Genomic DNA, 72,089 nt, shown 5'->3' with positions numbered 1-72,089 from the left:
TGAGTCCGTCCGTGCTCATGGACTTGGGACGCTCCAGAGGGAAGCCAAGCGCTCTGCTCCACACCAGCTGGGCGAGGACGCCCAAAGCCCGGGATACGCCGAACAACACAGTGTAATAGTTCATCTCAGTCATGCCATAATACTGCAAAACACAAGAATAGAAATATGAGATGATTTCAACAGAGCAAAACAGAAAAATCGATGTTATCTGTACAAAGAAAAAGTGGAAAAAGGTGCAGCCAAATATTCAATGGGATAAAGGTTAAATATAGGTTTAAATAAAATTTTATTAATAATATAAATAATTATATTAGTTGTTTTTTTATATTGTATATTATTGTAAAATTAAAAAAAAAGGTTTATATTTTAAAGTGTATATAAAAATGTTATATATTTAATATACATTACATATAAATAATACAAGATATTTTAGAGGCACTGGACAAAAATGATACAGATCTGTACTAAAATACCACAGATCATCTTTTAATCATATTTATGGGTCACTGACAAGCAAAGCTTTAAAAAAGGTGTTTTTTAAAAAATCTTTTAAAAAGTGATGTAATGCATATTTTTGAGTCATGAATGTGTTTAAACAAGTTTCAGTTGTTAAATAACATTTCAAAATGTTTAAATTTATTTGTTGAATGGTTTTATGTCAGGCGGTACAACCAAATAGTTATATGTATATATGATGTAGTTATACCACCTGACATGGAAAGTGTACCAACCTACCCATACTAAAATTAGCAGTTTTTTTTCCCCAGTATTTGAGAGAGATATAAACCTTTTCATCATTTGGGGTCCTCTAGATGATGCATTATCATGTTTACTGTTATTACCGTGTCAATTCATAATAAAAGAGCCATGTTTGCAGTTGTGCCACCCTGACATTTGAGAATATACAAATTACTTGACAAAAGATTTCAATTATCTCTACAGCTTTAAAACTACTGATATTTATAAAATTTGTTTATATAAAAAGGTTTCAAACCTAAAATGATACCATAAATACCATACATTTTTTATTATTAAGACACCATTTGAAATAGTTTTCTTAGTCTGTTAATTTGTTCAGACAGTTGCACCACCTGACATTTTGGGGGTTTAAGATAAAACAAAATAATTATTTTTATTAATATTATTATTCTACTATTAAATATTTTATTTTAAATCCTCAATCTGTGTATTTTAATTCTCTAATGACAGTTAATGGCATTAGCACACCTCTTCTCCTCTTCACTTTTACATTTTGTACTTTGTACAGTATATGCGTACAAAGTCGGTACTGAAATTTAAAAAATGTGACATTGAGCACGGATTCATAAACACCTATGATTGGCCATTGTGTTCATGGGTTTATCGGATATGTCTGTGATTGCTAAAAAGATCAATGCTTCAAAAATATGTTGTAAATAGTCAATGATGCTCTTCACCGAGCACTTGCACAGATACACATGCGAGCGTTTGAAAGCAGGCGTCCATCGCGGACCAGTCCGCTGACATATCTGTTGAGCGTGTGAACACAATGGCCAATAAGAGGTGTTCACGAATCCACTAAACAGCGCTCAAAACATCACATTTTTAAAATTTCAGTACTGATTGGTACCGAAGTCGGTACTTTTGAAAACCCTCACACAAAAATATGCACGTCAATGAGCCTTATATGTATTATCGGCTGATTTCTGGTGTCTTACTTGCAACAGGACTCCGCTGTGTGCATCTACATTGGGCCAGGGGTTCTTGGCCTTGCCCTGCTCCAGAAGCACATTAGGTACGATCTTGTAGAGTTGAGCTACCAGCTTGAACATGGGGTCATTGGGAAGGTGCTTGAGGGCAAACTCGCGTTGACAGGTGTAGCGGGGATCTGTCTTCCTCAGCACAGCATGGCCATAGCCTGGCACCACCTGAATAACGACATGAAAGTGAACAATCAGTGTGAATAATAATCCATTATATTTTCATCCTTCTACAACCACATCTTTTGTATGTTCATGCATTTCCTATTGGAACATAGCAAAGGAACGCACTCTGCCTGATTTGAGTGTGTTCCAAATGTAATCTCTCATTTTCTCATCAGACACCTCACCACCGAGCTCCTTCTGCAGGGCTGTCAGCCACACCAGCACCTCCTACAGGACAGAGAAGGAAATGCATGAATGAAATGCAAAGCTAGTTAGTATTTCATAACCATATGTCTTGTGCAGCACTAAACACATTAAGGCTCAAACCTGATTGGCCAGTCCATGCAGGGGTCCGGCCAGGCCATTCATAGCAGCACTGAAGGAGAGGTAGGGGTCAGATAGGGCACTGCCTACCAGGTGACTAGTGTGTGCGCTGACGTTTCCACCCTCATGATCACTGTAGAGAAACAGAAGCACACAAAAAGGTCAAAAGACACTAAACTAGATTGTAGACTAAACTAACAACCACATGAGGGAAGACTTGATTCATTTGAATATTCTATAGAAAAGTCAGTCCTCTCTCACTTCCCAATTCTTTCCTAACAAGTACACTAGCAGGGTGTTTTCTTGCTGACTGAATAATATGCGTACAGTCTAAAGTCAGTGGTAAGAAGGAGATTAAGAGATATCAATAAACCTTTAAGTAGCGCAAACAATTTTTCAAAATGTAAAAGTTAATGAGGTGCGCTAATGCCATTAACTGTCATTAGAGAATTAAAATACACAGATTTTGAGGATTTAAAATATTTAATAGTAGACTTTTTAATATTAATTTAAATAGTTTCGGCTCTTTATGTGCTTCAATTGCATCCATTTAATCAGCAATAAAAGTGATAACTGCTTTTGCTAGTGTAGATTGCAGGTCCCATCAGTCTAAAGTCCCATTCAACATTGCTGTGTATTAAACATCTTATCTTGATTAATCTATCAATTATTTATTAATCAGATAATCCACATATTGTTCAATGATCGTTGCAGCACTAGAAAAATTACTTAATGCTGTTGACTTGCTAAATGAACAGGGTTTAGCATGGTCTTTCAAAGGAAGGTACAGCAAATCTTTGGCTTTTAATATTACACCACTGCTCTCTTAACTTTATTTTCAGTTTCAAAATGTGGCCGTTTTTCCTATGAAGAGCCAATTTACAGTATTGTATTGTGCTTTTGGTGTTTAATGGCCTGAATGATCCAATTTGGAAATAGACATCAGGTGCATTCAGGTCTCCCAGTAGGACTAGAAACACAAGCTTTTATTCCTAAGAATGAGGTAAAAGTCTCAGAAAACTGGAAAGTTTTACTGAGGGCAATCACAAAGGTTAAAAGTCCAAGCTGACCTCATTCCTAATGACTGCCTAGAACTGAACAGTGGAGGAGGAGTTTATGACGAATGAGTCAATGAGTTTGTAGGTCATCACCTGTGGATGGTGAGGTACAGCCTCATGAGTTCTGTGAACTGTGGCTCGCTGTAGCCCAGCATGTTGGTGAAGTTGTGTGACCAGTCCAGGTTCGAGTCGATGGCGCCGATGCTGCTGCCTTCACGGTACAAGTTACGGTAGATCTTAGCCGCCACGCAGGGTAGCTTGGCGATCAAGTCCATGGAGTCCTCGTACACAAACTACACAGAAATGGAGTGAATGAATAATTTGCTTTAGATTACTGTTAATAAGAGTTGTTTTAGTCTTATGTTTATCCTTACACATTTCACTTTTACAGTTTCTAGAACACATATTTTCAGTGACTTACCTCCCAGTACTTGGCCTTGTTAACTCCCTCAGAGTAAGCCCGAGCAAAACTGCTCTCACTGTTCAGAGCCGTGATAGCGGCGCTGAACTGAGACATGGGGTGCAGGTTGGTGGGGAAGTTGTCGAGCATGGTGACCACATGAGAGGGAAGGGCTGCGCGCTTAGCCCACTCCTTAGACAACCAACTCACCTGGGGAAACAGCCAAAAAAAAAAAAAAAAAAGTTAAATGAGAGAAAAAGACTTTTACTTATAAGATACTAAGAGGATACAGTCAAATCAAAATGTATTCAGACACCTTGAACAGTTTATTAATACAGTTTATTCACTGTAGTTTACAAAAATGGTAATAAAATATGACGAAATCTCAGAGATAAACTGTCAGAAATAATCTTAATTATGTCAGATAACACTTAAGCAAAACATGGTCAGGTCAAAGTGTCTGAATAGTTTTTGGTTACAAATTTGTATCATTTTGCTGGTAGTCCACTGTATGAAGAATGTTTGGGTATAATATGTCACAGTTTACTTTATTTAGCTATCCTCACTTACATAAATAAACTACAGTGTCCTGCACCCACTAGTAAAAAAGTATAAAAAATATCAAATATGTATGAATTTTTGGTTTGACTGTATCAGACACATTTTACTATTTTTAATGTTTTTGAAAGAAGTCTTGTGTGCTCATTAATCCTGCATTTATCTGATCAAAAATGTTCAAAACAGTAATATTGTGAAATAATATTACAATTTACAATGATTTCTGAAGGATCAAGAGACACTTAAGACTGGAGTAAAGGATGATGAAAATTCAGCTTAGCATCACAGAAATATATTATATTTTAGAGTATATTTAAATGGAAAAACATTCTTTTAAATTGTGTGTATAATATATATATTATGGAGCGACCATAAAACAACTAGAAGCTCAAGAAAAAAAGGAAAAATAAGGAATAGAGACTGACTGTACATTTTCCTTTACCTAATGTTATTATTAAGATCTACGCAAAGATAGCCACAACAAAACGCTTTGTTTCTCAATAGATATTTTTAGAGTTGTGTCTATGGCTGCCTAATGTGGGCCACAATGTGATTAACACCCCAACAATCTCAGATAATACAACATATGCCTCTTTAATCAGGTTTGCAGTTTAAACTGACAGATTTTACATTGTTTCACTTATATGTGAAGTACTGCAAAATCAATGTGCATGGTTTTTATATATATATAAAAAATAAAAAAAAACAGTCGATAAAGAAAAGGGAAAAAAGAAAGGAAACAGAATCAGGAAATGTTGCATGCTGGACTTAAACTCATTTTTCTCACATGAGCACCATGGCTCAACATATTGAAGCCTTTAAATGCTAGGTCACGGCTCTGCCCATATTTCCTCCATTACGCTCTGAATTTCTTTGATGGGTAACACTGCAGTGAACATGAATGAATTCCTCCTCACCTGCTCCTCAGTGGGCACCTGTCCTGTGATCAGCAGCCAGAACAGACCCTCTGGCAGCGGCTCCTCTCCACCAGAAGCCTTGGGCAACAGCTGCTGACATTCTGGAATGCTGTAACCACGGAAACGGATGCCCTAAAGATGCGATCGATAAACACAGGGAGGGCATCAGTATGTTTGACTGAATAAAGTAAACAATGAGAACTACAGCTTCAAACTCACAGAGTTCAGGGGTTAGTAGGATAAATACTACTAACCCAATGTATATTTATCCAAGGCACCATGACACCACTTTCTATTTTTAGCTTACAGCAGCACAGCTGTACTATGTGCAAATAATGAGCTTTCATCATTTATGGTGCATTTTCAAAACATAAAATAAGTATTTTATGCGTCAAGGATAAAAGTTCAAAGGTTGTGTTTACCTCATCAGGGTCGAGCACAGAGGTCTCATACACTAAACCCTTCATGCCTCTCATTCCTCCATAAACCTGTTAAACAGAAAAACAGCACTCAAACATTACTGAAATGCTTCTATCAACACCCTTTTCTGAGTCCTCCATCTCACTTCTGTGGCCTCTATTTCTTGTGTCATATGTTTGAGTAATAATACCCCTCAGATGCAGTTTAGTCTGCAATGTAGAACAACTGGCAGTGAGACAAAGACCACATGACTCAGCTGAAAGAACAGCCATGAGAGCATCAGCACTCACACCACAGCCTGAGGGTCCTTGAGAAAACAGTAGTCCAATCAGAGGGCAAAAACTATCACTGTGTTTGTGGGGGAGTGCAGCACCACATCATGTGAGACAGAACTGGTCAGGCATGTTAGGCAACACTTGCTCTTGTCATCATGTCAGATGAGACAAAACCTGGCTGAATTAGGGGTAAATTTAAAGGGATAGTTCACACAAAAATGAAAATTGTCATGTCGTTCCAAACCCATAAAACATTCGTTCATCTTCGGAACACAAATTTAGATATTTTTAATGAAATCAGAACTTTCTGTCCCTCCATTGACAGCCACACAACTACTTTGACTCTTCAAAATGTTCATAAAGAGATTGTAAAACTAATCCATATAAATTGAGTGGTTTAGTCCAAATTCTCTGAAGAGACTTGATTGCTTTATATGATGAACAGATTGAATTTAGGCTTTTATTCACATAGAAACATTCATCAACTCACACATCAGTTGTGGTAAACAGAAGCTCAATCATGTTCGCTTGATGTGCGAGAACAGATGAGGTTCATTCTCGTGTTACGCAGTACGTTCGAGCTTCTAGAAGAGGTTTGTTCTTGTGCGTCATTCAGGTTTGGTTGAGCTTCTGTTTATGTTCACTGATCAATGTTTATATGTGACTCAAAGCCTAAATTCAATCTGTTCATCATATAAAGTGATCAAGTCTCTTCAGCTCAATTCATTTGGATTACTTTTACGATTTCTTTATGAACTTTTTGGAGCACCAAAGTGGTAGGTATGTAGCTGTCAATGGAGGGACAGAAATCGCTCAGATTTCATTAAAAAGATCTTCATTTGTGTTCTGAAGATGAATGAAAGCCTTGTGGGTTTGGAACATTAAGGTGAGAAATTAAACTTTCCCTTTTAGCCAATGACTCCCAAACAGGAGTACCAGTTACTAAGAAAGACAAAATGCAATATTTGTATTTGTATTAATAATTCAATTTACTTTACTAATAAAATTAACATCTTCAGTAATATTAATGATAAAAATCAGCAGTAAAATACAAGTAACTAATAAACATTCATGGTTCATGTTGATAAAGGGGTATTTGGGGTTTAAAGGTCAGCAAACATTAATTTAAGCAATAAGGTGCTGTAAATATCACGATTAAAGGGCATTGTCCTGACAGTCATGGCGCTGCACGTGTTATGTTTATAATACAGCACAGATTTATTGCTTTCACACAATAGTTAATACATGACAAAAATAAAAACTATTCTATGCATGAAGAGCCATCCATCTGCTAAAAGAGAGTGAGTGGTGTTGCAATGTCTGGAATGCTGTATCAGTGTTGTGATTGTTAAAAACAAACTACTAAAACTACTCAATAGATACTAGAAAACAATTAAATGTTGCATTGGCAAGTAACTAAAATGACTAAGTACTACAAAAATCTAACAGACATGATTAATAGTAACAGTGAATGCAGTGAGTTTTCTCTCACCATGTCCACCGTTATCTGACCGATTGGGGTTTTGCCATGCTGCTGTTTGAAGTTCTTGATCCTGCTCTGTTCTTTAGGGATGAGGTCTGCCAAGACATCTTTTAAATTCTGGTCAAGGGAAAAAAAGGTCACTTTTTAGTTAGTGAATCTGACTAACTAAAAGATTTAACAAATGCCTAACATATTATAAAAGAAAGTGATTTTGAGGTTCAAAAAAGTGGACACAGAAATGTGACAGTGACTCAACCTTTCAAAAGCAAGGCTGTGAAATGATGCAGATACATACCGTTGACGCGCTGACATTTCTGGCAGCCACAACAATGCATGCTGCATTCTGGAAGAGAGAAGAAAATAACAACTTAGATGAAAGATGCAAAGCAGGGGAAGTTCATCATTATCACAACCAGGGTTAACAGAGATTTTTGCTGCGGAAGGCCTGCTGACAGCTGCAAGGCAGGTGACTTTAGTTGCACAATGCAAAATGCGTCAGTTGCCAAGGTAATGCTTTTTCTTTGGATTCAAATTACAAAGCTTCTTATTACAGTACATTTCACTGGCCCAAATGTTTTCAACTGGGTCTGAAGTCAAAGGGCCAGAAAACAGTTTACATCTACAGTGATACAGAGCTTACTACATGTAGAACATAACATTTAAAGCATTTCTCTATCATCTATGACAACTCTGCCAATTAGCAGGTGTTTTATTCTGTCCAAGATAATTAAAGCACACTTATTACATAGACAAGACTAGATCCAGAGCAACTAGATGTGAAGTGTCTTAAACTCCACTGTGTCATTGATCATGATTGCCTTATATGAGATTCAATACTACAAATATAATACAGAGATATAGGACCTAATACAATTTAATTATAGCATTAAGACATATGTAATGACAATATTTTACATGACCACAAAGGCACCAAGGCGCAAGAGAACAATGAATTGTAGAGACAGATGTATGGATCTGAGCTAATTCTATTACAGAATTCCTTAAGGAAGAATGATGAGTTTTTCCTGTATGACCCAAGCCTTTCCTCCATTGAGATACATCCTTCATTTCTATATATAGCTTTAGATTAAGAGCCCTGTCTGATTGACACACAGCAGGAGTGGAGATAAACTGCCACTGCAGAATGACTCAAGCTCAGACGTAAAGCTGGGTCGGATTGGAAAGGCATTTGGGGAGATGAAGAGAGTATGATTCTCCAAAAAAATATAAAAATTCACTGGAATCATCATTAATCCTCTACACAGTACACACACAAACTGGCAGCTGTTTATAGCATTTAGCTGTGGGTTGTTAAATAAAAAAGATGTTCAGCTTTTAAAAAAAGTAATTCACCTCTGATTTGTGGATATTAGTGAGTAGCTAATCACCAAACAACCCAATACATCCTGTCATCCAGTATTACATAGAGAAGCAGTGCTTACATTTTCTTTAGCAAATTTAAAAATAGTGATGCACTGATAAGCCAATGATTATTTTGATGGTATGGCCGATAACTGATAAATGAATATTAAAATTGTATATTATTTTGTCAACATAAATTCAAAATAAAACATTTTAAAAAAATCTATAATTTTTAGTAACAATGTACAGTATGAAAAAATGGATGTTCCTTCTGAGATTTGCAAAAAATTACATTTAAAAGTGTCATTGACTGATTTGAGTTTCTAATGATTAACGAATTACAAAGCGGCAGACCATTTGAATGTAAAAAGAGTGCACAATTGAGCATGAACAATTAAATAGTTAATATAGACATGGATGCAAACTCTCTAAGACTATGTACACATTGCAGGTAAATGTGGCCCAAATCTGTTTTCCCCATTACAGTGTGAAAAGTACAAACCACACTGAATCTGATCTTTTCAATTCCAATTTGTGCCACTTCCATATGTTGTACTAAATCCGATACAGGTCAGATGTTTTGTAAAGCGACCGCAGTGTGAACAGTCATATCGGAATTAATGTGATTTTTATGTCACTTGTCACGATTCTGCACTCTTGAAAGATTTTACATACCCAATGTTATCAAGACAGTTGCGAGAGGTAGTCAGTAGAAGTGCAGTGATGTGTCAGAACTCATAAGTATTACAGAGACAGCTCTATAATACATACAAAACATGAGGGCTCGTATTATAAAAGTTTCAAAACTCTGCTCTTTTGTCACATCGTCTTTCTTGTCCATATTGCCTGCGCATAATTTCGCTAACTTCTGCGGCAGATCATACTATAAATAAATGCGTAATGCTTTACGTTAATGCCCTCCATGTTTACTTCCGTATGACAGCGCATTGTGTGTGTTTTTCCACTGTTGCCGCAGGTTGTTTTGCAACTCCGTGGGTTGAAGCGACCGCACTAACGCGTTTAACCCCCGGAACGCATTTTTTACCGGGATACCCCACGGAACGCGATTGAGCTAGGTTTGGACTAGTTTTGAGAAGCAATTGAGTCGATTTTGTGGTAAAAACCGGGCAACCCCGTTTGTATCGTTCTTTTGCGCATACAAGTCAGTCGTAATTGAGCATTAGGTTTTGCAGTTTGAATGTAGCCTAACGTTGCCCTTGAATGTTGACACATTGTGCATAAAAAAAAACCTTAAGTTTATGGCAACGTTTCTTATTTTTTCTTTCATTTCCAAAACAGCACTAGGCTGCAGTGTACATACTGGTTTGCTTTCACCTGAAAGGTCAGGCTAAGACTGGGCAATTGAGCTGGATTATACAGGAAATTGTTGCACTTTAATGAACAAGAGCCAATACTTCCTACAGCTTTGGGCTCCTGATTGTCAGTCAGGAGGCCAACTCCTGAAGTCAGTGCACTGACACCAGACACCAGTCACTCTGCCCTACAGCTAAATTTCTCTCTGTCCAGAAATAAAGAGCAGTCTGACACACTTTGCATAATATACAGTAGCTGTGTGGCCAGAAAAACAATCCAATCAGGTTTAGAGCTAATTTATGTGCAGGCATTTATTGTTGCTGATAAGTAACTGCTGACCTTCCTCCAAGTCTATGGACGTGTAATCTGTGGGAAAGGTGAGGCTACCAGCGGCTGTTAGTTTGACCCCAGTGCGCCAAAGAAGAGGGCGATTACATAAGTACTGTACTGGAGTAGCTGAATACTGTCAGATCTGTCAAAAGCAATATAATTCACACAATCTAAATCTATGAGCATGTAGAGCTGCTAAATGAATCGTAAAAAGATTGCGATCTTAATTTAAACACAAACCATCTAAAATTCCTAAATGACAGCAATTTGCATACGTCAACTAAAAAGCACGATTTGACAAGTACGATCTCTGTTGCACTGCCACTGAGCCAGAGAGAGCAGTTGTATAGGTATAAAACTGTCTTTTCAACCACACAGTATCATAATTTCTGTTACAAACATTCAAATTATAACAGGAACACTGGGATTAAAGTTTATAATTCGGATATACACTGATGCATACGGTAGCGATCAAAATAGAGCAAATAAATCACCTTTTGAGAGTAAATTGATGCTTCAAATAAAATTAGAATTTTTGGTTTAACTCAAAAAAGTTGTCTAAATTTTGAGTTGATTGAAATTAAAAATTTGAGTTAATACAATGAAGGCGGTTGATTTAATCAACAGAAACTCAAAATATCATGTTATCTGAACTAAATTAATTATATAGTTGATTTGACACTAGAATTGTAATGAGAATGTCAAAAACATAAACGTCTCCGAGAGTCTCTCTGCAGTTTTCCACAAAAAAAAAAAAAAAAAAAACATTAAGGGTTTAACTCTTGCAAGTGAAAAAATTAAGACATTAGTATTGTAATTTGACAAAAGTTAAATAACTATTATACTATGAAATTTTACTTTATTTTACGGTTAAGTTTTAAAACAATAGTAGTATGCAAAGACATTTTTTGATCAATTTGGTCACTTAAAAGCTCTAAATTTTGCTTTTAACGTGCACTAGATTGATGCAACTTTAAAATGTACAGAATTTTCTTACAGGGAAGCATGTGGGAAAACACTGATATAATATAGAAAAGATTACACTATAAAAAAGTAATTCAGATTATAATTATGCATTTCTATTAAAAAAAAAACTCTACATTATTAAATATTTGGAGAAATATGGCTGTTTTCCTACAAGGCCAGCACAAAAAAGTAAAATGAAACTGCACAACTACAAATCCTATGCGACAATGTATGCTAAATAACAAAGACCTTGGCAACAGCATCAAGGTAACAACCCCATCACAAAAGCTGCAGAGAATAGTGCATGTGCACAGGCTACTGGCCAGCTGGCAACCTTAGACATAGGGCTGGGTACCGAACTCGATACTTTTTAGGTACCGATCGAACTGCCTCGATACTACCGAGTATCGAAAAGTGTCTTGTCATTCGGTACCAAATTTCGGTACCTCAGAATGGAGCCGAGGAGAGGGGCGGAGAAATGCTTTCGCTGTCTCGTTGAGGAGCAAGAAACGTTGCGCTACATTGTTATTTATATCTAAATATATAAAACTATACGCGCGAGAGAGACCCTATGTGCGAGAGGGCGAGTGAATCAACGGTTTCGTTTTCAGTTTATCTCCGAATGGACGGGTGAGAAACGTCTGTTTATGTGAGCAACCGGTTCACTACAGATACTGTTAACAGAAAACAAAAGTGTCGCACTGCCTGCAGAAACAGCGGAACACGCAATGTTTTTTATAGTCTAGTTATGGACAGGTACAACACACAGCAGCTTTACATCAGCGTTCGTTCCTCAAGTCTATGGAAACACGCAACGGGTTCGTGACAGGCTCGTTCGCCTGCACGAGCACAGGCTCTGCCTCTGGCTCCAGAACGCGAACAATTCTGCTGAAAAAGAGGTATCAGCGTCCTCCTGATACTGCGGATAATTTGCGGGTCGGGCCAAGTAATAAAAAAATAACATTCAAATTAATTGCAGGTGGATGAGAGATGAATCATTAATCTGTTGATTTTAATAAAGACGCATAACTCTTATTTCACGGAAAGACGCAACGAACTTGCGTCACTCTTACTTCCGCTTTGATCTTGTTAATAATAATAAATTTTTTGAAGAAGAACAATTGCTGAGTGATTTAAAAAGAGCCTCACATACTTAATTTTTGCATTGAAAACTAAACTTTATTAAAACTATTTGCACTGATTTATTGTGTTGGGTAAATTTAGTTAATTTGTGTTTTTTTTATTCCCCGCAGTGGCTCTGGAGATGAGTCTTTGAGTCTGAAAAAAAGTCAACAAAGTTAAAATATAAAACCATTTTTTTTGAGGTTATGTAATCTTGTTTAAACAGATTTTATAAAACTGGTATCGAAAAAGGTATCGTTTAGGTATCGGTATCGAAGTCAAGGTATCGGTATCGTCTCGGTATCGAAAATTTTTGAACGATACCCAGCCCTACTTAGACATCTCTATGACTTTTGAATCTGCCTCTGACTACTGCAGTGACTAGTCCTATTCTGCGGAGCAAGTCTATATGCAGAACAGACACAAGAGTCGACGTGTTAGCAGGGATCACTAGAAATACCATATGGAGAAATTCCTGTACAGACAATGGACTCTTTGTAAGCTTTCTTTAGGAAAGGAAAATGTATGAAAGACTGACAGGTAATGCTCTGATGACTTTGAAACCCATCTGCTTTGTTTAGATGACATCTTGTTTTTCAATACTGAAAGCACATGACAGGTGGACAGCTGTGTCGGACATGCTGGAGAGGTTGTCCACCACCTGAATGCTTTATCAGGAACAGCTCTTTATAGTACCACACTGCATAAAAATCCATTCAAATAGCCAAGCAAATTTCCCTGCAGTGTCAGGGTTAGTCCACTAAAAAATGAAATTTATAATTACTCACCCTCATGTCCTTCTAAACCCTTATGACCTTTGTTTATCTTCGGAACATAAATTGAGATTATTTGATGAAATCCAAGAGGTATTTTTTTATCCTCAATAGAAAGCAACAAAATTACCACATTCAAGGTCCAGAAAAGTACTAAAGACATTATTAAAATAGTCCACATGACTGCAGAGGTTCAACCTTAATGTTATGAAGTGACGAGAATACTTTTTTTTGCACAAAAACAAAATAAAAATACCAAGTTTAATAAAAAAAAAACAAAAAAAAACAAAACAAACTCAAATGCAGTTCAGCACTTCCGTATTTACATCCGAAAGTCGGCTCATTATTGGATGGCTCCTGCGCCAGTATTACACGCATGTGTCGTGCTGCTCATGTGAACAGCGTCGGCCAATACTGAGCCGGCATTCTGACGTAAAACCTGGAATCACTGCAACAATGTAAATAGCATAGGAGAATGACAGGGGAGAGACGAATTTGTTGAATAAAGTCATTAATTTTGTTTTTGCGCACAAAAAATATTCTCGTCACTTCATAACATTAAGGTTGAATGACTGTAGTCACACCGACTATTTTAACAACTTTTCTGGACATTTAATGTGGTAATTTCGTTGCTTTCTATTGGAGATTTAAAAAAAAAAAAAAAAACACTCTTGGATTTCATCAAAAATATCTGAATTTGTGTTCCGAAGATATTACTACGGGTTTGGAACGACATGAGGGTAATAAAATGAATAACAGAAATATAATTTTTGAGTGAACTAACCCTTTAAGTATGCTTCAAGTGTTTACAAAGCAGACTACAAGGTCTGAACAAGGTCCAACACGTTACCAAGAAAAAAACGGAAAATTATGCAAGGAAGTACAGTACAGAAATGTATCTCGGTCACTCCTATGAACTGACAATCAGCAGATTACATAAGTGCAATACACAGCAGAATAGAATGCAAAGAAACTCTCCATGGTGTACAAAGGTCATTTAGGGGTGTGAACAGACCATTAACCCTGAATGACAAGAGCACAGTAACCTATATTACTATAAAGTCATTCAGACAGAGTGGCATTGGCTTTATCTCTACAGCAACAATAATGATGATTGTGTAGTCTTATGAGAGCTCAACTGAGACAGTATACTGATAAGTGCAGGTTTCTATAAGTTATAAGTGTTCTTTGACACTCCTTCCACTAATTTTTTTTGTCCTCATCACAATCTTAGTCACATGTTAAAAATCACCAGTCACACATCACTCAAGGTATTTCAAATCAAAGATAACATAACTTCATAGATTACACCTGCATCGTCATCATTCAGAAAACTACTCCAGCTCGTTTTTCAACTCCATAATGTCATATGAGCTTTTATTAACTAAACCAGGGGTATTCAACTTGACATTTTATCATCACTATTAACAGTATAGTACTAAAGTGATGAAAAACAGGGCTTTCCAAAAGCATTGTAAGCCTAAATACATTGTAGAAACATTGCCACCAATGGCCTCTAGGATCAACTTAGCTCACAATGCTTTTGAGAAACTACTCACTATAGTGAGTAAGTGAAATAGCCGGTCTATTATGGTGCATTTATGATGATCTAGCAACTATTGAAGCCTGATCATATATATATGAATGACAATCCTGAAGGTCAAATCAACCACAGACTCATAAAGCAACAAAAACACTGACCTGTCAGGCTACAGCTGAACAGGTGCAGATCACAGAAGTCAAAGTGACTGTTAAATTTTAGTGACATTAGATCAACTGAAACCGGTTAAAGTGTTTAGTGCCCTGTGAAAGTACGTCAACTACACAGATGGACTTCAGAAGCGCATGAATATCAGAAACACCTCCGTAAACAGTTTCTTTGACATGTATGCATCTTTAAACAGCTCATTCTTGAACTTCATATGGGCTGTGGCTCAAATATCCTTGTTTGGAGTGCGTTTTGAAAGTTTAAACACAATTGAACGTCTATGTGTAAAATGCTGTACAGGTACAATTGATATTAAAACACAGCTGCTGATTTAGATATAGACTTGAATAGGAGGGAGACACATAAACAGAATATTTTTCATACATAAATCACCTAAAGTGTAATAATGTTCGTCATGGTTTATTAACACTGGCTGTCCGTTACTACGGTAATCTTTGCTAAGCTAAGCTAACCGGGTAGCAGTCTGTGTTTTCCTCACTCAAGTTAAAATAAAACTTTCCTACCTTTGAACTGAGGAGCCTTGGGGCTAGTCTGCTGATAGAGAGGAAGGACATTGTTCTTGTATGTGTGTATAAATATTACAAGTGGTTCTTTATCGACCCCTGCTTGAAGGTGCCCCTCTCGCTACCGTGCTCGCAGTGAAGGTTGAAAAAGGAACTCGGGCCCTGTTGTAGGCGCGGTTTGGATCAGATAGGGCCTGGTGAGGATGGAACGGAGACGCGCGTTCCGATTGGTTGAAAAGGAGGAAAATGATTTTGATTGGCGATGAGGCTCATCGCTTTTTCATTTAATTGGTTTGCTCAAGGATAGAACGTTCATAAATTATTCAGACGTATACGTTCAGCGGTAGGTTGTTCTTTAAACTGCCTGTCTAGAAATAGAATGACAGATATGCTCATGTAAAGTCATGTGTTTTTTTTTTTAGCTGGTTCTGTTAATTTTGTAACTGTAAGGGAACCTTGACCTACACAAATATAGAACGTATTGCTAAAAATGCATGCCTTTAAGATAAAAAAATATTCAAAGGTTTGAGTTAGGTCAATAATCAATTAGTCTGATGTGAATTCTGCAATGACTTGAAACTGCATGTACACAAAGATTTCAGACTTTATTGGAAAAGGGTCATTAAATACAAATATATAGATACAGAGGCTCAAGGACGTTCGTTTCAGACTTCATGCTGCCTGTAACATTGTCATAGCTCTGCTAAGAAGGATTTTCTTGGACCTACAACACAACAGAACATTCTGAGATGTGTAACTTGCTTAGGTGCATCACAATGTCAACACACAGAACTTACAAGTTTTCTACATATACATTTAAGCAATACATGAAGGTCACAAAAAAATGGGTTTAATAAAATATTTTTTTTGATTGGTGAATGAGAAAGATGAAAACAGGTGGGACGACTGAGATCTTGTAGAAAATTTAAAGGGATAGTTCCTCCAAAACTGAAATTCAATCATCATTTACTCCCCCTCGAGTTGTTCCAAACCTTTATGAATTTCTTTGTTTGGCTGAACACAAAGGAAGATATTTGGAAGAATGTTTGTAACCAAGCAGATTCTTCCAAATATCTTCCTTTGTGTTCAGCAGAACAAACAAATTCATAAAGGTTTGGAACAACTTGAGGGGAAGTAATGATAACAAAATTTTATTTTTGGGTGAACTACCCCTTTACAATACTTAAATTTTTTTATTGCCAATCTGTTTTCTCATCATCATTAGATTATGGTGTTTAAAAAAATATTATGTCACTGTGTTATGAGCTGGTGAACGCCTGGATGCTTAAACCTGCATATATCGATAAAGACTACTGTTCAAAAGTATGGGTTTAGTAAGATTTTTTAATGCTTTTGAAAAAAAGTGTAATATGCTGATTTGAACATTTCTTATTATTGATGTTAAAAAAAGTATGTTGCCTAATAATTGACCCTTCGCAAAGACCCGCCCCCCTTAGTTACTGTTGCTTTGTCCAACAAGCCATGGCTCTGTCACGCCACACAGATTGAAAAATACATCGCGGAGCAAAGAGGATACTGACAACACATCGACAGACAAGACAGAGCAGGTTACTTATGATATTAAACAAAGTCCCAGCTTTCAAACTGTGTAGTTTTTTAACCACCTCAGCTCAAGCGGCTCACAAACCGATCATCTCTTCCTTCTAGTTAATTCATAGCATCAAAAAAAACATGAATTAACATCAGAAGGAATGCTGTTTCAAACGCGGCAAGATGTCAGTACTCATAATTTTTCAAGTTCAAGTCCACCGAGGATAATCTTGTAACTCCTGACTGCTTTGTCGGACAAAATGGCGGATTTCGCGTTATGATTGGTGGGGTCAATTTTGTGGAAACCATGATACATTTTTTTTCATAATTCTTTGATGAATAAAGAAAGTTCAAAAGAACAGTATTTATTTGAAATAGATGCATCCTTGCTGAATAAAACTATTAATTTTTTAAATAATATCTTACTGACCCCAAAGCTTTGAATGGTAGTGTATAAAAAAGCAATACATGCCTTTTTTGAGACATTCTGTGGTAGTTGATAATTCAGTACCATAGTGTATATAAAAGTACTCTGTTATTACCAATAACTTTTCCATAGTACCACCACAGGACATTTTTATAACAAATATAAATTAATAAATTGTAGCACACACAAAAATCTCAAAGAAACAAAAATGTACTAAATGCACAAACTGCCACATTCAAAGCTGTAACATAAATCAGTACCGAAAGGTTTGGTCACAGAGTATTTGGCACATTTGATCTGTAAACGTAAAATCTGCATATGCATGACAATGGCAACGAGTTGTGTTTGTTTGCCAGCTAAAATACAGTTACTCTCAGTGTGAAACTGCATAGCAGTGCTCGACGTTTATGAAGAGATATGATGTATGCTGGAGACCTTATAAGGCTTCTGTAAACAGCAGCATGCAGTGTGATTCATTGATTTTGTGCCCTTACAGTGAGGACAGTCTGTGTACTTACACCGCAATGCTTTAAACCTCGCTGTCTGTGCACATTGTGTGCTTTGTGTTAACACACTGTATGCAATTTCTACATTTTTATCATCAATTTCTATTGCGTTTGGCACAGCTATTATGAAAGAGTCAGAGTATACAGCACCATGCAGCCGATTTGTCATGCATATAAAGAGCCAGGTTCAAATAACATGTTGCAGTTTACATTCAATCAAATCTTCCACAGTATAGGCTAGATCAAAACACTGGCCATTTACAGCCAATAACAATGTCTGTTTGGCTGATTAACAGATGTTTGGTTTGGTGAATTCGAAACCACTTCTAATAAATATTGTGTAAAACAGGCGTTAATTTCATGTCAGCAATCTTACTTGCGGTCATTATTGTAGTATCAGCATTATCTCTTCTTTCTAGATATTAGCATTAGTGTTACTTTAATATTATTTACATACTATTATAGTATTATTATGGTTTTATTTATTTTTTTATATGTTCAGATTTCATTTTAGTTCAAGTTTTAGTAATTTTGTTATGTGCTTTTGTCATCTTAAAATATTTCTATTTACTTTTTATTTTATTGTTTTAGTACTTCAGTATACAACCTCTTTTATTTCAGTTAGTTGACAAGACAACCGTTAATTTTTTCATCTTATATTCATAATAGGGCTTTTCACACTGCGCTTAAAGTGTTAGTTCACCCAAAAATGAAAATAATGTCATTAATTACTCACCCACATGTCGTTATACACCCTTAAGACCTTCATTCATCTTCGGAACACAAATTAAGATATTTTTGATGAAATCCGATAGCTCAGTGAGGCCTGCATTCACAGCAATGACACTTCCTCTCTCAAGATCCATAAAGGTACTAAAAACATCTAAATCAGTTCATGTGAGTTCAGTGGTTCTACCTTAATATTATAAAGCGACGAAAATATTTTTGTGCGCCAAAAAAACAAAATAGTTTTTCAACAATATAGTGATGGGCTGATATCAAAACACTGCTTCAGAGCTTTATGAATCGAATAAGTGACTCGGAGCGCCAAAATCATGTGATGTCAGCAGTTTAGCCGTTTGATAGGATATCCGAGTCACTGATTCGATTCGTAAAGCTCCGAAGCAGTGTTTTGAAATTGGCCCATCACTATATTGTTGAAAAGTCATTATTTTATTTTTTTTTGGCACACAAAAAGTATTCTCATCACTGTATAATATTAAGGTAGAACTACTGAACTCGCATGAACTGTTTTAAATATGTATTTAGTACCTTAATGGATCTTGAGAGAGGAAGTGTCATTGCTGTGAATGTAGGCCTCACTGAGCCATCGGATTTCATCAAAAAATATCTTAATTTGTGTTCCGAAGATGAATGAAGGTCTTATGGGTGTAGAACGACATGAGGGTGAGTAATAAATTACATTATTTTCATTTTTGGGTGAACTAACCCTTTTACCTCGGGTTATCGTCGTTCTAAACACCGCTTCACACTTGTAATTTAGATGCGAGGTTAACACCGCTTTTTACCCGGGGTTATGAAACCCTGCTCTGGATCAGGGTTAGCACCGCTTTTGCGTAGTGTGAAACGATGCGGTGTTAGAATGTTACAACTAGATGCTTAGCAACCGACAACCAATCGCGTGCCTTATATTCACGCGGTTTGGGCAGTCAAGGAAGCACCGCGCGAAGTATAAACAGTCGTTTCTGTTTATGATAAGAAAAATGTCAAACGGCGATGGAAAACGCGACAATTAGTGTGAAGAAGAGGCCGCCATTCTTACATTTATAGTTCGAAAAGTTCACTCATAAAAAAAATTGATATTTCAGTCAACAATGTGCAATATGAGGGCGCGCAATGCTAGAGTTTATATATAAACAGGTCACGTGCCACTGTCAGTGACACTGACACCGCAAATATGCAGATTACTGTTAACCCCGGGAATATAAGCGTGAATAAAGATAACCCAGGATTTCGTTTACCTGGAGTTTAGAATGACCCAGGATTAACAATGTCAAGTGTGAAAAGCCCTATATTGTATTCAGCTTAACTTCAGCTTTCAATTTACAAAATGACTTTTAACAGTTTTAGTAAAACAATAACACTGTGTCTGCTGACCATTAGTATTTCCAACTTCACTATCCATGCTGCATTTAAAACATTAGTTCTCTTTCACCACAAGGTGGCGTTACAACATCAAGGCTAATCAACATGCCTATGCAGCATCTTTTAACCCATTATATACATAAACTGACTAAAGATGTTGATTACATGGGGTCCTTAGACATTATACTGTGTGTGTGATTTACTTGAAAACTGTATAAACCAGAGTTGTGTTTCATCTTCCTGGACACTCAGACATTTACAGTTGCAGTCTTAACAAAAAAAAAACACCCCAAAGTTGAGTTTGTGGTAAATAGCTGGTGGATTTGGTCCTCTTGATCTCCATTTTCCTCCCTTTTCCTTTGGTGAAGTACCGCAACCTGAAGTTAGTCACCATAATGGGCACCTTTAAGGACCGAGAGCGGACACAGTGGAAGAGATCACTCTTCCTCCTCCTCGTCCTCCTCTTCCTCCTCCATGTTGAGGAAGGGGTCGTATTTGAGGCAGTTGTGGAGGTACTGAAGGAGGGTGCGGTGCAGGTGTTGATCGCTCCGGTCTTCTCTCAAGGTGTGGCCTTCATCTGGGTACAGCTGAAGGGTGTAGTTGGCCTCTACCTTCACCAGACGACTCAACAACTCAGCGCTATGTTGGAAATGTACCCGCGCTAAACACATACAAACAAGTATTACTGAAAATCCACCAATGATGCATCTGATTTTAAATTTCATTATTATTTAAGCTAACCATCTGCAGTCCCATGTATGAGGAGGAAGTTTTCATCCTTTAGCTTATTGATGTCGTCCAACAAAGAAGCAGTCTGCAAAGATAAAACAGAAACATGTGACTTTGTTAGGTCAGTGAATACAGTGGCAGAAGTGTAGTTAGTAAATTTCATATTGGTATCTCAAATCACTATATAAAAAGGTAATTGTAGTTTTATTTTTCCCCAGTGTGACTTTATATCCAATTATGGAGATAAATAACTGTAACTTTACATGTCACAATGTGACTTTAAATCTCAAATTGTTGGCTCTATGTAACTGTAACAAATATGAGACTAAATTTTACAATTGTGATTGTTTCTAATAACTGTAACTTTGTCTAAATGTAACTTTATATCTCACAATTGTGAATTTGTATCTCATAACAGTAACTTTGTTACAATGTGACTGTTTATCATAACTGAGACTTCAACAGACTTTAAATCTCACAAATGTGCCTGTGTTTCTGTAACTGCAACTGTCACAATGTAACACTATATGCCACAATGTGGCTTTTTAACTCACAATTGTGACTTTGTTTCTCATAACTGCAATTTTGTCACAATGTGACTTTGACAAATGTGTCTGTTTCTCATAAATGTAACTTTGTCACAATGTACCTTTATATTACTTGTTTCTTGTAACTAACTTTGTTACAATGTGACTGTTTCTCGTAACTGTAACGGTCAAAATGTGACTTTAAATCTCACAATTGTGACTTTGTTTCTATTAACTATAACTGTCACAATGTAACATTATATGCCACAATCTGGCTTTAACACACAATGATAAATTTGTTTCTTGTAACTGTAACTTTGTCACAATGTAACATGTCACAGTGCAACTTTAAATTTCACAATTGTGACCTTTTTTGCTCTCAATTAACTGACAATGTGACCTCAACTGTGCTCAACTGTGACTGTGTAATGTAACAATGTAACTTTTTGTCACAATGTAGCTATTGTAACTAATTTTGTCACAATTTGACTAAATTCACAACTGTGACTTTGTTTTTCATAATTGTAACTTTGTGTTACAATTGTGATTTTGTTTCTTTTAACTGTAACTGTCACAGTTGTGACTGAAACTTGTAACTGTAATCATCACAATGTGACTTTTTCTTGTAACTGTAACTGTCACAGTTGTGACTTTGTTTCTTTTAAATGTAACTTTGTCACAACTGTAACTGTATTTGTCACAATTGTGACTGTTTCTCGTAACTAACTTTGTCACAATTGTGATTTTGAAATTTGTAACTATAATCGTCACAATATGACTGTTTCTCGTAACTGTAACTTTGTCACTATTGTAACTTTGAAACCTGTAACTGTAATCATCACAATGTGACTTTGTTTCTTGAAACTGTAACTTTCACGGTTGTGACTTTGTTTCTTTTAAATATAACTTTGTCACAACTGTAACTGTATTTGTCACAATTGTGACTGTTTCTCGTAACTGTAACTTTGTCACACTTGTGACTTTGAAACTTGTAACTGTAATTGTCACAATGTGATTTTTTTCTTGTAACTAACTTTTTCACAGTTGTGACTTTGAAATTTGTAACTATAATCGTTACAATGTGACTGTTTCTCGTACCTGTAACTTTGTTACAGTTGTGACTTTGAAACTTGTAACTATAATCATCACAATGTGACTGTTTTTTGTACCTGTAACTTTATGTCACAATTGTGACTTTGAAACTTGTAACTATATACGTTACAATGTGACTGTTTCTCGTAACTAACTTTTTGTCACAATTGTTACTTTGAAACATGTAACTGTAATCTTCACAATGTGACTTTGTTTCTTGTAACTTTGTTACAATTGTGACTTTGTTTCTTTTAAATGTAACTTTGAAACAATGTAACTGGTCTTATTTTACACAATCTCACAATTACCTTTTTTTTTTAATTTATTTTAAATAGGTGGAAAATAGGAAATATGCTTCTATAACAATGCTTGATAATGTATTATAAAGTTATGGATGCAAAAGCTCTACCATGTATGAATGTTCCTCTTTAGTTGGAAGGCCTAGATATCTCTCCGAGAAGGCAGCACCTGAAAAACAAGGTTGAATCCATTTTCACACATCTGAAATTAAACTGTAACACACTACAGATTATAGCATTTATCAAATGGATAAGTTTACAAAAAAGTAGTACCAGGACACTTTGATATATACCATGGGATTGAATGATTACCATATCACAAACCATGGTATTTTGAAGTACTCCAATGCACTTCAAAGAATGTACTTCAAAGAATGTCCAGAAATTCTGTTCTTCCATACTGCTTTTTTTGCTAGTGTATGGAGCTGGAACTCACTATAGAGCTTGAAGTCTGTGATAGGAGCCATGACAGCGGCACATTTGAACATCTGATCGGTTGCCGTCAACATCTTCAAACCTAAATAGCCACCGAATCCCTGTGAGGACAAATGAAGGCTGATGTCAGAGCTCTGCAACTGAAGACTGAATTCAAAGTACATCCTAAGTGAGAATATGATGCAAGTCTACAAAGGGATTCATTTGCTGAGAAGATGTGAATTAAAGCAATAGGCCACGAGAGGCGGAGCTGTAGATCCATTTGACCACTTTTAAATGCTGCTATTTAGAGTGATGCAACACAGAAACCCCCTTAACCACTGTAAAAAAATCTCTGTAATGCTGTAAAGTTTAGAACAATGTTCGATAAAAAAAAATTACATTCATAATAGTAATCACAACTGCATCATGTTTTCTATTCTAAAGAAAATATGGGCGGAGCTTGCAGTACTAGAATGTCAGAGGTGATTGCCAGCGCATCGCTATGCAGTTGCTAAGGTGTTATGAGTGTTTTTGATACATTGCTAAGGTTCTATATATAATATAGCCCTAACTGTAGGCTGTATACAGCTGCCAACTTGAAAAATCAGCTCATCCAATCAGATATTAGAGCTTTTCATAACATATATTTTACCTTTCCATAAACAGCTATTCTTCTCCCATCAATGTACGGCAACTGCATTAACCATCTGCAATGAAATATGCAAATTTTAGGTGGCATTTAGCAGTTATGATAAATGGCTGGTCTTTTAAAGGCAGCCAACATATTAACTCTGCTGAGACATAACATTGCTTTTTTGCCTTGAGCAAGAAGTAGGTTCAATTAAATTAGCCAAGCAAGCGTTCAACAAAATATAAAAGAAAACCCAGCGTCTGCTTCAGAGCATAAAGCCCTTCCTATGAGATATTTTGTGGCGTAATGTGCAAAATGACTTTTCTATTACAGGTATTATTCTTAATAACTGTAATAACAACTCACTCCACGACTCCAAGCTTGTCTTTAATGCGAAAGGAACCCAGCTTACGAGGGTCCAGGGTGCTGCTTTTCTGTCCCTGCGAGACCTGGCTTCTGCTGTCGATCCAGGCAAGCGCTACTCCATGCAGGCTGGACAAAACCTCCGGCCAGCCCAGGGCAAACTCCTCCGTCACCGACTGCTTGCCAGGAATACTGTCACTAAAGATGCAGGGAGCAATGGATGGATGGAGGTGTTGACATATAATGTCACATTGTAGATTAAAAAGACATTAGGACACTGATCTTCATTCTATAATATCTTCACACTTGCTGAACACTTCTTGCATCTCAATCGAGCATGTGCATATTGCTTATTAATAACGCAGCATTCATAAATCATGTAGCCTAACCAACTACGGCGAGGGAGAGGAGAATCTTAACTAGATTTGCATTTCCTCAAGGAGGTATCGCTGCTTGCAAAGCAGCAAAAGAATTTCTATGGTGCGTAAGCTTAAGTTTCATGCTGAGAATCAGAGCTGCTTTGTCACTGTCAAGACGCTCGGCATGAATCTTGTTTTCTTATTACCATTACTATTATTATATAGGAGTATATGCTACAGTATACTGTATACTGCCTTATTTCTTACTGTTTACAGTTATTTCTCACTTCTATTTTGGTTTTATATGTTTTATTTTGCATTTTGTGTCTTGTTTTTCATTGTGCTTTATTCTATTTTTTATTTTTTTTTTACTTTGCTGTTGATTGTCATTGCTGTTTATTGCTTTAGTGTTATTCTTTCCAAATGCAACTGTAATTTAAAGTGACCTTGAGCTCTGGAAAGGCACTATATTAATAAAACTTATTATTATTATTTGCCTACCATTTAAAAATTCATTAAAACATTAAGCATGAGCTCACCACAATCATTTAAGCAGTAGCATGCTACATTCTTGTCACATGACCTCACAGTGCAATAATTCAGTGTTTCATTTTTTTCAACTTTTTGCATTCTTATTTCAATTTTGTGTAAAATTTGAAAGTTTAATCAAATAATTAGTCAAAAGAGAGATGTTATTTGTAACTAATATTCTAAAAAACAAAACAAAAAAAACAGTACATCACTTCTGGTTGATCCATCACACTAGAAATGGAAGGTCAAGTCGAGTGCATCAGTGCATAGCACTGTGGGATGCATTATTTAAGTTTAATAAATGCCAAGAAGACAAGACCAATTACAATTCAGTATGCAAATATGTTTCATTAAGAGGAGCTTAATTATGATTATTATGTTTTAAATGTCATTACTATGGAAGTTTTTTCAACCTTAGAATAAACAAAAAATGTTTCTGCAACAAAAATTTTTATCTCACAAATTAAATTAATTTAAAATATATATTTTTTAATAATAACATACTTTTGTTGAGCAAAGATATATATAAAAATTAATAAAAAGTGACTGAATTTTTTGTAATATTACAAAAAAAATTTATTTCATCAAAGCATTCAGAAAAAAAAATGTATCATGGTTTCTAGCAGCACAACTGTTTTCAACATTGATAATAATAAGAAATGTTTCTTGAGCAGCAAATCAGCATATTAAAATAATTTCTGAAGAATCATGTGACACTGAAGACTGGAGTAATGATGCTGAAAATACAGCTTTGATCACAGGAATTAATTACATTTTAAAATATATTCAAATAGTAATCAGTTATTTTAAATTTTAATAACATTTCACAATATTACTGCTTTTATAGTATTTTTGATTCCATAAACGGAGTATCTATTTACACTAAGTGCAAATAGTGTCCCTTGTTGACAAACGCTATTTACACTAGCTCCGCCCACCAATGCCTGGTTGGGCCACTCAAGTTTTAAAAAGATGCGCTGAATTCAACGTCTTCAGTGGCGCAGCAGTAGTGAGTAAGGCTCACAAACCTTGCTTTTAACCCTAGTTAAGGGAAGGTGTAGGAGGGTTTTTATTCCCCCAATAAGGAGGCATCCATTTAATAATTTTCATAAATATAATCCTTTAGACTCTATGATGTTATTGCATCCTGTTATTTACTCTTATTGCAGAACTGATACTTTTACATGGTGTAAATAGAATCTAATCGCTATTTTCACCTAGTGTAAATAGAATATTGCTAAGACAATGCTGCTATTGTCACAGTGTAAATAGAATATATTGCTATTTTCATTTAGTGTAAATAGTATCTATCCCTAAGAAATAGCGCTATTTTCAGTTAGTGTAAATAGTCTCTATGAAATAATAGTATTTTCACTTAGTGTAAACAAAGACTATAGAATAACACAAGACGTGTCACTCGTATAGTTTTGAATGGGAGAAAGTGTCACGTGCAATATGGCGGAATAAGTCCCGCCTTCTAAATAAGAGCCAATCGCCGACTGGTAAAGTCATCGCGTCACTTCAGCGGCCGTTAGAATTGCCGGTTTCTATAGAAACAGTCAGACACGCACCTCCGAAGAGACAAGCATTTAGGTCTGCGCATGCGCTTTAGCTTGATCCAGCCTGAAAAATACAGTTTATTTATCATGATTCGAGCGTTTAGAAAATAAATTCATGAACCGGTTGTTGTTAGATTTCATTGGTGATTTCAAATATGAAATTTAATCGTAAGGTTGGCGAACAGTTTTGGAGAATTTGATGTTTCCCCATTCAAAGAGATTGCATGATGCCCAGGATGCCCGAGAGGCGTTTCAAAGATGGCCGCCGAGTGAAATGACTTGTCTTAAAGGGACTTTGGTGTAAATAGCATCTTTTGCTAAGAAGATATGCTATTTACACTTAGTACAAACAGCCGCTAAATAAATGCAGCCTAAAAGACTTCTTTTAAAAACATAAAAAATCTTACCAACTGCAAGCTTTTGAACATTGGTGTGACCTTTTATATCTCATAATGCAACATTTTCATTTTACATTTTATCTCATAATTAGCTGTCTTATTACTCTAAAGCAGGAATACAAAATAAAGCAGCCTTACTAACAGTATCATGCAAGCGCTAGTGAATTGCGGGGAGACACTTACATGATAATAAGGAGAGGGTGCAGGTTTCCTTCGTACCCAGGGGGCAGGGACATCTTAACATCAAGGTCTGTAATTATTCGCAAAGGCAGTTAAAACAGAACAAACGGCCGTTTCTACTTTACCATACTGCAAGAAAGTCTTGGTACTGGCTCATCAATATTCTAACCACTGGCAAATGAGCTCCCATGAGCCTGTTGGTTTTAAAAGACTCTCAGTAACGCACATACACAAATGCACAAACAAACACAGTCGGGGGACCTGATGTACAATACGTGTGCGATTTAGATACACAGATGTGCACATGTGCAAACCCTTTCATACAAGCAAAAACACACATGCAAACAAGCCACAATGGGCTTCCCCTAAAGGCAGGTACAGCTATGAGGAACCAATTAGCAAAACCGAAACAATTACCTGATTGATTCTTAGATCTAGTTGGCTTTGTAAAAGGTTGAGATCAATTTATACTGAAAGGAGGAATTTAATCAGTTACTTAAGAAATCTTTTTACCGCTATTGTCGGAGGAAAGCGTCTGGAAAACGGTCTCAGAGAGCCTCTTGGTTTCAAGAGACATAGCGAGGAGGCTGTTGTCTTCCACCACCATGTAACCTGAAAATGCAGCACACAGACTTAATATATTTTTGGCATAAAACCAGAACGGTCCACCACCATGGAGTTTTTAAATGTTAAGACTGTGTAATTAAAGATGAAGTGAGATAATAAAATTGAAGAAGATACCATGCAGCACTTTTAAAATGTTTTAGTGAACTTTCTCACTACAACAAACTTTAAAAATACTCACTGGGGTGCTTTTTTTTTTTGAAAGAATCATATTGGCAATTAAACTATAATATTTTCTAAAGCAAATGTGAACGGTTGCTTGGTTGTTGTTATGTGGTCACCAAGGTATTCTACACTGTTTTCAATTTTAATATATTTTGAAATGTAATTTATTCCTGTGATGCAAAGCTGAATTTTCAGCTCCAGTCAGTGTCACATGATCCTTCAGAAATCATTTTAGTTTACCTATGATGATTGACAATGAGCCCAGACAGGTTTCTTCATAAAAGTATTTCGTTTTTTTTATTGATATTACCTATTGTGTGCATGTTGGTGTCCCGTACTCAGATTTTGTGCTCTGCATTTAACCATCCAAGTACACACACACACCGTGAACACAAACCCGAAGTAGTGGGCAGCCATTTATGCTGAGTTCAGGAAATGAAGGTGGTGGGAGTGAATGAATGGTGCTCTCGTCCACTCTTATTACCCACAACTGAGGTGCCCTTGAGCAAGGTACCTAACCCCCAATCACTGCCCGGGGAGTGATTGGGGGTTAGGTACCTTGCTCAAGGGCACCTCAGTTGTGGGTAATAAGAGTGGACGAGAGCACTGTTCATTCACTCCCACCACTTACATTTCCTGCCAGTACTGAGACTCAAACCCGCAACCTTTGAGTTACAAGTCTGACTCTCTAAACATTAGGCCAAAACTGCCCTGATTTTTAGCAATTTTAGCAACCAGAATTTATTAGCAATTAAAATAGTCTTTCCTTCAGCCACACAAGGCTGACTAAACAGCTTATAATGAGAAGAGTATTAATTCTACTCACTGGAAGGATCACTTGTGCTGTGAATGGTCACCTTTGGGACGCCTGGGCCTGTAAAAGTATGACATCTTTATTCATCAGCCTAAATGCATGTTTGCATTTGTGCATGAGAGACAGTGATCTTACCCAAGCAATAGAGGGTAAAGTATGTCTGATTGGGGCTGAAGTCCGCTTTGAAGAAGCTGCATCGCTCAAACAGGTTGCATGTCAGACACTGGCGATGAAACACTCCTCCAAGCTCCACACTAGTCAACAAGAATGCATTTAATTATTCCATAACCCATCATCTTAATGCCATCAATGATAATCATACTTTAAATGTCCCTTTCTTCAGTACAAAAATCGACACTCAGTCATAATTTATTCCACCTCATGTCTTTCCAAACCAGTCTGACATTCTTCTGTGGAACCAAAATGAAACAATTGTAACCCTCTCGTTGTGTTCCAGTCATTTTGATCTGGAGAGGATTTTCTTTTTCCCCAAAATGCTAGCTATTTTTAACCCATTGGACTAAAACGAATTGAATTTCCTCAAACTGGATATAGCAAAAATATTTTGATGATTTTTGAGTTTTTTGGGGTTTTTTTTGTGGTGTTTCCAGTCAAAAATGACAGAGCTACAAAGAACTACTTATAAATCTTTCGTTATGCTATGTCATTGCCAAATATTGGATTTAATCTTTTTATCAGCTTGTTTTCTTTCAATTAGGGCAGGTTCTGAAATCCTCTTTTGGAATTGATTGAGGCATCATTGATTTGAGCTTATGCACCTCAGTTTTTTTGAGGTCAATAAGGCCTACGATCAATCAGTCCCAAAAAGAAACACAAAACATGTGCTTGACAGCCTCTGTGGTCACTATATGCTTTCACTGTATAAAGAAAACAATGTGAACTCTTCAATATGTTTTAAGAATTTACACTAAAGTTCAATAGTTTGGGGTTGGTAAGATTTTTCAGGTTCATTTGCTCACCAAGGCTGCATTTATTTGATCAAAATACAGTAATAACATTAATATTGTGAAATAGTATTACATTTTCTATTTTAAAATGTCGGTAACACTTTACATTAAGGTTCCCTTTGTAAAGGGTTTATAAAGGTGTTTGTTAATGAGTAATAAGTCATTTACAAATGCATTATAAATCATTAATAATGCAGTTATAACTGCATGAATAAAAAGGCGACTTTAATGCAATACCTGCCAAATAGTGAGCCGTTTTTAACTCACATGTTATAAATGCTTAATAAATGTATTTATTAACATATTTAACTCAAAACCAGATTTCTGGTTTATTTTATGATGCAGCAAAAATTGACTATCATAATTAGACTGAAGGTTGTTGTATTTGTGCTTTCTTATTATTATCTCATGACTGCCACTTGTCTTACTATGTTGCTTACCAGAAGTTTTTGTCTTACCCATGATACTCTCCAAAAAGGTCATGATGCCTCTCCACAGCAGTGTATAAAAACAAAATTATTGTTTTTTTAAAGACAAAATTCCAACTTTATTTTGAAAATAAAACAAAAGATAATAACCATAACTTGATTAGATATTAAAGTCTGCGTGAACCGGAAGTTGCAAACGACTCTTCTCCAGTGTTGTGACGTATTTCCAAGTGAAACAGAATATTGAATAGAGGGCAGAGTTTTACTTTAGTGCTCCTCCTTTCCATCTCTCGCACTCCTCCTCTCCATATCTCACTCATAGCAGACGAACGGTTGCAGAAGAGTGCTTTACACGTTTTCAACCCAAGCCATCAAACTGACGTTATCAGAGAAGGAACGCCATTCCAGACCAGAAGTAACTTTTCAGATTTTGATTAAAGATTACTGCGGCAAACAAGTTTTTTCTGTGTTTTAACTTGCACGGATTCATTGTTCACCACAAGACCCGTAATATGACCAGTAATAATACTAATGTAAAGTGAAAACCTGTGAACCATTTATTAATGAGTTATGAACATTAACAACCTATGAAAAGGAACCTTAATGTAAAGTGAAAACCTGTTAACCATTTATTAATGAGTTATGAACATTAACAACCTATGAAAAGGAACCTTAATGTAAAGTGAAAACCTGTTAACCATTTATTAATGAGTTATGAACATTAACAACCTATGAAAAGGAACCTTAATGTAAAGTGAAAACCTGTGAACCATTTATTAATGAGTTATAAACATTAACAACCTATGAAAAGGAACCTTAATGTAAAGTGAAAACCTGTGAACCATTTATTAATGAGTTATGAACATTAACAACCTATGAAAAGGAACCTTAATGTAAAGTGAAAACCTGTGAACCATTTATTAATGAGTTACGAATATTAATAACCTGTGTGAACCTTAATGTAGTGTGCATCGTGTTTATTAAAGCAGACGCAGATCTCTTTTGTTTTTTTCCTGGTGACATATTTTATTGTTGAAATATTAATAAGCAATTAATAATTATTCTTGATATCATGATAAAGGATACTGTAATTTTTTGGGAGTGCCAGAGCGGTTATTTATTTAATATAAAAAGCTAACACCGCGAATAAACATATAATATACAAACTAACACAGCGATTATAATATAAACACTTGAAAAACATAGTCTGCAATGTCACTTCAGTTAGCTTACCCATCAAATCAGTAACTTTAAACACAAATTTTACTTTAGAGCATGCCCTGGTAACTGCATGACTTCTTCTCATGATAGTGGCAAGGCTGTATTGGATGCTCATGCGCCAACTCCTGTCACACGCCAGAACACGCATGCTTAGTGATGTAACCCTGAAAGAGTATATAAGTATACAGAGTATATAAGTATATAAAGAGTATATATAAAGAGTATATATTAGTATAGCCTAATATATTATTGTCATGTCTAGTTTTCTATAACTTTCTTCATAATAAAAAAAATGCTTCATCTGAATCCTGCTCCCTGACTGCTCTTTACACCAAATGTGACAATAATGTATAATGAGCAATGCATTCTTCTTCTATTTATAATTATTATTATTATTATTATTATTATTATACGCAGTAGTAGTAGGCTATACTTTATTATTCTCTTTCGGGTTCTCATCACTATGCGTGTTGATTCTGGCGTGTGACAGGAGTTGGCGCTAGTGAGCATTCAATAAAGCCTTGCCACTTTTGAGAAGAAGTTACACAGTACTGTTCCAACATGCGTTGAAGGGAATTTGTGTTTACTGATTTGATGGGTAAGCTAACTGAGGTGAAAATCGCAGACTTTGTTTTCTAGTGTTTATATTATATTAGTAATCGCTGTGTTAGTTTGTAGTTATCTTAAACAAATAACCGCTCCGGCGCACCCGCGCATGTACTGTACGGATGACCAAAGCCAAATAACGTACTCAAGTTACAGTGGCCTTTATCATATCAGAAATATCTATTAAATGCATATTAATATGCTGCTAATGTTCTGTAATGGTGCATTAGGTCATTGATTTAATGGTTTACACAACTGTTAATTAAAAAAAATACATATTTAGGTGCCTTTATTCAGCTTGTATCAAATATGTTTGGCTTATAGGTGTGATGTTTATTATCTTTTCTGAATACTTGATTGTTTCTCTGAATGTTTTAATTTAAGTTTACCTGCATAAGCCACTTTTCATGAGAAGTCATGCTCTGTAACTTTGTGCTGTAAAAGATTTTTTATTTTTTTCAAGTTTAAAGTTGTGTTTACTGAGACATTCATCAAAAATAAAATATTTCATCTGAAAAAGATATTATCTTCTGTGTACATTAATAATTAATAAATACATGATTAACGTGTGTTCACACTACATTAAGGTTCACTTTAATAGGTAATTAATGTTTATAACTCACTAAATGAGTTCCACTTTACATTAAGGTTTCTTTTCATAGGTTGTTAATGTTCATAACTCATTAATAAATGGTTAACAGGTTTCCACTTTACATTAAGGTTCCTTTTCATAGGTTGTTAATGTTCATAACTGATTAATAAATGGTTCACGGGTTTCCACTTTACATTAAGGTTCCTTTTCATAGGTTGTTAATGTTCATAACTGATTAATAAATGGTTCACGGGTTTCCACTTTACATTAAGGTTCCTTTTCATAGGTTGTTAATGTTCATAACTCATTAATAAATGGTTCACAGGTTTTCACTTTACATTAAGGTTCCTTTTCATAGGTTGTTAATGTTCATAACTCATTAATAAATGGTTCACGGGTTTCCACTTTACATTAATGTTCCCTTTCATAGGTTGTTAATGTTCATAACTCATTAATAAATGGTTAACAGGTTTTCACTTTACATTAAGGTTCCTTTTCATAGGTTGTTAATGTTCATAACTCATTAATAAATGGTTCACAGGTTTTCACTTTACATTAGTATTATTACTGGTCATATTACGGGTCTTGTGGTGAACAATGAATCCGTGCAAGTTAAAACACAGAAAAAACTTGTTTGCCGCAGTAATCTTTAATCAAAATCTGAAAAGTTACTTCTGGTCTGGAATGGCGTTCCTTCTCTGATAACGTCAGTTTGATGGCTTGGGTTGAAAACGTGTAAAGCACTCTTCTGCAACCGTTCGTCTGCTATGAGTGAGATATGGAGAGGAGGAGTGCGAGAGATGGAAAGGAGGAGCACTAAAGTAAAACTCTGCCCTCTATTCAATATTCTGTTTCACTTGGAAATACGTCACAACACTGGAGAAGAGTCGTTTGCAACTTCCGGTTCACACAGACTTTAATATCTAATCAAGTTATGGTTATTATCTTTTGTTTTATTTTCAAAATAAAGTTGGAATTTTGTCTTTAAAAAACAATAATTTTGTTTTTATACACTGCTGTGGAGAGGCATCATGACCTTTTTGGAGAGTATCATGGGTAAGACAAAAACTTCTGGTAAGCAACATAGTAAGACAAGTGGCAGTCATGAGATATTAATAAGAAAGCACAAATACAACAACCTTCAGTCTAATTATGATAGTCAATTTTTGCTGCATCATAAAATAAACCAGAAATCTGGTTTTGAGTTAAATATGTTAATAAATACATTTATTAAGCATTTATAACATGTGAGTTAAAAACGGCTCACTATTTGGCAGGTATTGCATTAAAGTCGCCTTTTTATTCATGCAGTTATAACTGCATTATTAATGATTTATAATGCATTTGTAAATGACTTATTACTCATTAACAAACACCTTTATAAACCCTTTACAAAGGGAACCTTAATGTAAAGTGTTACCAAAATGTCATGTGATTTTCCATAACTCTCGTCTTCAGTGTCACATGCTGCTTCAGAAATCATTCTAATACGCTGATTTGGCGCTCAAAAGCATTTCTTATTATTGTCAATGTTAAAAACTGTTTTGCTCTTTTTATTATTTGTATGTAAACACTTTTTTTTCTTTTTTGGCTTAACAATCCCTATAACTTCCAGTATGTGATACACACACGCTGAGCTAGTTTTCCATTATCCACTTTAAGCCCAATGCTGGACCTTTGCACTTCCGAAATATTGTTCTCAAAATCTATGAGAACTTGTGGCCCACGGAGAGCAAGTGAGAGGCTTAAAGCATTAATCAAAGGTTAGAGAACACCCTTTAAATCGTTGTGAGACACAGCACCTCCCCCTCTGCCCATCTCCTTTTCAACCTTCTCCCTCTGCCTCTTGCTCTCTCTCTCTCTGAGCTGCCGTTCCTGTTAAATGAATTAGCTGGGCTTCTTGCCTGGAGCTCAGTAGATGGGAAAAAAAACTCTATTGGCTTTTTACGAATGTCCCCGAAATGCATCTCTGATGCATTTTGATGTAGACTGGAAGGATTTAATTGATTACAACACAAGTCATCAATGAAGATACATACTCAAAAACTGGAACGTCAATGCGCATACAGAATATCAACATGTAATGAGGACATGGTCGTCCAAAACCCACAAATGAAATATCTTGCACAAATGCTGTGCAAATGCTGTCACATTGATTTAGATGCAAATGTGCAGCACAGCTTGAGAGATGCAGAATTTCTAGACTGTGATGATAAAATACTCAATTACAGCCTAAAAGACGCATCGTTTGGGACAGAACCCACCTGTATAAGTGTCTGCTCTGCTGCGACTCCTCCGTGCTCAGAAAATAGCTACAGGGGAAAGACACATTAAGGAAATCTGAAAGGGTTTTTGAGTTACTATTTGTAGTCAGTCATTTATCCTCTAATAATAGAGTGAACTTCCACATACTGCCTTCATACAGCTGCATGCTAAGTAGGTTTGTATCTGTTACACATGCAAAGTAGGAAAGATTGTGACATGCATTCATTTCTGTCAGTACCAGATTCATTTTAAGTCATTAATTTATAGGCCTTAACTTTGATTTGAGCTATAGATCTGCATCATGGATTGAAAGGATAAAAAAGTATTTTTTCTAAAAAAGCTATCACGTCTGGGATGGTTATTCAAGAGGGTTTGTTTTATGCAGCTGTAATTAGAGAACAAAGCCGGGGAGAAAATGACAGAGTCATTACAGCCAATACAACATTAAATTACTGAATTAATTTTAATTAAGTGCCATCTATGCTGATTCAGTGAGCTAAATGGAATTCCTAGGCGTAAATAATACTATAATCACTCGTATTAGGTAGTTTGGTTGACTACGAGATGCTTAACGACACAGTCTTGAGGCTTTCGAGTCAAAATGGTTTGCTCATAAAATTCGATCTGTCATACATTTTATAGTTCTCCTCATCAAGAGCGCACAGCGAGGTTACATCCCAGTTCCCTGATGTTAGAAAGCGAGGAGAAACGGAAGGAGTGGAAGCCTGAAGAAAAGGAAAGAGAAGGAGATTGATAAAGCTTATAAGAGGTCTGAAGAGAAGGTGGGTTGCAATGGAAAGCAGTGGACAGGAAGATAAGGAAACAGATTTAAGTGTCAGTTAAATAATGAAATCTAAAGAAAATGACAGAAAAAAAAAATGTATAATAAATGTTATTATAAATATAATAAGTGTGTGTGTATATATGATATATATATATGATATATATATATATATATATATATATATATATATATATATATATGATATATATATATATATATATATATATATATATATATATATATATATATATATATATATATATATATATATATTATACATATATATATATATATATATATATATATATATATATATATTATACACATATATATACACTGTAAAAAATGACCGTGATTTTAACAGTAAAAGACTGTAAAAATGCTGCGGTGAAAAACTGTCAATTGGTTTACAGAAAGTTTCCGTATTATATACGGTGAATAACTAATAGATCTAACGGTACATTTAAAATACCGTTAAATTCACAGTTTTTGGAAGTGAAAAATAACAATTAATTGTAAAATTTACAGTGAAAAAACGTAAATTGACATTCCCACAATTCCCTGCTTGACACTTCACATTTGATATATTTTTTGATATAGTTTTTCTCATTTGTTCTAATCAGTTATGTACATTAGGGTTTTATGTTACATCTAATGTTGTTAAATTAATGTTTATTGCATTTTTAAAATTTCATGCATGTTACCATGATGGTGTTACTTCAAGGTCATGATATAAATTTGAAAATGACCTTAAATAAAGAATAACATAAATCTAAATGAACATTACTAGTTATTCAAAAGAAAAGACTAATAGTTCGAATAAGACAAAGATTTTACAATACAATGTGGAGAAACACTTTACAATACACAAGGGTTCAATATCGCCCCTATACGTCCATAAAAAGTCACGTATACATTTGGTACTTCAGGTTTCTAATCACGAATTTTATGAGAGCATCTAATTTCTTTGTGCATAGCGTGAGTATGAAATTATTCCACCCACAGACCTGAGCAGGGAGGCTGGCGATGTGGAGAAACTCCCCACGGGCCCCTTGCTTGGCAGGCAGGATGAGGTAAAACAGAGAACCATCTGCCGTGAACAGCGGCTCCTCCTGTAGGACAAGCCACATTCAATATACATTCCTCCCATAGATCAAGGAGAGACGGCACCATTTTGATGCAATTCATTTCTGTCCAAGGTGGATGAATCTTTTAGGAACTGAAAAACAGAGCCTGAGAACTGGAGAGGGTAAGGGGGGCAGAAATTACCTGCCGCTGGGTGTTGTGCCAGAAGTCCATCGCCATTTGGTGCCTCTAAAGATTAAAGATGTTTTAAAAGGATTAGACATGTCGTATATTATAAGTAAAATATGTTTTTAAATCATTTGTTCTCTTCTGCCTGCCAGGGAGAGTTGTACATCATAATAAACTCCACCGCTAACGCAGAGTTTCAGTCAATCCATCATTCTCATTGGCATCACATTAAGGAAGTGCATGATTCATTTTTATCTGCAGTTTAGATGTGCTGTCTGGAACATCTAGAGTTCCACATCTATTGCATTAGGCTGTTCTAAATTTTAACTTTATTTAATATTTAAGCTATACTCATTTCCTCTATTTTTATATTTAGATTACCATTGCTGTTATCTAAACACTAATTTAATTAGAGAGCCCCTAAAGGGACATGGGAGGAAAAATGATATGTCGATGCTTTAGCATTCCCTCTCAAAAGTTTTGAGTTTTAATATTCAGCCGCTAAGGCCCCGTTTACACTAGTGCGTTTTCGTTTTAAAATGCACAAATTTTGCTATGGTTACGCCTTTTCGAAACAGCGTTTCGAAAACGCTGCAGACTTCTTTTTCGTTTGAAAACAACAGTATAAACAGACTAGTATGGAGACTTTTGAAAATGGCGCCCACATTTGCTCTGTGTATCCTTGACGAACATGTAAACAATAACATGGAGACTGAACTGCAATCTTTGCTGGCTTTGTTGTAATTTTTAGCAGCCATTGTGCAGCGAAACTCTTTAAATTTTTTAATACTGCAGCTGCCTACAACCGATTACACTTGTACACGCATACTCAGTGTGCATGAACAGTCATGTGACATGCATTTTCGGCCGTGTAGCGTAGACGGAGATTGTTTCTGAAACACTGTGGAAATGCCAGTGTAAAAGAGGATCGTATTCATTTTAAAACAAAAACGCACTAGGTGTAAACAGGTCTGAAACACAACCCCAGCGTTTATAAACTAAAACGGGGTCTGCAGCATTTTTGAAAGTCTCCGTTTTCAAGGTTCGAAAAGGCCGGCGTACTGTAAACAACAGGCATAATCATAGCAAAACTTGCAAAAACGCACTAGTGTAAACGGGGCCTAAGTTTCCTGAATATAATTCCCAATGAAATAATTGTTTTTAAGAATTTTTGAAATCTCTATATAAAATGAATGGGAAAATACACTACCAATGTATTTTTTACACGACCATTCAAAAGTTTTGGGTCAGTAAGAGTTTTATTTTTTTAAGAAGAAATTATAACTTTTATTCAGTAAGGGCATATTAATTTGATCAAAAGTGTCAGTAAAGGCATTTACAATGTTACAAAAGATTTATATTTCATATAAATCATATTCTTTTTAAAGTTTCCACACCGTTCCCACAAAAATATTAAGCAGCACAACTGATAATAAAAACATTGATAATAAAAATAAATGTTTTTTGAGCACCAAATCAGCATATTAGGATGTCTGTGAAAATTCATCTTTGCCATCACAGGAATACATTTTATTTTAAAATATATTCAAATATAAACAAAACTGTTATTTTAAATTGTAATAATATTTCACAATATTACTGTTTTTTTATCAAATAAATGCAGCCTTGGTGAGCTTAAGAGTCTTTTCAAAAACTTACTGACCCCAAACTTTTGAACGGTAGTGTATATATAATACAAACCTGATTCCAAAAAAGTTGGGACACTGTACAAATTGTGAATAAAAAAGGAATGCAATAATTTACAAATTTCATAAATTTATATTTTATTCACAATAGAATATAGATAACATATCAAATGTTGATAGTAAGACATTTTGAAATGTCGTGCCAAATACTGGCTCATTTTGGATTTCATGAGAGCTACACATTCCAAAAAAGTTGGCACAGGTAGCAATAAGAGGCCGGAAAAGTTAAATGTACATATAAGTGTTACAGATCCCTTGTTTCCCTGGACTCCATTTCCCAGAATCCTCCTGTTCTCCACACCTGCACTCACTTCCCTCGTCAGCTCCTCATCGTCACTCATCACCTGCACCTGGACTCTATTGTCAGCACTCCCCATATATTGCACTCACTCCCTTCACTCCTTGTCCGTTCTGTGTTTTGTTAAGATGTATGTTTGGTGTTCCCTGCTTTCTGTTGAATAAACGTATCATTCGTATTGTGGAAATCCGTATCAGCCTCATCTCTACCAGCATCCGTAACAGAAGAACGGACCTTAAACGACCGGATTTTCCACAAAAAAAAAAATATGGAGACTTCCACCAGCTCCCTGGCTCCTGCTCCTCCAGCGCCTCTCACTCTCCTGACAACCGGCGATCGCCTCATCGGGCTCCTACAGGTGGGTCGTTCGCTGGAGAGGTATGTGGAGGAGTTCGTGGAGCTTGCTTTCTTGTCTGACTGGCCTGATGCTCAGTTGATCTCCTTGTTTTTGGATGGATTGGATGACGACACTATCCGTTTTGATGAACCTGTTTTTTGTTTCTCCTTAAGCGATACTATCAATTTAATTTTGTGGTTGAATGGCTCCAAATTCTTAGTAGAAGAGGTTCAGGATCAGTGTTGTCGTCCGGTCCATCCAGAAACACGGTTGGCCGGGCCAGTCAGTCAACCTCCGGCTTCCTCCGCATACCCCTCCAGCGAACTCCCTGCCTGCCCCAGGCTGGACCCATATTCCGCTACTGGGCCCAGTAAGCGGAGGAGGAGGAAGAAAGCGGCCCCAGTGTCTCCAGAGCCCGCTCCAGTGTCTCCAGAAGCCGCTTCAGTGTCTCCAGAGCCCGCTCCAGTATCTCCAGAGCCCGCTCCAGTATCTCCAGAGCCCGCTCCAGTATCTCCAGAGCCCGCTCCAGTGTCTCCAGAGCCCGCTCCAGTGTCTCCAGAGCCCGCTCCAGTGTCTCCAGAGCCCGCTCCAGTGTCTCCAGAGCCCGCTCCAGTGTCTCCAGAGCCAGCTCCAGTCCCCACAGAGCCAGCTCCAGTGCCTGTGGGGATTTTAATTGTATTTGAGGGGATGAAATGGCCCTCAACCCCAGTCTCCTCCGAGCCAAGTTCTCCAGTCTCCTCCGAGCCAAGTTCTCCAGTCTCCTCCGAGCCAAGTTCTCCAGTCTCCTCCGAGCCAAGTTCTCCAGTCTCCTCCGAGCCAAGTTCTCCAGTCTCCTCCGCCGAGCAAAGTTCTCCAGTCTCCGCCGCCGAGCAAAGTTCTCCAGTCTCCGCCGCCGAGCAAAGTTCTCCAGTCTCCGCCGCCGAGCAAAGTTCTCCAGTCTCCGCCGCCGAGCAAAGTTCTCCAGTCTCCGCCGCCGAGCAAAGTTCTCCAGTCTCCGACGCCTACGAGCCCTCAGCTCCAGCCGCCGCCGCCGAGCCAGCCGCTCCAGCCGCCGCCGCCGAGCCGGCCGCTCCAGCCGCCGCCGCCGAGCCAGCCGCTCCAGCCGCCGCCGCCGCCGAACCTACTGCTCCTATGAACTGTGTTTTTGAACCCTCCAGCCCAAAGACTGTTTTCCCTCCCTGCCTCCCTCTCCCACCTCCATCCAGTTATGTTTACACGGAACCTTCACCTCAAGCCCCCTCGCCCAGATCTCCACCTCGGACCTCTGGGCGATTACCTACACCCCGGCTCCAACCTCCCTCTGCTCCACCGTTACCCATCAGTCCACCAGCGTCACCAGTATCCATCCTGCCTCCACTCACACCTTGTGCACTCGTCAGCCTGCCCTTCCCTCTGGACTACACTCCTCCGTCTCCGCTCCGTCACTCCGTCCCTCTGTTTCAGTTGGCTTCCTCACTCCCCCCGGTGTTCTTTTTGTTGGCTGTCCTACTGCTTCTACTGCGGCCTTCTGGAGTCCCGGCTGCGCTTCGGTCGGCAGAGCCTTTGGTTCCGCCATCTCCCGCCGGTCCTTCAGCGCCGCCTGGGCTCAACGCCTCGAAGGCTTCGGCTCCTGACCCGCCATGGCTGCCCGCTGCACCTGACCCGCCATGGCTGCCCGCTGCACCTGACCCGCCATGTATGCCCGCTGCATGTCTGCCCGCTGCACCTGACCCGCCATGGCTGCCCGCTGCACCTGACCCGCCATGGCTGCCTTCGGCTCCTGACCCGCCATGGCTGCCTTCGGCTCCTGACCCGCCATGGCTGCCTTCAACCCCTGACCCGCCATGGCTGCCTTTGGCTCCTGACCCGCCATGGCTTTTGAGCCCGCCCTGGAGACCTCCACTCCAGTCTACTCATCCCCCTGCTCCGGTTTGAGGTCTCCAGGGCGCCCGCCCCCCTCCCGGTTGTTACATCTACGGCGCGAGGTCGCGCCTACCGGGAGGGGGAGGTACTGTTACAGATCCCTTGTTTCCCTGGACTCCATTTCCCAGAATCCTCCTGTTCTCCACACCTGCACTCACTTCCCTCGTCAGCTCCTCATCGTCACTCATCACCTGCACCTGGACTCTATTGTCAGCACTCCCCATATATTGCACTCACTCCCTTCACTCCTCGTCCGTTCTCTGTTTTGTTAAGATGTATGTTTGGTGTTCCCTGCTTTCTGTTGAATAAACGTATCATTCGTATTGTGGAAATCCGTATCAGCCTCATCTCTACCAGCATCCGTAACAATAAGGAACAGCTGGAGGACCAATTTGCAAATTAGGTCAAGATGGAAGTCAAGATGGGCAGAGGATCACCAATTCCCCCAATGCTGCGGTGAAAAATAGTGGAGCAATATCAGAAAGGAGTTTCTCAGAGAAAAATTGCAAAGAGTTTGAAGGTATCATCATCTACAGTACATAATATCATCCAAAGATTAAGAGAATCTGGAACAGTCTCTGTGCTTAAGGGTCAAGGCCGGAAAACCATACTGGATGCCTGTGATCTTCGGGCCCTTAGACGGCACTGCATCCCATACAGGAATGCTACTGTAATGGAAATCACAACATGGGTTCAGGAATACTTCCAGAAAACATTGTCAGTGAACACAATCCACCGTGCCATTCGCCGTTGCCGGCTAAAACTCTATAGGTCAAAAAAGAAGCCAGATCTAAACATGATTCAGAAGCGCAGGCGTTTTCTCTGGGCCAAGGCTCATTTAAAGTGGACTGTGGCAAAGTGGAAAACTGTTCTGTGGTCAGACGAATCAAAATTTGAAGTTCTTTTTGGAAAACTGGGACGCCATGTCATCCGGACTAAAGAGGACAAGGACAACCCAAGTTGTTATCAGCACTCAGTTCAGAAGCCTGCATCTCTGATGGTATGGGGTTGCATGAGTGCGTGCAGCATGGGCATCTTACACATCTGGAAAGGCACCATCAATGCTGAAAGGTATATCCAAGTTCTAGAACAACATATGCTCCCATTCAGATGTCGTCTCTTTCAGGGATGAAACCCTTTCATTTTCCAACATGACAATGCCAGACCACATACTGCATCAATTACAACATCATGGCTGCGTAGAAGAAGGATCCGGGTACTGAAATGGTCATCCTGCAGTCCAGATCTTTCACCCATAGAAAACATTAAGAGGAATCTTAAAGAGGAAGATGCGACAAAGAAGACCTAAGACAGTTGAGCAACTATAAACCTGTATTAGACAAGAATGGGACAACATTCCTATTCCTAAACTTGAGCAACTTGTCTCCTCAGTCCCCAGACGTTTGCAGACTGTTATAAAGAGAAGAGGGGATGCCACACAGTGGTAAACATGGCCTTGTCCCAACGTTTTTGAGATGTGTTGATGCCATGAAATTTAAAATCAACTTATTTTTCCCTTAAAATGATACATTTTCTCACTTTACACATTTGATATGTCATCTATGTTGTATTCTGAATAAAATATTGAAATTTGAAACTTCCACATCAATGGATTCTGTTTTTATTCACAATTTGTACAGTGTCCCCACTGTATATTTTTGCATATAATACTATAACAATGTTTATATATAATATTTGTATACATTTGAATATTAAGCAGTTTGCATGGATATTAATTTTTATTTAATTAAGCTAAAATCACTTAATAAAAGACTTGTGGCTTCTGTAGAATCATTTATCATCACTGAACAACCTCAGAGCTCATGGTCTTGACATTTTTATACATTATTGTTAAAAATCAATTTTTCTATGGAGAAAATGAATGGGATTTTTACTTCCAGAACCTAATAGCTGCACTCTGTTGTGTATTTCAACACAGCTCCCAATGCCTCCAATTATAAAACTCTGTTGACAGATTTATCAACACACAGGGTGTAGAAACCAAACAAGGGCTGCACATCCCTGTCAGACACAGACACACCTATGCTCAAGCATTCAATCACTCACATAAAAAGGGAGTGACCTTTAGGTGTTAAGACAGGCTGCGCATTAAAACCGAGGCTTAAAAGTAAAGCTGAGTTAGTCTTTCACACCTCCAGAAGGAAATTAGGCTGAGCTGGCAGAAGAGAAGCAAGAGATTCTCTGCATGTTCTTAACAGGATAAAGAATGAGAATCAGATCGATGGACACTTTTATAAGTGGGGTGCAGTGGATGAGCTGGTAACCCCTCACCTCTGAGCAGGCTCCTGTCGTGGCCTCACACACACACAGCACGGACTGGTTCTGGACACGGTTCAACCAGCGCACAGTCAGACGTGTGCTGCTTATCCAGCTCACCATAGAAATGTAGCTCTCTCTAGAGAAAATGAGAGATAGTAGAGTGCATTCAGAATCATGTGTTATTTCTTAACATTAGTCAGTGCATTAACTAATGTTAACAGATACAACTTTGATTTTAAAAATGTTAATGTGGAAATTAACTTGAACTAACAATGAACAATACTTTTACAGCATTTAAATGGATCATTATTGTTAAGTTTTACCATGATTTTGTATGCTAATTTGTTTCAAATGAAAGTTTAAATAGGATTAATCTGTCCTCTCCCATAGGTAACTTTCAATGCATTGCTAAAATGATAAGATCATGTATTAAATTATAAAAGACAAAATATTTAATACATTACTACGGAATGGTAATGGGAAAAAAAAAATGAGATGGGAGGAAAAAATATATGTCAATGCATTTGGGCATCCGTTCACTCACAAAAAAACTTCCATCTCATATTTTTTTCATTCACTATGTCCCTTTAGGGGCTCTGTACTATACAGTATTTTAAGTTTAGAGTAGCTAAAATGTGATTATTTTATGTGTGATATACAGTATGTTTTTTTAAAGGGATAGTATGTGAATATTACATTAGTGAATACATGATAACGGAATTGTAATTTTTGGGTAAACTATGCCTTTAAGGTTACTAGCGTAATAAACTTAGCATAAGGTTATTAGCTTAGCAACATGTAAAATCAAACTCTACTGAAACAGACAATTGCAATCGATTTTGAGTCAAGAAGACTATATATTCGTTATATAAAAAAAAACCTATATAAAACGTTTTTTTTTTTACCCAATTCCAAGACTTTTTCATCAGAAATGACGGTTTGTGTCAGAATTTTAAAGCGTAAGTTCACCCAAAAATGAAAATTCTGTCATTAATTACTCACCTTCATGTCGTTCCACACCCATAAGACATTCGTTAATCTTCAGAACACAAATTAAGATATTTTTGATAAAACCTGATGGCTCAGTGAGGCCTCCATTGACAGCAAGTTAATTAACACTTTCAGATGCATAGAAGGATACTAAAAACATATTTAAAACAGTTCATGTGGTTCAACCTTAAAGGGATAGTTCACCCAAAAATGAAAATGTGATGTTTATCTGCTTACCCCCAGTGCATCCAAGATGTAGGTGACGTTTCTTCAGTAGAACACAAATGATGATTTTTAACTCCAACCGCTGCCGTCTGTCAGTCAAATAATGCTAGTGAATGGGAACTTCTACTATAAGAGTAAATAAAACTTGCTTAGATAAATCAAAATTAAACCCTGCGGCTCGTGACGACACATTGATGTCCAACCGTGTTCAGCACTCGCTTAGTGAGGTCTGATCGCGCTCTGACAGCGGCAGTGATGTCTCGCGCATATACTTCAATGAGTGCCAGACATCACTGCCGCTGTCAGAGCGCGATCAGACCTCATGAATCGAGCAATGAATGCTGTTGGACATAGTGGTGTATTAGAGGTAAAAAATGATATAAATACTGTTTGGTTTCTCGCACAAACCAATCGTTTCGTGTCTTAGGATATCAATGTGTCGTCACGAGCCGCAGGGTTTAATTTGGACTTGTCTATGCAAGTTTTATTTACTCTTATAGTAGAAGTTCCCATCCACTATCATTATTTGACTGACAGACGGCAGCGGTTGCAGTTAAAAATCATCATTTGTGTTCTACTGAAGAAACAAAGTCACCTACATCTTGGATGCGCTGGGGGTAAGCAGATAAACATCAAATTTTCATTTTTGGGTGAACTATCCCTTTAATATAAGCGACAAGAATATGTGTGCCAAAAATCCAACTTTATTCAACAATATCTAGCGATGGGCAATTTCAAAACACTGGTTCATGAAGCTTCGAAGCTTTACAAATCTTTTGTTTCTAATCAGTGGTTCAGATCGCGTATCAAACAGGCAAAGTCATGTGAACTACTGAAATTTTAAAACACTTATGAGTAACGAAGCCTCGTTTACTGAAATTATGTGACTTTGGTGCTCCGAACCACTGATTCGAAACAAAACATTAGTAAAGCTTCGAAGCTTCATGAAGCAGTGTTTTGAAATCGCCCATCACTAGATATTGTTGAAAAGTCGTTATTTTATTTTTTTGGCGCACAAAATTATTTTATAATATTAAGGTTGAACCACATGAACTGTTTTAAATATGTTTAAGTAGCTTTCTGGGCATCTGAAAGTGTTAGTTAACTTGCTGTCAATGCAGGCCTCACTGAGCCATTGGATTTTATCAAAAATATCTTAAATTGTGTTCTGAAGATGAATGAAGGTCTTACGGATGTGAAACAACATGAGGGTGAGTAATATGACAAAATTTTCATTTTTGGGTGAACTAACCCTTTAATGTTTAACTGAATTTCCCCAGTTTAGTTGGATAAACCCCTTTTTTAACACATTTTCTTTTTATATTTACATTTTATCATCATCTAGCAGATGCTTTTATCCACAGTAACGTACAAATGTGGAACATTACAAGCAATATTAGAACGTTGTTTTATGTTTGTTAACATATTGTGATGTTTATTGCTGCTAGGTCTCTTTAGCAAAATGAGACTGTTATCTCAAGTGACTAACCTTGTAAAATAAAGCTTTAATTAAATCACACTCTGGGGATGATTTTCACTAGGAAGAACTAGAAAGCTGACTGCCATCAAGAGCAAAAATCAGCCTGAAAGCTATACTTTTAGAGTGAAAATTCATTTTCCAGCAGGACAAAGACTCGAAGCACACAGCAAAAACGATGAAGAATGGCCTAAATACAGAAGGTTGGTATTCTGGAGCGGCACAGCCCGAGCCAAGGCTTGAATCCAATTGAAAATCAGCAGCAAGACCTGAAATTGCTGTCCACCGGCATTCTCCATCTAATCTGGCAGAACAGGAGCATATTTGCGCTGAGGAATGGCCAATAATTCCACAATCTAAATGCGGAAAGCTCACAGCGACAAACCTAGGATGATGCAGGCTGTACTTTTTGCCAAAAGGACTATGGGGGTTGGGGACAACATGAAAAAAAATGTGCTAACAACAACAATTTATCACTGCAAATATAATAAAACCTTCAAACCACTCTTAATAATCCATTGCACAATGTTTTCACATGAGAACAAACCCATTTTCTTTGGTTTGCAAATGCGTAATATATTTAAAATGGCAATAAAAGTGTTAATAATGAAGGAATTACTTTGAATAAACTACTAAAAATTTCATTTTTGAAGCATTACATCAATTTTCAAGTCTTATTCTGGCGGTATGCACAGTGTGGAGATCAATTTATCATAATGTACACCCATTATAAACATTCACACTTGTTAGAGAGTAAACTTCATTTTGGAGTCATACAAATTACTTGCATATCACAAACTTCTTAAATGTGTTTGTTGCCTAGAAGCAACACTGTGCAACAGTGGAAAAAGATACAGCTCGCTTGTAATGTTTTTAACATCATGCATAAAATATTTAGTTCAGTTAAGACACATTTTGCCATCTTTTTAAAAGTATATTAAAAATTAACAGCTTTATATCCACAGTCTGTGCACTGCGTATGTTGCAAGTTTGTTATTACGGACACGTGTTAATGAAAGATAAACTTCACCTGCTGTTCTGAGAGTCTGGAGGAATCATCTCTAATGTGTGTGCTGGACCATATAAATTCACCACAAACAGACTGGCTGATGGGATTCTGGAACCTGCCTGTACAGAGCAAGAACTTTTAACATCATCAAATCAATGAATAAATGCTCTTGCAGTCGCAAATAGTACTTTTGTTTGCATTTATTATTCAATATAAACGTTTATTGTGATATCTGATTCATTTTTAAGTTATTTTTTCATGTAAAAGAAATTAGCTATTAGTATGCTGTATGTTACCTTTGGATATGGGTAGAGGACGTTAGAAGGGTAGACCCCACCAAGGAAGTGATGTATCTCCATAAAAGGAGTGGCTGAGTTGTTAATGGACAGATACGCCAGGCGTGCACCGTCTTTGGCCCACCAGAACGCAGGATATTTCAGCAATATCTCCTCTAGTGTTTAATATGGTAAGAGACATAAATAAAATTTTGATGAGGCTAATTAACCCATACGCATATCATCGTAGACCCACACTGATGATGATAAATCTCATTTACCCATCTCATTGTGTATTCATAATGCCAAATGAGATAATAATCTCTTCATGAATACTGCAATGTATGTCTTCAAGGGATTGTCAAAATTGTCTCAAAGCACACATAGAATTAAGGCGACTCATTATAGTGATAGACTGAGAGAGAGTATTGAAGGGGATGACATCCAAGATCACTGACCCTCATAGGTCCAATCAGACAGCCCATTAACCACCATTCCGTTTCTGCCAGTGGCTGTCAGACGCATCGCCTTGCTAGACACATCTGGCTTGTAGTAGATGTCATTCTCAAAGATAAAGACCTGGAGTCAACCAAAAGACACAACCACCATTGATGAAGGCATAATCCAAGATGATTACAATGATATTCAAAAATGAAGAGGGTAGAGTGCACATTAACAGCTGGTATATTATAGCTCAGTAATTATTTTAATGTTATGACCAATACTAAAATGTGACACTATTGGTGCTTTTCCACTGCATGGTACGGTTGAGTACGGTTCGATACGGCTCACTTTTGGCGCTTTTCCACTGTAAGGGACGGCTCGGTACAGAATGGTATGGCTCACTTAAGGGGGTTAGTTCAGCCAAAAATTAAAATAATTTCATTAATTACTCACCCTCATGTCATTCTACACCCGTAAGACCTTCGTTCATCTTCAGAACACAAATTAAGATATTTAGATTAAATCCCATGGCTCAGTGAGGCCTCTATAAACAGCAATGCCATTGAAAATCTCAAGATCCATAAAGGTACTAAAAACATATTTAAAACAGTTCATGTGAGTTCAGTGGTTCTACCGTAATATTATAAAGCGACGAAAATACTTTTTGTGCAGAAAAAAAAAAACAAAATAACGACTTTTCAATAAAGTATATACAATAATGGGCCGATTTCAAAACACTGCTTCGGAGCTTTATGAATCGAATCAGTGATTCGGAGCGCCAAAGTCTTTTGATTTCAGCAGTTTAGCCGTTTGATTGGAGATCTGAACCACTGATTCGATTCGTAAAGCTCCAAATGTGACGTGTAAACACTGCAGATCACTGATTGGTCAGAGAGAATCGTTACTATCAGCGTCATTGGATTAGAAACACAAGACACCAAACCCGCTAGATTTAAACAGTCAGCAACAGCCACCGCAGTATCATTTGTCCGTGAAACGACTTGCTTTAAATGCACGCAACTTGAAAAAAGTAATGGCTGTACCGTGGTCAGTAGAGGAGGTGCAGACTCGTTGGTAGATGAGGAGTTGGATCCACGTCAGTAGAAGCAGCGCAACTATAACGATTAGTCTATATAATCCAACCCACTTTGAAGCAGTACTAGCTGTGGTGGAAAACCAAACCAAAAGTAAAGCGAGCCGAGCCGTGCCATACCGAGCTGAGCCGAGTACTCCCACGCAGTGGAAAAGTGCCATAATATGTCTAAATCTTAAAAAATGTCTAAATATAAAGCAATTAAAAATAAAGCATATAATTTTAATTGCAATAGCATTAATTAATATCATATGATAATTAATATCTAACTAGTGACTTTTTTCTTGAGGCTGTTCACGTCTTCGGACTGGGAATTATGCATTTATATGGCAACACTATCAACACTTAAATTAATCTGCAGCAGTCAGGTGGTACAGCAGTCAAATTGTACAAGTAGGAGCTCTCAGAAGATTCCCATCTTACAAGCTGTAATTACGAGCTCTACGAGAACTTGAACACTTATTACAAGTTGAAATCTCGTAATTACGGTAATTACAACATGGCTTAATGTTATGAGATCATGTGACAAATGTAGTGAAGTCATATGACAAAGTAGCCTAGACATATTTGAAATGTTTATCGTAAAATAATCAGTGTTTTGATAAGCAGTGTTTTGAAACTAGATATTGTTGAAAAGTCGTTATTTTGTTTTTCTGGCACACAAAAAGTATTCTCGTCACTTTATAATATTAAGGTTGAACCACTGTAGTCACATGAACTGTTTTAAATTTGTCTTTAGTAGATTTCTGGGCATCTGAAAGTGTTAATTATCTTGCTGGCAATGGAGGCCTCACTGAGCCATTGGATTTCATCAAAAATATCTTAATTTGTGTTCCAAAGTGGTCCATTTTCATTTTTTGGGTGAACTAACCCTTTAAGGAAGCTCGCTATTGTACAATAGAACAAGGATCCTTACCAACTGGTTCCCTTGAGGTCCCCATGCTGCATACTGAAGTACAGACGTATCCTCCTCTGATGGAGTGAGGTCCATAATCTCCCTAAGATATGCAGACAAAAACACACACACACCGAGATTGAACTATTACATCACAGACATTTGAAGCACTACATAGTTCAAATTCGTCAGGTTCTGAGTCATTTTTAGAGTGCTTGAAAGGGCTCGTAAAAACAGCACGATGCAGATGCAGAGTTAATAAGAAATGAAAGTGAAGTATACAGAGAGGCAGGGGTCTGGTCATGCAATGAAACCACAGCTAAAGCTAAATGATCGGTGAATTCTGCCAAAACAAGCAAATGGGCTTCAAGACATTCTTTTAAGTTTCACTTCTGTTTCACAACCACAAGCAATAATCTCAGGCTTTTTATCAACAAACAGAACATAACAAATCCCCATCAGGGCATTCAGTAAATTGAAGGTTAGTGAAAAAACATTTCATCCAGCAGAGACCTGTCAACTTCAGAACAAATAGTACCTTTTCTGTACTTTTATATAATCAATGCCTAATGGATAACTTTGTGTAAAAGCACAAACGCAGAGGGACCTGTGGACTGGTTTTTGGTTGCGCACATGCCCAGTATAGGCCATGCAGTGAGGGACCTCTGTCTCTACCTACCCGCTGGCCACTGTGTAGATTGCAAAGGATGCTGTGAAGGACTGTGAGAATACCTGGAAAGGGCAGAGGACATGGTGGATCCCTGAATTGTACACACACACACATAGGCTATGTACGGAATAGCATACTACCACACTACTCTTACTATTTCTGCAGAGTTTAATATGTGTACTGTGTGACTGTATTCAAATTTTCGGTATGCATGACATTTTAGGATTATACTGCCTTTTGATGCCAAAATGTGCAGAGGAAGAACTAAAAAATAAAGAATACTATATGCAATGCAACTCAACTATTAATATTAGTCACAATGTTATTAAAAATTTTTTTGGGTGCGGTAAGATTGTAATGCATTTTAAATCTCTTAAACAGTAAAAACAGTAATATTGTAAAATATTAAAAAAAACTGTTGAATAAACATGTAAAAAGGCATTTATTCCTGTGATGGCAAAGCTGAATTTTCAGCATCATTACTCCAGATTTCAGTGTCACATGATCCTTCAGAAATTATTCTTATATGCTGATTTGCTGCTCTAGAAACTTTTCTTTTTATTATCAATGTTAAAAACAGTATTTTTGTGGAAACTGTGATATATTTTTTCAAGATTCTTTGATAAATAGGAAGTTCAAAAAGAATGCCGTTTATTTGCAATAGAAATCTTTTGTAACATTATAAATGTCTTCACTGTCACATTCAGTGTTGGGGAAAGTTATTTTTAAAAGTAATGCATTATTGCGTTAAGGCCCGTTCACACCAAGAACGATAACTAAAGATAATGATAAAGATCTAGTTCTAAAAATCATTCTAAATATAAAAGAATAGCAGAGTCCACACCACAACTATAACGACAATGATATACAGAAACGATATCATTTCCAGCTGTGGAATGATAAAATTCTGACAGTCAATCAGAATCCATTCTAATTTAAGAGCTTGCACATTTAAAATGGCAGACGACATTGCGGAGATGTTAAATTGCTGAGGTAAAGAAAAATCCACCACTGTTTGCCAAGTCAAACCCCCTTTTCAAGGATACTTTAAATGGAATATATGGAAAACAATCGGTCATACCCTCGGAATAAATGGTGAGAAGTATTAACGATGAGATCATACCAGGCTAGCAAACAGTGTAACATAAAGTTACCTCAGGTATCCAGCACTAGTTTCGACAACATTGTCTTGCTTCCTTTGAAGTTGCAGTAAAAAAGACTACACTAACTATTCACTCAAAACGTAGCATGCTGAGGACATCTGCTGGTTAAAGCTGTGTAAATGCAATAAGAACAGCAAAAAAATGTTGTACACACTCTGAAACTTTAGCGTGTGAGCTTCGAATTAAACAAACGTTATCGCTCGTTGGTGTGGACGCCGATATAGTTATCGTTCTTGGTGTGAATGGGCCTTTACCCCCTAAAAAGTAACTAACTGTGTTCCTTAGTTACTTTTCATAGAAAGTAATGTGTTACGTTACTTTTGCTTATTTGTTTTTAAATAACAACAACAATAAAAAAAGTTCTATGCTTGGCAAATGTAAAAGCCTTTACACGCCAAAAGTGAAATGACTTGGCCTTAGGCTGAAGGAAATTATGCAAATTCACATCTGTACACCTTTCAGCTGTGCTGCCATTCTAGATACAGTGAGTACAAAAAGTATTCAGACCCCCTTACATTTTTCACTCTTTGTTATATTGCAGCCATTTGCTAAAATCATTTAAGTTCATTTTTTTCCTCATTAATGTACACACAGCACCCCATATTGACAGAAAAAACACAGAATTGTTGAAATTTTTGCAGATTTATTAAAAAAGAAAAACTGAAATATCACATGGTCCTAAGTATTCAGACCCTTTGCTCAGTATTTAGTAGAAGCACCCTTTTGATCTAATACAGCCATGAGTCTTTTTGGGAAAGATGCAACAAGTTTTTCACACCTGGATTTTGGGATCCTCTGCCATTCCTCCTTGTAGATCCTCTCCAGTTCTGTCAGGTTGGATGGTAAATGTTGGTGGACAGCCATTTTTAGGTCTCTCCAGAGATGCTCAATTGGGTTTAAGTCAGGGCTCTGGCTGGGCCATTCAAGAACAGTCACGGAGTTGTTGTGAAGCCACTCCTTCGTTATTTTAGCTGTGTGCTCAGGGTCATTGTCTTGTTGGAAGGTAAACCTTCGGCCCAGTCTGAGGTCCTGAGCACTCTGGAGAAGGTTTTCATCCAGGATATCCCTGTACTTGGCTGCATTCATCTTTCCCTCAATAGCAACCAGTCGTCCTGTCCCTGCAGCTGAAAAACACCCCCACAGCATGATGCTGCCCCCACCATGCTTCACTGTTGGGACTGTATTGGACAGGTGATGAGCAGTGCCTGGTTTTCTCCACACATACCGCTTAGAATTAAGGCCAAAAAGTTCTATCTTGGTCTCATCAGACCAGAGAATCTTATTTCTCACCATCTTGGAGTCCTTCAGTTGTTTTTTTTTAGCAAACTCCATGCAGGCTTTCATGTGTCTTGAACTGAGGAGAGGCTTCCATCGGGCCACTCTGCCATAAAGCCCCGACTGGTGGAGGGCTGCAGTGATGGTTGACTTTCTACAACTTTCTCCCATCTCCCGACTGCATCTCTGGATCTCAGCCACATTGATCTTTGGGTTCTTCTTTACCTCTCTCATCTAGGCTCTTCTCCCCCGATAGCTCAGTTTGGCCGGATGGCCAGCTCTTGAAAGGGTTCTGGTCGTCCAAAACGTCTTCCATTTAAGAATTATGGAGGCCACTGTGCTCTTAGAAGTGCAGCAGAAATTTTTTTGTAACCTTGGCCAGATCTGTGCCTTGCCACAATTCTGTCTCTGAACTCTTCAGGCAGTTCATTTGACCTCATGATTCTCATTTGCTCTGACATGCACTGTGAGCTGTAAGGTCTTATACAGACAGGTGTGTGGCTTTCCTAATAAAGTTCAATCAGTATAATCAAACACTGCTGAACTCAAATGAAGGTGTAGAACCATCTCAAGGATAATCAGAAGAAATGGACAGCATCTGAGTTAAATATATGAGCGTCACAGCAAAGGGTCTGAATACTTAGGACCATGTGATATTTCAGTTTTTCTTTTTTAATAAATCTGTAAAAATTTCAACAATTCTGTGTTTTTCTGCCAATATGGGGTGCTGTGTGTACATTAATGAGGAAAAAAAATGAACTTAAATGATTTTAGCAAATGGCTGCAATATAACAAAGAGTGAAAAATGTAAGGGGGTCTGAATACTTTCCGTACCCACTGTACATAAATACATAAAGTATACTGGTGAAATTCAACATATTTATTGCAGGTTTGTATAATATTCTGGTTTGCATTTTGCTGTTTTTACTCATTTTGAGGAATACTGAATCTGTTTTGGTGCAAGTGAGATGAGAAAATGTTCACATTAAGTCTAGAACTATGTAACCATCATGTTTATATAGTGCACACAACTTAAGTTACCTTTTTAAAAAAGTAACGTATTTTGTTGTAAATTTAAAAGTAATTCATTACTTACTTGCATTACTTGTAATGCATTACCCCCAACACTGGTCACATTTGATCGTCCTTGTGAATTATAAAATGGATAGTTCTGGTCCTTGATGCTGATTGGTCAATAGCTATGTTTTATTTACAATAAAGGTAGGGCCTAAAGGGGTTGACTGTATTCACAATACAGCACAGCCTCTCATACATTATTGCGTAGATAAAAGTATTAATTTCTTACAAAAAAATCTTACTGACCTCAAACTATTGAAATATAAATAGTATAATACACTTTGTTAAAAAAAAAAACAGTTTGTGTATACTGAGTAGTATGCAGTATGCTAGTATTCCATTCTGAATATGGCACATGCTTGTGTACACGCTCAGTTCTTACAGCTCATAATCTCTTTCATTCTCTCACTGCATGACAGCACAACTATGGGTTCCGGTTAATGAATCATTTCAATTCATTTCAATTTCAAGCTTCATTCAGTTGATTCAGTTGAGGAGCATCATGAACAAAAGAAGCAATTCTTCAGAAAACAATAAGTAGCCAGAAGGGATACAGGCCTCCAAATTGGTTCGACTCTTATGAGAACGGTACATCACATGTATTGGGTCATATGACAGAATGATAGAGGCACAGGCCTCATCTCTATCATCGTGATATCATTAGGGTCAATACCCCTGCAAAAAAAAGGATCCACTTGTGTAACACGTTCACATATCAACTTGAAACCCACTCCACTGGATTAGCGTGTCAAAGATGACCTAAATCAATAGTAGTGTCCTTTGGGCCTCTAAGGACAATTGTGCATTTTCTCAATACAGCAGGACAGTATATTGCAATGCATTTGGCTATATGAAGATATATTGATCAGTTAAGTCTGTAATGATTAGTGTAAAATTAGACGCATCGATTGCTGCAGCATCAGTACAGAACGCAGTGTGGCGACAAGCTTCGAACTGCACTTGTTTCCCAAAAGCCTAATAGGATTGAAAGTCATGCCCTGCACTGCATACTAAAAACAGAACAGCCAACTGTCGCACTGTCTGGCACTGTCTAGAAGTGATATTAAACAATTATTTCATTAAAGAATGAATGTTTGAGGTCAGTAAGATATTCATTTTGAACGAAATTAAGATGTTTATTCAGCAAGGACACATTAAATGTATCAGATATGACAGTTGAGACATTTAAAATGTTACAAAATAAACATATATTTCAAATAAATGCTGTTCTTTTGAACTTGTATTCACCAAATAAAAAGGTATCACTATTTCCACAAAAATATTAAGCAGCACAACTGTTTTCCACATTGATAATAATAAGAAATGTTTCTTGATCAGCAAATGAGCATATTAGAATGATTTCTGAAGGGTCATGTGACACTGAAGACAAGTAATGATGCTGAAAAATTAGCTTAAATTTAACATAAAAAAGTTAATATTTCCCAATATTGCTGTTTTAATGCATTTTTGATCAAATAAATGCAAATTTGGTGAGCAGAAGAGACTTATTTCTAAAACATTAAAATGTTTTACCAACCCCAAACCTACTTGAACAGTACTCTCAATATTAAAACGACAGACACAAATTTTTGTGTGCATATGAGAGTTACAATCTCAATGTGCCTAGCTTCAAGTTTGAGCACATTTTCTCTGAGTGCAAGACTGTGTGTGTGTTGATTATAGGAAAATAGATTGTGGATTCCCGCTGAGAGTCATAAATCCTCTTTTTTGCAAGGAGTCACAAATTAATATCCATATAGCAAACAGTGGAAGAAATATTGCTAATGTGGGAATTTGTATGGTTGTGACATTGGCACAGTAATTGCACAAATGTGCTCAGTAATACTGAGTGCGGCACTGATGCCCACACAATTCTCGGTGCCAAAAGTGCAAGATCTGTCCTAGTTTGCCTTCCCGCCTGCCTTTTTTCCATTCGTTCTGTTCTTTTCTCTCTGTACTGTTGGATCCGACTGTAAAACCTTTCGATTCATGTTCATCACAACACATCTTCCTCCGGGCTTTAAATCTGAGGTTGCCCTGGTTCTCATAATACGCATCTCTTCATTTATGAATCCCTGTCGACATATTAGCTTTATTTCCTCTAACTCTGACTTCCTTCAGTGCTGTGCCTTAAAAGGGATAGTCCACAGTCACATATAAAAAAGTGCAGCCGAGATTTTTTATGCATTTCTTTAGGTGAGTATACTGTATATATGCAGATAAAGTAGGATCCAACTTTTAATATAATCACTGGGCGTTAAAAAGAAGCCAATCGGTCATATACAATTTGTGCAAAGTGTTTTGAAGTCCAAAGATAGCTTTATTACCAAAATTTATGATGTTATTTACTGATAATTTTTCCCTCCAGTGAGCTGTTAAAGGGATAGTTCACCTAAAAATGAAAATTCAGTCATCATTTACTCCCTCTCAAGTTGTTCCAAACCTGAATAAATTTCTTTGTTCTGCTGAACACAAAGGAAGATATTTGGAAGCAGAACAAAGAATGCCGGTTTGGAACAACTTGAGGTGGAGTAAATGATGACAGAATTTTCATTTTTGGGTGAACTATCCTTTTAACCACTGTGACTGGATCACTGAATCAGTGAGTGCATTGAGTGCAGTGGAACTTAAAAATCAAATAAGTCTGATTCATGCATGGCTGCAAGCAGATCGTAGAAACTATTGGAGCGAATAGTTTCTATGATCTACTTGGGCTTACAATGCTTCAGGGAAACACAGTCCAGACCAGTTTTGTGAATCAGATCAAACAAATCATTGAAAAAGAACTGACTCAAAAGAACAAACTGTTTATGAATCAGATATTGCTATTCCTCCAATGAACTCTTATGAAAGTGCTCAGGACGGGTATCAATTTGTTTAGTGAATGATGGTGATTTTGGTCTGTTCCACAGCACACACAAATTATTGTATGACTTCAGGTGACTTTGAATAAAGCGTATAAGACATATGAACTGCTTTTGTGTCCTTTGAAAAGTTCAAAAGCCTTCTTTTGTGTTCTACAGAAGAAAAAAATCAGAGGTTTGGATTTGGAATGAAATGAGGGTGAGTAAATGGCAGATATCTTGTTTTTGGATGAATTACCCCTTTAAATTTGACATCCCTTCACCGCCCTCAGCATTCTCTTTAACTCAGTGTCTTCTGAATTGGCTCAGGCTATCCCTCATGCTGTCTTTCGTAGTTTCCATTTCACTCTCTCATTATACATTTTGCTTGCACCCTCTTTTTCTTTGTAACACTCGTTCCCTTTTGCTTTTTCCCTTTTTCCATTTTCTTCCTTCCCTTGCAATTTCACCTCACTATTCTGGTGTCCCCTTTTATATTTTCCTCTCTCGCTCTCTTTCCCCATCTCCCAGTTTCCAATCTCTCGGCACACATTCGCACATCCCATTTATTCCGTCTCTATGATTGATTTCGATTGGACAGCGTGATCTAAGGGTGACTGCAGATCACATCGTCTTTATTCTCGTCTTCTTCAGTCACTGTACCCCTCCCTCTGTGACTTCTGAGGAGCTGTTCTCAGTTCAGCTGCTTGAGCTGTAAACTGCCTCAGTCAGCACATAATCTCTAGAGATAGTGGGGTAGGGGGCATGAGAGATCAAGGAAGAGACATTGCAATTGTGACTAGAGGAGGTGGAGAACTAAAAGAGAAATCCCATGTTTCCCTGCAGATATGACCACACAGATTGGCTTCATTTTTCCTGTGAGATAAGAATGTGTCCAATATGAACGAAATGTAAAAAGAACGAAATGTAAAAAGATTTTTTGCATTGTGACAATTTTCTCATGATAATTCTAGTTTTATTTTTGTAAACGTACTGAACGTACAAAGAAGCGCTGTACACTGGAAACACTGGGTTTATCGATTATATACATTCTAAATAATTATATTGAAAAATATAAGGTACGATTTTAATATATGTATTATATATTATATATATTATACTTATTATACGTATATATATATATATATATATATATATATATATATATATATATATATATATATATATATATATATATATATATATATAATTACATGATATATCGATTAATTAATCTAATTTCGATTTGAATTTGGCTGAGAAATTACTCCGAAAAGATACTTTAAACTCATTATTGTGTAAAGCATCAAATAGACATTACAAAAAGTAGCCTCAGCAAAAACATTTTTTTACACATACTCTTTTGGACCATGACGGCTGAGTAAAGGATGACTGAATTTTCATTTTTGGGTGAATTATACCTTTATTGTTTTTTTTTTTTTATTTATTTCTATGGAAATTATTTTTTAATTAAATTATACTACCTAAAAACTGCCAGTAGGTGGCAGTAAATGTCTTAATTATTAAGTTATTGAGTCAGTTATTCATTCGATTAATTTAAAGGTGCCATCGAACGTTTTTTTACAAGATGTAATATAAGTCTAAGGTGTCCCCTGAAAGTTTTATTAATTTTTTTAACTGCCTTTTTTTGGGGCATAATTAGAAATGCACTGATTCAGGCTGCGGCCCCTTTAAATGCTTGCGCTCTCCGCCCCCGGAGCTCGCGCTTGCCTTAACCCCTTAACTGTCACCGTCCCACAGGTGGGACGTTTGCCATTACATATTTAAAACAGTAATATTCTATACTAAACCTAAACGAATCTTGAAACACTATATATCATTTGAAAGCTTAGAATCTCTAGTTTACATATTTGGTGACTGATTTCCAAAATAAATTACATAGGAGCAGTAATTTATCAATTTGCAACAAGCATATTTTCATACTCATAAGGCATGTTCAGACCTTTATTTTGAAATTGCAATGAACATGAAAAATCATTAAAGATTGGTTGAAACATGTTTGTTTTCATGCCAAGAGTTCAAAAGATAACATCCATTCAATTTTTTGAGAAAAAAAGGTCTGAAAATGTTTTTAATAGGAAAAAAAATACATTTATGATTGTGGCGCCGGTCTATAACCTAGGCCTACATACATGTTATTTTTATGTTTATTAGAGGCTGAATTCATATCAAATTCTGCCAAAATTCCCATACTACTTCTATATAGGATATCTACTTCATAAATTGTATGAAAATAATGGAAATATATGGTTCAGATCACTCAAACCATATATGGAAATGGAGGCGCCTTTATATGGTCAGTAATGGAGCTTGGATGTCATCTAGTGAAAAAGTGTGGTACTGCGCCCAAACAAAATCTTACTGAAAGCTCATTTTTTGAGATATCAACCTGAAATTTGGAACACAACTTGTTCAGATTTTTGGCTTTGATTTCCTTGCAGCTTTAGAGTAAAACTTGTTTTGTAAAATATATATTTTATGTAAAATATAAAATATAATATTTTTACATTTTACATTTTCATAAACATAAACTTCTATAACTTTTTTTCTGTTTCACTTACATAAGTTTTTTCACATCTACGATAATCTGCCAAATTTCATCTTTAAAACAAGACCAGCCTTTTGTCTATACTCCAAAGTATTCTTGAATTACAACCATTTAAGTTTGGATAGTGCATTTTCTTGTCTAAAAAAAAAAAGTGGGGGTGACAGTTAAGGGGTTAAACAGTGCATAAACAAAGTTCACACAGCTAATATAACCCTCAAAATGGATCTTTACAAGATGTTCATCATGCATACTGCATGCATGTGTCGTATTATGTGAGTATTGTATTTATTTGGATGTTTATATTTGATTCTGAATGAGCTTGAGGTTTTGCTCCGTGGCTAAAGCAAACATTACACACTGTTGGAGAGATTTATAAAGAATGAAGTAGCCTGACGTGGTCATACTCAATTCTAGTTCGAATATGAGTCTGATACTGCTCCATTGGGCTTTGATTATGGGGGCGTATTTCAACCGATCCAGGAAAGACCTCAATTGGATAGACCTACAACCAATCAGAGCTACAGAGTAAGTGATGCATGTTGAGCGACGCATAGTTGTCAACAGAACTCAACTGCACACATGCTGGAACTAGTAGAAGATGAGCGTAAACAATCTTTGCCGGTGTTGTAAAAAGAATAAGTATACACGGAGTACTTGCCAATTAATGCGCTGTCGATATATCTTCTATAACGGACGCGATGGCGGAATCTACAGTCTCAGTTCTTCAACAACAGCCATCATTGTTGTAAACTAATTCAACCCAAGCGCTCTTTGATGATGTGGCTGATTACGTTTCTGGTGATAATCTGTCAATCGTCGCCCTGACAAATGTGATTTGTCCGAACAGTTTCTGTTCGGGCATAATTACTCCTCTACGGATCGAGTCCAGACCGAACTCCCCGACCTCAAAATGTTGTGGGCGGGGCTAAGTTCGGCTGGCATCCAGGCTAAGAATGAAGTTGTGTTTATGAATTATACAGACTGCAAGTGTTTAAAAATGAAAATAGCGACGGCTCTTGTCTCTGTGAATACAGTAAGAAATTATGGTAACTTTAACCACATTTAACAGTACATTAGCAACATGCTAACGAAACATTTAGAAAGACAGTTTACAAATATCACTAAAAATATCATGATATTTTGATATCCATGATATTCATCTGCCATATTTCGCTGTTGTCTGTGCTTACTTACCTAGTCTGATGATTCAGCTGTGCACAGATCCAGACGTTAATACTGCCTGCCCTTGTGTAATGCCTCAAACATGAGTTGGCATATGCAAATATTGGGGTCATACATATTAATGATCCCGACTGTTACGTAACAGTCGGTGTTATGTTGAGATTCGCCTGTTCTTCGGAGGTCTTTTAAACAAATGAGATTTATATAAGAAGGAGGAAACAATGGTGTTTGAGACTGGTGTATGTCATTTCCATGTATTGAACTCTTGTTATTTAACTATGCCAAGATAAATTCAATTTTTAATTCTAGGGCACCTTCAAACGGCTGATTCATTCAGGAGTGAAGTAAATGGTTCTCTTTATGAATGGTCCATTGAATCAAAACGTGGATTCAAATGCCGTTGTGTGTTGCTCGGAGACAATATTGAGCAAAACAGATACTATTGTGTCTAATATAACACAATATTAACTTCTAATTTATTGAACTGTTGTATAAAATCAGTATCACATTTGCATTCATGCTATTCTGTACAGAAAACAGCACTCGTGTGATATAGCTTAACTATATCATATGAGATGTAAATATGAGACAAAAACTCAAAAAGGGGCATTTTTTTGCCCCATATCTTGAATTTCTATAGGCTCCATCACACAGTGAGTTGTTGCCCTGCATATTCATCATCAATCAACTGTAAGAAATGTTAAGATGACCCATGTAGGTCTGGGGTGGGGCAAGTGCATTAAATGCGTTAATAATTTTAGCGCCTTATTTTTCACAGTAATTAATTAATCTAATTAACATCTTAAAATATACAGAATATATTATGCAGAAATAATTTCTTATTTTAGTGAAATGCCAGATCCACCACACATCCCAAGCTTTGAGACAAATGCACAATACAGAACACATTTAAATGAGCAACAAAAAGCAATATTCAAGAGACGTGAGAGAAGTGCAATTCAGTAGAGCGCGAGTATGGATTGTACTGTCAGGGTTTTCACTCATTGCCTGTTTTTTCCTCTTTACCCTGTTTTTTTTCTCTATTGCTCATGTCTACACCCTGCTTGGTTGTTCTCTTTTGAGGAGAGAGAACACTACTGCAGAGATGATTATTTTCTGAAGTGGAGGTTCGGCAGGGGGATAAGAACTACAGATTGCTGTGGTTGCTCAGACAAATAGCCTACAAGTTGTTTATTTTCAGCCTGTTACTAAAACCTGCTGTAATCACAAAGGCTTGCCCCAGTGTGATGCTCATTACAATTCAGTGCCAAACAGCTCCTCTCCTCTGTTTCCATCTCTTCCTCTGCTTGTCTGTATCCCCCCTTATTCGTTCCTATACACCCCTGCTCCTCTGCGTTTGAATATTCTATTCGTTTCATGTTTGCTGTCGATCGTAGCTGGCTTTTTGAAAACACAACATTATTGTGATATCTTCTTCAAGGGTAATCAAAATATAATTTCTGGCTTTCCTTTTGTAGCAGTTCATGCAATCGAATTAAACATATACAGCTTCTGATATTATATGTAACATTTAAAGGACATTATTTGTCATATTTACATACTGTAGGCAACATCACAAACATCGTTAAGAGATTTTCCTTGTACCGCACTTTTATTAAAAGCAATAGTCAAAGAGAGGCCTCCACTGTGGTATAAAATATTGTGTGTTGTAATGGCACTAAAAGAAGATAATCTCTCGAAGCAATATAAAAATAATTTTCTTTTACACACAGGTCATGTGGAAATGAGACCACTTCTTGGTGTTTTTCTGTTCATATTACTCACATGGTGGATATTATAAGCCATCAGGATGAACCTCTTATCAGCTGAAACCTGGAACTTCATGGACTTCAGATCCTAAAACAGGAACCCAGAAATAACATCTATGATCTTAAAACAATATTTTGGGTTAAAGACATATTAAGCTGTATAATACACATCTATAGCATGTTCTCAGTTTCCAATCATTTATATTTATATTGGACAATTAATCATTTCCCTCATCCCTCAGTTAGTAAAAAATAAGCAAAATCATATCAATTATGTACAAATGGAACCATTATATTATATCATATTCAACTTTTTATCTTGGTGCAATGCCTTACTCCATAGATTTCCATTGAAAAGATTTGATTTTAGTTTATTTTAGAATGTTTCTGTGGAAACCATGGCTGCGTACTAAAACTTAGGCAAACTTGTTAAATATTTAAATGAAATATCTAATTACTACAATGGTAAATTCTTACTAGAAATTACATCAGAAGTGGAAAACGTCAAAAACATGCATTTACACACAAACTGACCACTGACCACAACTTTAGATCTTTAGATTTTTTAGCTCAACCAAAGAATATACAGTAACAAGAAGCGACAGTCAATTGAACGTTCCATTGAAACACTGGCGCCCAGCAGCGGCCCTGTGTTTCCGCCATTTTGGGGTGAAAGCGAGTCGCAGTCCACTAGTTTCTATGGCAATATCAGCTGCTTTGTTAAAAAAAAAAACATACATTAAAGCTGAAATCCAACCTGAATGATGACAACACAGAATAAAATACTACGACTAGTGATCATCAAATCCTTTTTACAGTTTATTTTACACACTTTGTGTTTAAATCTTCCACTTTTTTTTTTTTTTTTTTTTTTAACAAAACCTTTGCTGTCTAGAAACCCAGTCAGTTTGGGTTAAAACACTTTGAAGTTCAAGTATTAGCATTATAAACACTGAATTAATACCAACATATGAAATTAAATTAAGGACATGCATCAGAAAAATTGGGAATGTTGGACAATATATGAATATAACAGCTTGATTTTGCAGTGTTGTCTAATGTCCGTTAAAGCAAAAGTGTCCAAAAGTGGGAATTATGCGATAACAGACACAGCAATGCATCATGTATTATAAGATCGTTACGTTTGTAGCGTGATCCATTAAAACATACAATATAACCTATTTCAATTCAGACCTAGATATTATTATTCCACTAGGTCTGAAATATATTGTTTGCTGCAAACATGATGATTTGAAATGTATTCATTATTAATTTACTATTAATAAATGTGTAAAGTTGCATAAAAATGGAAATACTTAAAGTAGTCTTACTACAAGATGGTTGAATGGTTGGATTCCACAACTGGTAATAAAACATATATAAGGCAATACAACATTTACTGTAGGAGCCATACAATTTACTGGTGGCTTAATTTAAAAAACTGTTCTATTGCGCTTCTGATTTGGAAGTGAAATTCACAGATTTTGGGTGCATAAGATGTGAAGGATTCTACGGTCCAGTTAGTATTTTCACCCCATAATGGCGGCTGTGCTACCGGAGCGCCATCTAGTGGCTGTTAGCAAAAAAGTATCGAAGTGTCGCCTCTTGGGTTCTAAGCTCTTTGGCTCAACTAGAATGGATCGCACAGGATTGTGGGATATCAAAGGCAGCGATGGATACATCTATGCTGCCTTCAAAAATCAGGACAGGAGACAGGAAGTGAAGCTAACAATGGTTTAGGACGTGCCTTGATGCCTACCTATAGGAATGCATCCTCCGAAGGCAGCATTTTTTTTTTTTAAGTTATATTTATGGGCTTTTTGTGCCTTTATGCGGAGAGTAGAGAGCAGACAGGAAAGCACTGGGTGGAGAGAGGGGGGCGGGATCGGCAAAGGACCTCGAGACAGGAATCGAACTCGGGTTGCTGTGAACGCATTTCTGCCATATGTCGGCACTCTATCCACTAGGCTATCGGGGCCAACCGAAAGCAGCATTTTTACGTTTTTGGACGCAGCCCAAGTGTGTGTCCTGAAAAATGAAGCCAAAACATTTTGATCGCCCCCTAGTGGCTGGCTGTAGTATAGGTCATAAACCCCACCCTCTCCATGTAATCAAATGGGATGCAAGCCAAACTAAAAAAATCCAATTACACTTCAAATAATTTTTTTCGAAGATGGTCTCTGTTAAATCAGGTTGTAACGTCATGATTGACAGCTGTGGTTGCGAGATCGGGACCTTGATAACGCAGCTCCACCTCAGGATCACTACTGCACAGACTCAGGCTCGTAAAGACGTAAATCGGCAACAACTTAATTTTTCTAGTGGAAGGAAATGGAGACATCTTTTTTGGTGGAAAACAACAACATGCCATGGAGCTCAACCGGAATTCTTCCCTTTAAAACATCTATAATCTGCAAACCATGAATGTAGAAAGTGCATCGTGGGTAAGAAATGTTGTCGGGGCATAAAGCCATTGTGACAAGTGTAATAGTGTTGACAGTGTGGGTAGAGGCTTTAGAGGAGAAGTATCTGCCATCTCAACAACATTCCACTGAGCGTATTAGGCAATGACCCATATATGATTCTCAGTGTAACCCAGCTGCTGCGTTCAAAGGGTGGCCCTGCTGAAACAGTCTCTTTGAAGGCACATGCTGCGGGATCAACTGGGTAGAAGTGCAGAAAGGGGAAATAAAAGACAAAGCATTAACTATTAGAACCTCTGAAGCCAAAGCACTATTTGCTCTTTCTCTTTGCTCATTTCTTAGCATTCTGATTCTTCTTGAAAGATGTTTAGCTACCAGTCCATATACTCTCTCTATGGAGTGACCCATTTGTCAGGTTCCATGAGAATGGAGCTAATGGAGTTGTACGTCTTGTCCTGCTCACATGCCTCAAGGGGGTTGTAATTTTCCAGAGAGCTGCTCTACGCCGGTGGTTTGGGACGAGGACAAGACTGTATGAGTGCGTGTCTTTGCATGGCCTTTATTTACTATGCTGCTGTCTTTTATGTGAATGCATGCATGTGTAAGTATACACTCACCAGGGTGCTATTGTCAAATAGCGTGGTGGTTATATTTGTGCTGAGATTGTGGATTAAAACGTGACCCTCCTGGGTGCTAAGTGACACCTCGTTCTCTGTAAAACAAAAATATTAAGCAGCAACTGTTTTCAACTACATTGACAATAATAAGAAATGTTTCTTGAGCAGCAAATCAGCATATTAGAATGATTTCTGAAGGATCATGTGGCAGATGGTTATTTTTAACTGTAATTATATTTCACAGTAATACTGTTTTACTGTATTTTTGATTAAATAAATCAAAAATGGCAACGATGGTTGCCAGAAATAGTAAAAAATACATTTAAAAGCAAGATTTCACTTAAATTTAAAGTAAAAAAAAATATTTCTTTATATTTCAAACGTATTTCATTATAGCATTCGATGCACTAATAATTTTGCATGCTGTATAATAAACAGTGAATGTGAATAGAAATGTAGCCTGATGAATGTCACTTTTATTGAGTAAATCAAACATTTTAACTATTAACAGAAAAACACATCCTGTCTCCTGTTACATTTCAAGACAAATTAATTGTTGTGCTCCAGGAGCTCTAAATGATCACAAGGTTCAAATCAATGAACCTAAACCATTCACTTAAACACTGTTTGTAAAATATAATGACGTTTTTACCATTTAGCCACGTTGCACATGGGTCGTGAACTCTAAAATCCTCGCTCTCGAGGTTCTCCAGAGTGAGACGAGACAGCAGCAGGAGGTGAGACTCGTCTGAAATACAATATTAGGCAGTCAGTTAAGGACAACCACAACTCCTGTCCTGAGGAAAAATACTGTCTGTTAGAAGAATATACAGCATTGTCTAAAAATCTAATCTTGATTCTACTGATGCAAATGCAGTAGGATGAAAGAAAGAAAAAAATATTACAAATAAATAAAAAATTAGATTACATTGAAACAAAATCTATTTTTCTGCACTCATATCTTATTTTTCTTCAATAAAATTTTTACACAAAGAAACATGGGAAAATATTGCATGTAAACCATATTGTTTTAGTTCAAAATTAAGTTACCAGACAATTCTGCTAACAGAAAAACATATTATTGTTTAATGTTCTGTTATGCAAAGATTTCGAAGAACTTCTATTATGTGAGTCGGGTCCAAAATGAACATGCGGCAAGCGCCAAAATCAGGTAAAACTTGAGCTGCGTTTCCACTGAAATTACCTGGAACAATTTGTCCCAGACCTGTCTGCGGCTGCATCTGAAAACTGAAAAATATTCTTCAGAGGACGCATTCTAAGGTAGGTAGGCATCAAGGCACGTGCAAATCCAAAGTTAGCTTCACTTCCTGTCTCTTGAGATGCCTTCATCTGATCGATTTTTGAAGGCAGCATAGATGTATGTATCATTCACTGCCTTTGATATCCTACAATCCTGTGCTTTCCATTCTGTGACAGTTGAGCTAAAAATAAAGATGGCATCTGAAAGTTGCAGTTTGTGTGTAAATCTACATTTTTGACCATTGTTTTCCACCTTTTATGTCATTTCTAGCAAGAAATTTCTATTTTAGTAATTAAATATTCGCTTAGTTATCACCATAACTCAAGCTATTTTGCTGTCTTAGAAGTCTGTCTGAAATCAGTTACGTGAGGTGCCTTCGTGCACAAACGCTGCCTGCAAAGTCATTGCCTGATAGGGCAGAGAAGCAACAAGTCAGCTGCCTAAGTTTTCAGATGCAGCCTACATTTCCATTGCGGTCTAAAGTACCATGAAGAAGAGTCCGGTGACGACTGCATGTGACTTTCCAGTTCCTGCTGGATTTCGTCCTCCACATATAAGCTTAAAGTGTTAGTTCACCCAAAAATGAAAATTCTGTCATTAATTACTCACCCTCATGTCGTTCTACACCCGTAAGACCTTCATTCATCTTCGGAACACAAATTAAGATATTTTTGCTGAAATGCGATGGCTCAGTGTGGCCTCCATTGCCAGCAAAACAATTAACACGTTCAGTGCCCAGAAAGTTACTAAAGACATATTTAAAACAGTTCATGTGACTACAGTGGTTCAACCTTAATGTTATGAAGTGACGAGAATACTTTTTGTGCACCAAAAAAAACTAAATAACAACTTTATTCAACAATATCTAGTGATGCGCGATTTCAAAACACTGCTTCATGAAGCTTTACGAATCTTTTGTTTCAAATCAGTGGTTCGGAGCACGTATCAAACTGCCAAAGTCACGCCCCCCAGTGGTGTACCATTGAAATTTCAAAACAATTATGATATAACAAAGCCTCGTTTAATCACATGACTATGGCAGTTTGATACACGATCTGAACCACTGATTTGAAACAAAAGATTCATAAAGCTTCATGAAGCAGTGTTTTGAAATCGCCCATCGCTAGATATTGTTTAATAAAGTCGTTATTTTGTTTTTTTGGCGAACAAAAAGTATTCTCGTCACTTCATAACATTAAGGTTGAACCACTGTAGTCACATGAACGGTTTTAAATTTGTCTTTAGTAGTTTTCTGGGCATTGAAAGTGTTAATTGTCTTGCTGGCAATTTGTGTTCCAAAGATGAACGAAGGTCTTACAGGTGTGGAACGACATGAGGGTGAGTAATAAATGACAGAATTTTCATTTTTGGGTGAACTAAACCTTTAATAAAGCCTGAACCTCTTCGTCAGTTCATCGGTAGTCATTTTTAAACTCCATTGTTGATTCAAATAGCAAACAACTCTTACTGCACGCACCTCAACAGACTTTTAAAAATGGTGGTTGAAATAAAATGCTGCGTGAGGTCAACCAATCAAAATGCAGCACCCAAGTCCGACCCCCTGAACTTTGAAAAAGTACTACCTCGTGAGCAGGGACTTTCTGAGGGGGACATTTTTACCCCGACCTTTATTTAGACCCTGGTCCCAGCAGTCGAAACACACCGAGTACCACCCCAAAGTCCCTAGTTCCAGGGGAAAGTTCCTGCGGTGGAAACGCAGCTTTGGATTTAGCCATTGGGACCCTGCAGCTCACAATATAACAAACTCTTCTATATCCTAACAAAACAGATCATCAAACATAACTCTCCAATTTCACATATTGCTCAACAACAAATGCGGCTATTACACTTAATTTCAACATTTATTCTCCCTATAGAGTCACCTGCTCAGTGGATGAAAACAAAGAAACATTGTGTAGGCCTTCCCAATGCACACAAATTAAGCAAGGTTCTATTACAGAAATTTATGTTAATAGCACCCAAACAAAAATACTTCTGTTAGTTACACAAGCTCATTTTTAAAGCTAACCTGAGCATGCAGCAAAAGTGTTGCCTGCTTTGTTTCCGCTTGTCTTTTCGTATTTTTGTTTGTGAATGGATGTCTTATATATGAGCTTTCTGGCACTCACATAAACCCTCTATAATCTTCTGTTATGTTTCGCATCTCTCTTTCTTCCCTTATTGTAGCTGATCTCACATCTCTCTTCCTTTATCCTTGGTTTCCCACCTCATTCAATTTATAATCATTTACTCCTTCATTCTCCATCTTACCGGGGGTGAGGAGAAAAATTGAGAGGGTGACCAGAGACATGACCCCCAGGATGACCACCATGGCAATACCAATTCCCTTCCAATTCCGAGGAGGTCCTCCCGTGCTGCCAAGGTCCTGCTCAAAAAACAAAAATCAAAGAAACTGCATTAACTTTCCCCCTCATACACATAGTCTCCCCACCGCTGAGGGAGAATGTATTAGTGCTGCCTCATTTGCACCGCCTCAGAGCAGGGATTTCATGTGAGACGTGTGTATCAGTGCAACAACCCTCCCGGGAAGAACGAAAGGACTTCACTCTGACAGAAATCTGTGTCATTTAGAACAATCCTTCATAAAACCGGCAAGAAAAGAATTCCTCGAGTGAAAAATGAGAAGCTAATTGAGTCTCATATTTCAGTTGTCTTAATTTCCTCAGAATGGTGCCTCATTTCACCTTTTTAATGGGCTTATGTATTATAAAGTGCGCGTGGGGGTGTGAGGTTAGCATTTTGGGGCTTGGAAGCTTGCAAAGATGCGTTCTCGACTGTTTCGAAGCTGAATCTACTGCAACAAAGCAGGGCTGATGAGACGAACTAGATTTCTGTTATGAAACAGTATATTAGATGTGTTTTCAGCTCCCACAATGCCTCTGTGACAGCCAAGGCTAAAGTAAAAAGCTTTAGCGGTGTATCTGATGGGCAGGTTGGGACGGTTACGAGACCATCAGTCATGATCAGGAACAATAAACAGCCACTCCAAGGCTAGTGGAAAATCACTACTGGTGGCAGAGAGGTGGCGACCATGGAGTAAGTGTTTACTCATTGACTGTCCATAAAACTTAGTCTTCATTATCTCGGTGTCTTATGTTTGTGGTTTCAGAGGGAGAAGCTTAGCCAACACTTCTCACCTTCCCTCAGCGGTAGAGGTGAATGAGAGATCTGTGTTTGTAGAGAGCGGGGATAAAACTAACCAGCTGGCATCCTGGCAGACTCCTTAACCTCAGCTGTTTTCAGGACAAAAAGAGCAACACAAGAGCTGGCTGCCTGCCATATCTCACCTAAACAGCTTCCGACTGGATGGTGCTGTATACACCATCACAGCAAGCTGATGTGAATGTTTTTTGGGTGTCTTTGTTGTTTTATTTTGTTTTGTTTTAAGTCCTGACAATAAAATGAATAAAATTGTATTAAAACTGTAAATTTTTATTTTCCAAGATGATGACTAATAGTATTAAATAATATATTAATAATACTATATGAATATAGCTTGTAATGCAAGCAGACTACTATTATATCATATATATATATATATATATATATATATATATATATATATATATATATATATATATATATATATATATTATATGTACACACACACACACACACACACACACACAATATCATCAAAAAGTGAAACTTGTATGTCTTATATATACATAACTTTAAGTACATATAACAAAGCAGCATGTAGTAAGATGGGTACAATAGGTTTTGCAGCCAAGTTTTGATCAAGCTTATAATTGAGAGGCATATCAAATATGATACAGTAAGCTTTATACGGCTAAATGTTTATCATTGTATAAAAGTATGTTCAGAATTAAATAGTTTCCTTCTGTGTTGTATGACGCCTACCTATTTTTTTAAGTAAAGGTAGGATAGGCAATTAGTTTTATACACTTTTTGTTATACTGGTTGAAACTCTCTTCACATCCTGATAGCAATCAATAATAGAAGTGGTTTAAATATTAAAACATGTACATATGTCTTCTGTGGAAGTCCAATGTTCATCCAATCATTGCTTTCGGTCCTACCTGCCTGTCAACATATGTAATTCCATGTCTCCTTGCACTCGCTCACGCACACATCACACATCACACGCCATCAGCGCATTTCGTAAGGCTATGCAGAGTTGTAGACAGACAGTCACCCAGCTCCACAAACAAACATTAGTCACCTTTTACACTTCCTCCTGAACCAAAACAACAAGCTTATGCTGTGTTCTTGCCATGTCGTAACCGTTATTACGAGATGGAAACTGTGATGTTCTACCCAGAGCAGTTCACGGATATATGCGTTTCTTTGTCAACACTATCAACACAGAAATTAATCTGCAGCAGTCAGGAGGTACAAGAAAGAGCTCTGTAAGTTGTTTACATTCATTATTATTGCAATGTTATCTTCTTTGAGACACAACGTAATTTAACTCGTGACACTTTGCAGGCTCTGCTGTGCAGGCTTGCTATTGCTAGCCTCTCTGCTATTGCCTACCCTAACTTTGAGTAAGTGAAGCACAGGCATTATCATGATAAACATTTAAAACAGTCATGTAACCTCAACAGTTTGCATATATATCCAAAAATGAAAATTCTGTCATTTATTACTCACCCTCATGCCGTTCCACACCCGTAAGACCTTCATTAATCATCAGAACACAAATTAAGATATTTTAGTTGAAATCCAATAGCTCCGTGAGGCCTCCATAGGGAGTAATGTCACTTCCTCTCTCAAGATCCATAAAGGTACTAAAAACATATTTAAATAAGTTCATGTGAGTACAGTGGTTCAATATTAATATTATAAAGCGACGAGAATATTTTTGGAGCGCCAAAAAAACAAAATAACGTCTTATTTAGTGATGGCCGATTTCAAAACACTGCTTCATGAAGCATCGGAGCATAAATGAATCAGTGTGTCGAATCATGATTCAGATCGTGTGTCAAACGGCTGAAATCACGTGACTTTGGTGCTTTGAACAGCAGATTCAACACACTGATTCATTTATGCTCTAATGCTTCTTGAAGCATTGTTTTGAAATCGGCCATCACTAAATAAGACGTTATTTAGTTTTTTTTGGTGCTCCAAAAATATTCTTGTCGCTTTATAATATTAATATTGAACCACTGTACTCACATGAACAGATTTAAATATGTTTTTAGTACCTTTATGGATCTATCATGGATCTATTTGGCAATGTTATGTTTGCAAATCTGATGGAGACACAGATATAGCTTCCACCAATTTTAATATGAAATTGCAGGCAAACGTAAATATTTCCAAACATATACACATGGAAATTAGCGGTTATGTTTCTGTGGCCTAAATTCACAGCTTTAGAAAATCTAATTAGAGTCTCTGAGATCTTGGATGCTGCTCATTGTTGTGAAACAAAAAGATAACTTCAAAAGCTTCAGAGGTTGCCAGCATGGATTCTAGCCAGAGGCT

The 72,089-nt window shown here is 37.1% G+C and overlaps 2 protein-coding genes across 2 annotated transcripts in view; both read right to left on the bottom strand.

The window, feature by feature from the left end:
* cs (citrate synthase) overlaps positions 1–15,583 on the bottom strand; it is a 17,373-nt gene extending 1,790 nt beyond the window's left edge. The window contains exons 1-11 of the mRNA XM_067370752.1: positions 15,439–15,583; positions 7,635–7,682; positions 7,349–7,456; positions 5,584–5,649; positions 5,162–5,293; positions 3,708–3,896; positions 3,380–3,579; positions 2,232–2,361; positions 2,031–2,132; positions 1,698–1,907; positions 1–142 (exon numbers count right to left, since the gene is read on the bottom strand). The exon at positions 1–142 is cut by the window's left edge and continues 1,790 nt beyond it. Of these exons, the coding sequence (XP_067226853.1) occupies positions 1–142; positions 1,698–1,907; positions 2,031–2,132; positions 2,232–2,361; positions 3,380–3,579; positions 3,708–3,896; positions 5,162–5,293; positions 5,584–5,649; positions 7,349–7,456; positions 7,635–7,682; positions 15,439–15,489 (1,378 nt within the window). The 5' untranslated portion in view covers positions 15,490–15,583. The remainder of the gene's footprint in view (positions 143–1,697; positions 1,908–2,030; positions 2,133–2,231; positions 2,362–3,379; positions 3,580–3,707; positions 3,897–5,161; positions 5,294–5,583; positions 5,650–7,348; positions 7,457–7,634; positions 7,683–15,438) is intronic.
* Positions 15,584–20,352: 4,769 nt separating this feature from the next.
* Positions 20,353–71,258, bottom strand: LOC137008799 (inactive dipeptidyl peptidase 10). Its single transcript, XM_067370515.1, has 25 exons — positions 71,253–71,258; positions 68,886–69,000; positions 66,006–66,101; positions 65,354–65,448; positions 62,330–62,401; positions 50,445–50,497; positions 49,787–49,868; positions 47,792–47,912; positions 47,355–47,509; positions 47,080–47,177; positions 43,370–43,493; positions 36,850–36,894; positions 36,588–36,692; positions 35,430–35,521; positions 34,796–34,843; positions 28,852–28,970; positions 28,729–28,776; positions 27,627–27,725; positions 27,117–27,183; positions 24,090–24,284; positions 23,745–23,799; positions 23,112–23,211; positions 22,786–22,844; positions 20,770–20,842; positions 20,353–20,689 (listed from the first exon to the last, which is right to left on the bottom strand). Exons 1-25 carry the CDS (start codon positions 71,256–71,258, stop codon positions 20,466–20,468), a joined length of 2,346 nt encoding a protein of 781 aa, XP_067226616.1. The 3' UTR covers positions 20,353–20,465.
* Positions 71,259–72,089: the final 831 nt, after the last annotated feature.

Source organism: Chanodichthys erythropterus, chromosome 20, assembly GCF_024489055.1.
Source record: "Chanodichthys erythropterus isolate Z2021 chromosome 20, ASM2448905v1, whole genome shotgun sequence".
NCBI lineage: Eukaryota > Metazoa > Chordata > Actinopteri > Cypriniformes > Xenocyprididae > Chanodichthys > Chanodichthys erythropterus.
This window is presented reverse-complemented; position numbering and strand designations above follow the sequence as displayed.

Bases quoted from the DNA above. Each gene is read 5' to 3' on its own strand.
- LOC137008799 (XM_067370515.1), bottom strand. The intron at 35,522-36,587 runs GTCTGTGGGTGG...CCTTTTCTTCAG, and splicing joins TCGCCAGCCTCCCTGCTCAG to GCTTCCACTCCTTCCGTTTC. The intron at 34,844-35,429 runs GTATGACAGATC...TTTCCCCTGTAG, and splicing joins GATGAGGAGAACTATAAAAT to CTATTTTCTGAGCACGGAGG.